General features: G+C 39.4%; 2 protein-coding genes and 1 non-coding gene across 3 annotated transcripts in view; 2 read left to right on the plus strand and 1 right to left on the minus strand.

Annotated features, from left to right (window-relative positions):
• Nucleotides 1-560, plus strand: part of LOC110778681 (uncharacterized) — an 821-nt gene extending 261 nt beyond the window's left edge. The window contains exon 1 of the mRNA XM_021983242.2: nt 1-560. This exon is cut by the window's left edge and continues 261 nt beyond it. Within this exon, the coding sequence (XP_021838934.1) occupies nt 1-346 (346 nt within the window). The 3' untranslated portion in view covers nt 347-560.
• A 22354-nt stretch (nt 561-22914) lies between these two features.
• On the plus strand, nt 22915-23021 carry LOC130462362 (small nucleolar RNA R71). Its single transcript, XR_008922456.1, has one exon. It is a non-coding gene; the product is annotated as a small nucleolar RNA R71 (small nucleolar RNA).
• Nucleotides 23022-32473: 9452 nt separating this feature from the next.
• Nucleotides 32474-53144, minus strand: LOC110778113 (nuclear intron maturase 1, mitochondrial). The gene is made up of 2 exons (XM_021982670.2): nt 50471-53144; nt 32474-33387 (listed from the first exon to the last, which is right to left on the minus strand). The coding sequence occupies exon 1, from the start codon at nt 53127-53129 to the stop codon at nt 51000-51002; it is 2130 nt and encodes a 709-aa protein (XP_021838362.2). The 5' UTR covers nt 53130-53144; the 3' UTR covers nt 32474-33387; nt 50471-50999.
• Between the last annotated feature and the right edge of the window lie 18945 nt (nt 53145-72089).

The raw sequence follows: 72089 nt of genomic DNA on the forward strand, positions 1-72089 counted from the left end.
GTTGGTAGAGCTGAACATGCCAAACGGTCTTCTTCCAATGGACGATATTGAGGAGGTTGGGTATAACCGTTCGACCGGGTTCGTGTGGTTGACCCAAAAAAAGGCGATCCAACACCGATTCACCAAGATTGGTAAACAAGTATCCTACGATACTCATGTGACTGCTTTTGTTGAGAACCGTAAGATGAAAAAGCTTCATGGAGTCAAAGCTAAGGAACTCTTGATCTGGATTACTCTTAATGAGATCTCAATCGATGATCCTAGTTCTGGTAAAATTGTCTTTGGTACCCCTACTGGTATTTCCCGTTCTTACCCAATTTCTGCGTTTGAGGTGGAGAACAAATGATCCATCAAAATGCTAGATCATTTAGTGGCAAAGTGAGATATAAGGGGTACTTACAAGTTCATTATCGCGTTAAGATTTAGTGAATTTTGGGTAATCGTTTGTTAACCCACTTTCTTATCTTATTTGATTATACCACGGAAATATAGTTGTAATATGTATGCTTCCATGTTTATGGAATACTTTAAGTTAATGAAATAATTTAAGTTTGAGTTTACTTTATTACGGCGATAACTTTTGTGTAAGATCGCTTTGCTGGAAAGATCACTTTGATCGGTTTATAATTGGTTTTATTGCTTAACTAATTTGTTCCATTGCTTAACTAACTATCTCTAGTGCTTTACTAATTTAGTTCTATTACTTAACTAATTAGTTTCAGTGATTAACTAATTAGTTCCAGTGATTAACTTATATGACACTAATGTGGTCCTTTGTGTAAGACCGCCTTATAAAAAAGTTTGTATTATTACGGAGTACGGAATATCTTCTAAGAAGCATATCTTATTATCTTTTGTTATCTTAATTTACAAGTCAGTCCCACTTGTATGGATCGGGTGTATATTATAATTAGCGATCAGGGTATTTAGGTATTTTACAGCATTTAAAGACGCACGGCCTAAAGTGTAACTATATTTACCAAAAGAGTAATTATATCACTATATGTCATTATTCTTGTTTTTCAGGTTTTTCACAAAAAAATTAAGGAATTTATACTCATAACGTTTATTAAGAATAGAAACCATGAGTTGTTTAAAGTAACTATATCTTTGAAATAGTAACCATTAACATAAACATTAATATCTTCAATAGGATAAGAGTAACTATATTATTTAGAAGAGTAATTACAACTGTAAAAGAGTAACTGCATATTCATTCTTGTTTTTCATGTTTGTCCTTCTACACGACACAGGTTATGCTTGTGGCACTTGAGTAAAAATGCAAACAGTTGATTTAGTTTATTGAATTCCGATAAAAACTTCAAAAATGCATTTTGCAAGTGTTTAAGTTGGTGTATAATACCAAATGACTTCGAGCAGACTTGAAACTCTATTATAACTACTTTTAAGCTGGAAAATGATGACTAGTTCAAGAGATTATATACTCTTAAAGACAAATGGTGTACAATGCTAGAACTATGGATTTTTTTTTGCCTGAACATTGTGTACCAAACCACCAGAACATTTTTGTATCAAAAGCATACCTGAAAATAATAAATAATGTTAATAATTTAAATATAAAAAAAAAACATAGTAACTATTTAGAACATATAGTAACTATATATATATATATATATATATAGTAACTCTTACTATTAACGATGGTTATACACTTACAAATAGTTGTAGACATAGTTATCCTTATACTCATATAGTTACTATCATCATAATATAGTAACTCTTATTACTAATATCATATAATTACTATCATCATAATATATTAACTCTTATTACTAATAATATATAGTAGAAAAAATAACACATGAAGAACTTTATAATACACATAGTAACTATTTCAAATTCAAATAAAAATAAACCTAATACTTTAAAAAAAATGATCAAAATTTTTATAAATATTACTTACTGACACAAGCCAAAGTCGTATCACCTAATCAAAAATAACCTAAGGTCCACTAGCTAGGTAGCAAGAGAAGTCAGGATCGAATCCACAGGGAAACAGGCGTTCTTTCTACTATCAATTAATTAGTCTAGACTATTGTGAACAAGAGTTGGTTGGTGGTTTGTATACTAAGACTACGAACGATAATTAAACACGAATGAATCAATATATTAAGGAATCTAGGGTATAGGTTTGCCAACAAATAATAATCCAGGACATTGAACAATCACGATAATCAACAAAGTAATTAATTAGACTAGCATGCTCTCTCAAGTCGATACTAATCATAGACTTAGAATTAACGGGCTCTCGCTACGTATTAACTCTAATTCTACCTATTGACACAAGCCTAAACATCAAATTGCATCTCTCGAATCTTAATTTGATATTGCATAACTACCACAATTAAACCTGCGCAAATCTAATTGTATAGTGAAATAAACCAATCAATAGGAATCAATTACAATACCAACAATCATAGTCATTCAATCATCCCTTCATATTATTCATGGATCCCCAACCCTAGAAATTAAACTACTCAAGCATGTTGACAATAAACAAAGCAATAATCATAATTGAAAGCATTAATAAAGCAAGACAATGAATTGAAATAAGAAATAATACCTATTTGAAGAACAAAGGAAAGTGAAAGCTTGAATTTTTATTGAGAAGTAAACTAAGTGTTTTTGCATAAACTAGAGAGAAAACTAGGCTAAGGGAGATAATACTAAGGTTCAATACTAGAAAATAAAGTGTCCTCTAAAAATAATTAAAGCTTGTTTATATAGTTTACCAAAATAAAGCCTAAAAACCGGAAAGTAAATGCGCGAAAAACTGCTGGAGGTTGGCGTCGCCCGATCGGGCGTCGCTTCGCCCGATCGGGCGATCCACTCGATAGTCGGCCCGATCGGGCCAAAATCCGCCCGATCGGGCGGTTTGTGAACTCTCCACATAGGCTCCAGGATGACCGCCCGATCCGGATCGGGCGAGCTGCGTCCGATCGGGCGCGCGTTGATGAATCCAAATTGCCTAAATTCCGCCCGATGGTTGCATTTCGCCCTCAGCTTCCAGGGCGATTTGCAATCTTCAATGTAGCTCGCCCATATCACTGAGTCTAACTCTCGGGGCTCAACCATAAGCATCCAAGGCTCCCGAAAGTCGACGATGAAGGTCCCGAACTTCCTCGGGCTCATATAGTGGCCTAGATCAACATGAAACGGGTATAAAAAGACCAATTTCTCATAATCAAACCTGAAACTCAAGGCACACTCAATAACACACATTAGTACTAGAAACGGCTCCTAAGAGCACGTTTGACACATAAAAGTACTAAGGGACGGGGGTAAAAATACTATATAAAACATGCATATCAAACCTCCCCAAGCTAGATCCTTGCTTGTCCCTAAGCAAGGAAATCATTGATGAACACAAAACCAACTTCACCCCCAACATAATTCAAAATGAAAGACATAATTCGAGGCAAACTCCAACAAGCATGCATCAATGTCAACCAATCAAATCCATTCAATCGCCAATCCACCTTAACAATCGTCACGCAAAGGGAACCACAAGTGTACAATGGAATTCAAGACTAGTTCTCACACACTCGTCACTCATTTATGTGGCGGATAAAAAATGTACCCGTTCGCTCCCCTCCCAACATATATGTGTACAATGCCCTCCCAAACTCACAACACTCGTGTGTCTAGAAAAACATGCACTCAACCTAGTAGTCGACTCGGAATGTGTCATGTCATAACTTGCATTGATAAACAACTACTTTCACACTAATACAACTCTATGCACAAAGGTCGGAAGGTATTTCAAGCTTGTAATGATAGGCTTAGGTAAGGGTGTGGTAAATTTGGGTAAAATGTGAGCTTAAAGCCTTGGCTTTGGGGAGCATAAGTCCTAAAAACAACCGTGATCAATCAACATAATGACCATAATCTCCCACTCAACACATGAATAAAAACAACAAACAACCACACTATACTTTCTTGCCTTGATTTCACAATTATAACCAATCACTCATGAAGATAAGAAGTTGTAATACCAGAGTGACAAAAGCTTGAATTATCTTGAGAATATCGATTTTTTTCTTCCTTTTTTTTTCTTGCTCAATCTCATTTTTTTTTCTTTTGGAACCTTCACATTTTTTTTTTATTCTCCTCATCTCATTCATTTTTCAGCTCATTTTTCAACAACAATCATGATAAGAAGAACTTCCCTTTTCAATACTCAATATGCTCAAAATGTACCACACTACAACTCCCTCACCTCACTACTATTAGCTCCCCCAAGCTAGGCTTGGGACTAGTAACCAATGGGGAATTTACGGGCTTGTAATGTGGTTAGTCACCGAATAAAGGGCACAAGCACAACATGGGTAGAAAAAGAAGGAACAAATGTACCTAATTTCATCTGAAGGCTACCTAAATAGAAAAATGCTTTCGTCCTCCACAATGTGCATGTATATGAGTCATAAAACATTACTAATAGTTGCAAACTAATACTCAAAATCAATGACACACCAGGAAGCTATCACACATCCTAACCAAGTCAACTAGTCAAGCACCAAGTCCACAAGTAGTTAGTCGGAGTTGACTCATGTTTAGGCATCAAAGCAATCGAATATCAAATCATGGCTAACACATCTACATTGCCCATCATCAAATACCAAGAATCAAAACAATTTCCGCTCAAGGGGCACAGGGAAGCATGATATTGTATTCATCGGAACGTATTTTTGTATTATTTTTTATTTTTTTCAAAGCAATAAACTAATCTAGAAAGCATTAAACACACCAAAGAAACACACCAAAATAAAGAAATGTGAAAAGAAAAGAAAAACATACCTACAATGTACAAGTAATGTGAAACCCTCCCCAAACCAAATCAGACAATGTCCTCATTGGCTCAAGGGTATCGAACCAACTCGATCTCATCTCCATCATTGACGGCCATGGCCGCCATCATCATCATCATCACCATCATCTCTGCCACCATGCCCGCTAGGACCCGCTCCCCACCCTCCGTACTGGGTAGGTGTGAAGGTGCCCATAGAACCCGGAGCTCCATATCCCTCCGCGGGATAGGTATACCAGGTAGGGTGCTCATAATCTGGGGCAATGTAGCCCTACCTGGCATACTGATCATAGAATGGGAACATGGTCCTCTGGTGATCAGCCGCGAACTCCTGGAAACCGAGCTCAAGTCTGCTCAACCGCTCATGAATGGACCCCTGCTCCTCATCTACTACCGGGCCACCCTGGGGCCTCCCCGCGTCTCGACGCCCCCTCCTAAAGTAGGTGCGAGGCTCTGGCTGGTACTGATGGGGCTCTGGCTGTGGGTCAGGCTGAGGCTCTTGCCCAAATCCAACAAATAACTAATGAGCCTGACCGGGTCTGAAACTAGTGCGGCCCTGAGGGTCAGGCAAGGTGAAAAGCCTGTTTCCCTCGAACATCCAGTACATGGCTCCCGGCCTAAACAACCCATGCTCCCCCTGTAGCCGACGGAGTCTAGCAAAGTAAGCCAAATCAAGCAAGTTGCTACCCAGAACTGGAGTCTGGTTAGTCTCAGTAAAGTTGGCCGTGGCCATGGCTATGTGGGTGATCAACCCACCAATGGTTATTTTGGTAGTATGTGTGGAAGTGGCTATGGAATAGAATTGAGAGGCCATATGATGTGCAAGGTTCATTTTGTAGCCATCCTCCCCTTCTGAAACGTAGCCACCTAGAATCTCTAGCTCCGTACTCCTAATATTTTGGTTCTCATCCCTACCAAAGATCGTAAATCCTAGAAACCTGTAAAAGACAATGGGTACCAGGTGTTGTATCTTAGAAGCATGCAAATGTTGCATACTCCCGGGATTAGCATTACCCGTAAGCTTTCCCCACATGGTGCAGTTATTATGGGTTTCCTTAGGGTTCCTACTATAGGTGGTAGACAATCCAAAAATCCTACCAAAATCAGCTAAACTCATGGTGTAAGTTCGGTTCATCACACGAAATTGAACCAACGACACGGTTCGATAACCATCCCTACGCACATTGAAACTACTCAAAAATTCTAGAGTCAACCGTCTAAATGTGAGAAGGAGCATACTATACATGTTACTCATACCAACACCAACAAAACGCTTGACATCACGCTCAATACCCATTTCATGTAAAGATTTTTGGCATATAAAGCGAGTAGGGATTACCTCCCTCAATTTGAGGTGGATGAATCGTGCTCGTTGCTCCTCCGTAACAAAGATGACATCCGGAAAATCCGTGTCGGTCTCGAATTGCAGCGGCGGAGGTGGTGGTGTCGGTTCCCGAGCTCGGCTCGTGGAAGCTTCATGTTGATTTCTTGGTACCCTTGTGCATTTCCTTTGTGGTCGGTTTGCCATTGATGAAAATCTGATTTTTTGAGTTTTTGAGCTTTTTGGGTGAATTTGGGGATTTTGTGGGGATGGGAGAAAACTGAAATTGGTTTGGTATAGGTTGTAGAGGATGATGAGAGGATGATTTTGATGAAAAAATTGTTGAATTTGGTGGAGATTTGAGGGAGATATGGTGGTTGGAAGTTTTTGGAGGTTGGGGTTTAATGGAGGAAGTGAGAGAAAGTTAGGTTGAAGATGAAGAGGAAGTGAAGAAAGAAAAGAGAATCCGTGTATTTGTCGCTGAAATCGCGTCTCGCCCGATCGGGCGGTTTGCGATCCTTTTCTTCTCATACGTGCGCGCCCGATCGGGCGCACCTCGCCCGATCCGGATCGGGCGATTTGCAAATGTTATTTTTCTTGACTTTTCCTGCTCAGAATTCCTCCTTGACTTTTCCACGAAATTTTCCTCAACCGCCCGATCGGGCAAAATAATTTCGCCCGATCGGGCATACCACTCGCTTTCTGCGCTCGATCGGGCAGACAATCGCCCGACTCGGGCATTCCACTCGCCAGACCGCCCGATCGGGCATGCTGCGCCCGATCGGGCAAAAATAAGCTGCATTAAACTCATCCATGCGCGCCCGATCGGGCACACCTCGCCCGATTCGGATCGGGCGGTTTGCAGCGTGCTTGGCCTTGTGCGTAATTTCACTTTCTTGAACTTGGAGCTTTAGGCCTGCACATTATTAAACACCCAAACAGCGTAATGCCCTCTTCTCGCCTCACTAACACCAAAAACAATACTTAAACACACTTAGGTATGAGAAATACTAACTAAACACACAAAAAAAAAAAAATTAGAATCAAAAATCAAACTTATACTACTAAAGCGATAAAATACGGGTTGCCTCCCGCAAAGCACTGGTTTATTTATAGGTCCCGCTCGACCTTGTTACCTTGAATATGCAGTCTATGAGGCGGAGGGATTGAGGTGATGGACCTCAACCACTCCTACAGTAGCCCCATCATGGTACAACTTCAGACGTTGCCCGTTGACCTTGAATCGTTCACCATTATCATTCTCTACTTCAACAGACCCAAACTTGCTTACCATAGTCACGGTGAATGGCCCAGACCACCTAGACTTAAGTTTTCCAGGGAATAACTTAAGCCTAGAGTTAAAAAGTAGAACCTTGTCGCCCACCGCGAACTCTCTATGCAAAATGTGATTGTCGTGCCACTTCTTGGTCTTTTCCTTGTAAATCCGGGCACTATCATAGGCTTGTAGTCGAAATTCATCGAGCTCACCCAATTGAAGTAACCGCTTCTCACCGGCTAGCTTTGCATCCATGTTGAGCTGTTTGATTGCCCAATAAGCCTTGTACTCCATTTCTACTGGTAAGTGACATGCCTTGCCATACACCAACCGATACGGGGAGGTACCAATAGGTGTCTTAAAGGCGGTTCTGTATGCCCATAGAGTATCATCTAGCTTATCGCTCCAATCCTTCCTAGACTTCGCCACCACTTTCTCAAGGATAGATTTGATCTCTCGGTTGGAGACCTCAACTTGACCACTCGTCTGAGGATGATATGGTAGGCTAGCCCAGTGCGGTGATAAACCCCATACTTGCGCAGGAGCGCATCCAGATGCTTCTCATGGAAGTGTGACCCTCCATCACTGATCAAAGCGCGCGGAACCCCAAATCTAGGAAAAATGATCTTCTTGAACAGGGAGATGACTGTCTTGGCATCGTTAGTAGGTGAGGCAACGACTTCCACCCACTTTGACATATAATCTACAGCAATAAGGATATACAAGTTACCCTTGGACAATGGGAATGGTCCCATGTAATCAATTCCCCACACATCGAAAATCTCAACCTCAAGGATCCCGTTCTGTGGCATCTCATACCTCCTCGAAATAGTGCCGGCCTTCTGGCACGCATCACAAGCCATAATAAAAGCCTGTGCATCCTTGAACATAATAGGCCAGTAAAAACCACATTGTGACAACTTAGCGTTTGTTTTAGACGGTCCATGGTGACCACCATAGGGTGAAGAATGACACCTACTGATAACACCTTGAACTTCCCATTCTGGAATACAACGCTTGTACAACCCTTCAGCAGTCTCACGAAACAAATAAGGGTCGTCCCAAAAGTAAAACCGGACATCATGTAGGAATTTCTTCTTCTGTTGATATGTAAGATCGGCCGGAAGAATTCTCCCCACAATGTAGTTAGCAAAATCTGCGAACTATGGTGACTGGCTGGCAAGTGCAAGTAAATGATCATCCGAAAATGAATCATCAATCGGTGTAGATCCCTTACCATCGTCATACCTCAATCTAGACAAGTGATCTGCAACTACATTCTCAGCCCCTTTCTTGTCGCGGATCTCTAGATCAAACTCTTGTAGCAGTAGTATCCATCGAATAAGCCTAGGCTTGGCTTCCTTCTTAGAGAGCAGATACTTAAGGGCCGCATGGTCAGTATAGACTATCACCTTGGATCCAATCAGATAGGTGCGGAATTTATCCAAGGCATAGACTATAGCTAGAAGCTCCTTCTCAGTAGTAGCATAATTAACTTGAGCTTCATCTAAGGTCTTACTTGCATAATAGATGGCATGCAAAACCTTCTCCTTTCTCTGACCCAGAACTGCCCCAACTGCATAATCACTTGCATCACACATTATCTCAAACGGAAGATCCCACTCGGGAGAACGAATGATGGGAGCCGAAATCAGTGCCTGCTTAATCCTGTCAAAGGCCTCAAGACAAGCATCAGTAAACACAAGTGGGGCATCCTTGAGGAGGAGCTGGGTAAGTGGTTTAACAATTTTAGAAAAATCCTTGATAAAGCGGCGATAAAACCCCGCATGACCAAGAAAACTTCTAACACCTTTCACATTAACTGGAGGGGGTAATTGTTCAATCACTTGGACCTTAGCTCGATCCACCTGAATGCCCTTATCAGATATCAAATGTCCCAAAACCACCCCTTCAGTAACCATGAAATGACACTTTTCCCAGTTCAAGACTAAATTACATTCTTCACATCTTTTCAAGACTTTAGTCAGATTTAGCAAGCAAGAATCAAAAGAAGTACCATAGACGCTAAAATCATCCATAAACACTTCCATGATAGACTCAATAAAATCAGAAAAGATACTCATCATGCAACGTTGGAAAGTAGCAGGTGCATTACACAGACCAAAAGGCATCCTACGATATACAAAGGTACCATAGGTGTAGACACCTACTTTTGTCCCCGTTCCCGCAAGGGAAAGGTTCGATGATGAAAGCATAAAAACTCCACTTGATAACGCATCTCCTATAAAATAAATGAATCTCGATTCCCCATTTCATTTCACCCGAAACCAGCTATTTATGGAAACCTGCTAAAAATAGTAACTGCCGTAAAAAGTAGCTTCTAAGAGTGGCAAATCATAAAAGATAGAAACCTGTCGGAATTAGGTGTTGCATTCCAACATAAATCCTAAATGAGATAGAAAACTGCGAGAATCCTATTCCTAATATGATTCAGAAATAAGAGTTACGTATTAATCGAAATCCTAACGAGCCTAGAGTTCGTAACGGGCCCAGACGCATTCCGTCACAAAATTGATACGCGCTAAGAGACTCGAATTAATCTCAACTCTACGGATTTCAGGAATCCGAATCTGACAAAGAATTCGGCCCAGACATCACTTTCAACGCCCAGAGCTGGGCGCCGAAATCTTTGACGCCCAGCCCTGGGCGCTGAAATTACATGGATCTCTATTTTCAACGCCCAGCCCTTGGCGCCGAAATCTTTGACGCCCAGAGCTGGGCGCCGAAATTACCTGGGACGTGTTTTTTCCTAATTCTTTATGGATTAAAACTCTGCAATTCTATCTTTCCACGAACTCTTCCCTATAAATAGGCCCCTAGTTTCGACGTGAAACAACACACAACAACACATAATATATTTTGAGTATTGAATCTAAACCCCTTAGCCTAAGCCTCTCGCTGCGAAACTGTTCACGCGTTCTGTCGCAATCGATCCATAAATCGAACAGAACGTATCCTGTCCCATAATTGAGATTCGTTAAATAAAAAGGAGAAATAGCAAAGTCAAAGTGGTTAGTTTTCTGAGAACCGTGACGCACCTCTCAAGGGTGCGTCGTAATGTGTCCCTTTCCGATGATTTAACTGCTTTCCTCGCCCTTTTTATGAACTATTAAACTAACTAAAATCTTATTGTTCGATCACGCTTAATAAGTATGATATTTTTGGGAAATTGGATTATCATGCTAGGTCCCTTAAAACAATCTAAATCAGATAATCGCGTTCGATCTAGTACTATATGTTGCATATTGATAAAATCAACTCAGATTAGTTTGATAGTTAACGCATGTCCCTTCAATTATTTATGTTGAGCTAGTAAGGATATCCTGCCTCTGGAGTTATCGAAGAGCGAGTACTCCTCTCGGTAGTTACAGTCCCCCGAACCCTCAATCTCTACCCTGCGGGTGTACGTTGAGCGATCCCCACCACCAGGGATCACAAGGGAACCTACGGCCGTCGTGGTCAAACATAATTGCACTCCCTTTATGTCACGATAATCGGGTTTTGTCAGTTTTTCTCATTGTCGTTAAAAACTGAATGTCGACTCCTATATTACTAGTCAATTGGGTGTAAACTCACAGGAAATCCAATTACACTTGATTGAATAAAAAGAATCGTCACACCCACGAGGGGCAAGGTCACGCATTAGCCTCGCGCTTTTTCGACCCCCTCACAGTGGCGACTCCACTGGGGATAGTGAAGGAAATACTCGTGCTTGTAGGTAATCAAAATAGCCGAAGGGTGAAACGATCCTACCCCGCGTTTATTTCCCCATCAAGTTGGGACGACCTGAAAATCAGCATATTAACGTGAACGGGCAGAACATCATAACGAATCTCGGCTCCCTCGGGAGTTGGGACTAAGGATACCTTTTTTCGCCAATAGGGGGGTGCATACGCCGCGCATGTTTCCCACTCGGTACTTGTGCAGGTAGTACACCTATCCCGAACCCAATCGCTCGCTCATTAGGTCCCTCTCGCCTGCATGCCCCCTTGGCTTGCACTTGCGGGTTGGCCTCTTGAGCGAAATTCGTCTGTTGAAGACACTACCTCGACCGGGGCATGTGTTGGATCTACGATAGAAGCGGTACCAAGCCAGGCGCAAATAAACTACCCATAGAAGCCTATCATAAACTACGTGGCATATTTAATTTTCAAATCCATGTTTGTAATGTAGTTATGTGTAGCGAAATATGTGATTGTGTGTGACAAACTATCCTAGAAAACCAACGACCTTAAAAATTGCCCAAATATTCATGAACCAATTGGCCAAAGAGTTATACCAAAATACTTGTTCCGCAAGCCCGAATGATCGCCACAAAAATAAGCGACGCTCGGGATGGCCTGTAACGAATCCCACAAACGCTGCACAACGCGTAAAGGACGTTATAAGGCAAACACGCAAAATTAAAGTCGCGAAAACAAAAGTATACGCAAACAGAAATTTCTGCCTTTGGCTGGGCGCGGAAATTTCTCACGCCCACTGCTGGGCGCTGAAGTTGCTGCCTGGCCTTTTGGTCAGGCACAGCAGCCTCGGTGCCAGCGCAAAAAAAAAACACGTAGCAAAAAAAAACTTTTCGTAAAAATTGCTGCAAGGGCGTATGAAAAGGCACTCGATTCTAAAAGCGACAAAAAAAATAAATAAATAAATAACTCTTTGTGTCGTTGTTAGGCCTCCTACGACGACAATGCTCGGCACCAAAACCGAGCATGCTAATTAAACGACCTTGAATGTCACATGGGCAAAGTATTCAAAAAATAATGTTCGAATGAAGTCTTCAAGAAAAATAAATGTTCAAGTAAAAAATAAATAAATCCGAGTCTAGACTAGGCTATGCCGAAGTACAATCTAAATCCTAAGTCTTAGTTGTCTTATCCATAGAATCGGTCCTAATGCTTGGTGTCGTTCTGCAAGTTAAAAGGTTAAACCATATTGAGTCTCCCTTCCTAACATTTAAATCAATAAGCACCCATATGTAATTGTCATCCCTTGCTAGGAATCCACGGCCTCAATACTCTCTCTCACCAATAAAAAGAATATATTATAGTATTTGCAAAATGGAAACGGTCACATTCTGAAAATCATCCCCCATAGTCGCACAACCCCCAAAGTGAACCTAAGGTATCAATACCATTGGCACAAAATTAATAGCCTCAAGGCTTATAATCACATTGGGTCACGACTATCATAGTCCTCTCGAGTCACTCACTCCTTGAAGTATTCTTAAGTACGGACTAAAAGATTTTCCATGAATGCAACCTGACAAACCATGAAAATACCCAAATCGGCATACCATAAGGCTACCATTGGGGTAAAGCAATACACATCAAGAGAGAAGCTGCACTAATGATTCTAGTCTTGCAAAAATAAAAATTCGATCTCCCCAACTAACTACCTTGCCAACATTAAGCAAAATGGCGCATAACAAATGAACACCCAAGGGTTAAAATCTAAAGTGTCAACCAACGAAAGTTATGGTCCAATTAGCCTAAGTCTGAGAGTTGCTTGGTCAAGTATTATAGGCTTACGCCACGTCATTATTTTGAGTCTAGGCCACCTCCTTGTATTCATACACGGGTTATAATCAGAAAGATTAATGAAAGTTTGAGTCTAAATCACAACTTCCAATTAAATCCCAGACACTGGAATCTGAAAAGAAGCAAAAAATTATTTTCGATGTAATTCTTTCGTTAAATTTCAATAAGGTAAAAACAGCATTTTGAATCAACGCTATTTGCACATTTTAAGAAAACGACTAAATACGCTTGCAAAGTAAGATAATTTAAAGGTCCACCCTAGGCCTACTAAAATTAAAGGTCCACTATAGGCCTACCAAACGAGGCTCACTCAGTCTCGCCTCGTGACTCAAAGACCAAAACCATCTACCTTTTTAGCCCAAATTAAAAATTGAAGAATTTATGTTGGGGAGGAATCCCAAGAAAAAAAGAAAGAAAAAATAGGAAGAGAAAAGGGAGAGCGAAAAGAGCAAGCCAGGGAATACTTATCCCGTAGTGCAACATTTACCTAAGTAAACGAAGGAAAAGAATTGAGTTAACCAATCCAAATCATAAAATTCCACGATGTCTACCCTTTCCAATCCTTATGCTCTTAGACGCCTTCGCTTCGGGGTCCCTGTTCAGCTCATTTTAACCTATCCATGTTCTCATTGCCATGACCCAAGAAACCATTACCACAACTCTTGTTTTTGAAACTTGTTATCAACCGCAAACCACGCACGTCCATTGACACGTGCGTCATACCCCTTATTTCCAAAACCTGCTCTCACACCACCGTTGGCATAATGACCATATAACTCGTTTAGATACATCCCGTTGATATACCCTTGAGCCGTCCCCATGCTATTCATTAGCCTTGGTTGATGTAATCCTCATGCTCGATTAATACCTATACAACTTATCCTATCTCATCCAACCCGTCTTTCAAGCCGTCTTGAGTCACGAATATAAAAAAAAAAAAAAAAACAAATGAAAAGTACAAAAAATGTAAATAATACAAAAGCAAACTTTGCAAAAGCGCCTCTAAAGTTGGTCTAAAAGAAAATGAAGCACTTAGCGCACCAAAAAAGATCCTCCCATAAGTCATTTTCAGCACCCATAGCTGGGCGCCGAAATCTTTAGCGCCCCAGCCTCGGCGCTGAGTCTCTCTGCTTGCTAAAATTTATCCAGAAGTGCTCGTCATTTTATCCGCACATACACAGAAAAATAACGAACACTAGGGGGGTACAACACGTATTCAGGTATACGTACCAAAAAACACATGAAAAGAAAATACATGTACTTAAAAAAATATAAAACAAATTTTTGTCTTACGGCAAAGCAACAGATTAAAATAATAATAAACTTCACTTATTCTACCGTTTCAAATAATATGTTTCCACCTCAGAACGTACTTGTTTAAAATCGGCATTCTAAGAAACCATTTTCTAGGCTAAGAACTACGCAACACCTGATTCCAAATTAAATCTATTTAAGGCGGATACGTAGGCAATCCGTGATTCGGTCCAACCAATTCGCAAAATATTAAAGCCTATAGAAAAACAAGAATAAAAAATAGAAGTCCCTTATTGAAATTTAATTACTTGCAATCCAAGTCGAAAGAAAAATTTAAGTCAAAGGAAGAATCCAAGTCATCAAGATGCCAAAATTAATGAGCACACGTCGAAAAATAATAAGGGCACATACCCTTGCCAGAAGGAGCACTCACACTCCTAGGCACTTAGCCAAGACTCAAAAGATCGCTTTGCCTCAATTAAATGGGGGCTAGCGCAAACGTCCATGACCTCTAAAGTACTCGACTTGACCCTCCCTAAAGAGAACTAACTCACTTAAAAAACTTTCTTTCACCACTAGACACAGTCATGATCGTCAACAAGTAGTAAGGGCAGTACGCTTGCAATAAAGAGGATTGTTCTACGGCATCGCCCCATCGTTCCTTCGAACTCAGGGCACCCGTTCATGGTAATTCAAATGCTTGCGAATCCCCTTTTGAAAAAAAAATCAGACATTGTCAATAGGACTTGGCACTTAACCAAGGCTCACCCTACTCAGACATATGACACGGGCATCGAAAATCGAAATCTAAAAGCATCATTAATGGGAAGACATAATAGCAACTGGGGGCTAAAAATTGAAATGAAAGAGATAGGGAAGGAACTAAGTACGCCTCGACCTTTTATACATACATACACCAAGTAAATCTAAGTCAATTTGAAAACGGTTTATATTCCCGCAATTTTGGAAAAGATGGCCCTAAAAGCCTAAAGTACATGCCAAACGGGCACAAGTATATCTTGACGCCTGCACCCTGGCTTCCAGCAAATCCTTAGACAGCATTCCAAAAATCGTAACAATATTTTGATTCACTCATGTAATCCTGTACGAACCCTTCTATAAGTCAACCTACTTAGGACACCTCGGATTGTACACAGTAGGACTCGGATTTTAAATAATTTTCAAATGATTTTAAAAAAAGACTTCTTCGAACATAATAAAGTGTCGTTGGTTTAAGCTTAGTATGCGTCTATCTCAACATTGCAAGTGAGTCAAAAGATTTCTAAACATGATTATGGGTAAAAGAAAGGCACCTAACTTTTGGTCAAGGCACACTTCGACATGTGACTACCTTGACCATGGCAATGTCGCACAATACGACATTTACAAGAGAAGTAGCAAAATCACTACTCGGACGTACCTCGCACTGAACGAGTCTGGTTCAAACTATTCATGATTCGTGTCACCATGAATGCATAAAAACGTATGCAAAGCATTATAGCACCAAGCCAATCCCGTAGCTACAATTGGGGGCTTGAGAAAAACACTCTAAAAATGCTCGAAATGACGATTTTATCGAAAATTCTCGACGCTAATGCTATACATACATCATAGGGGCACAATCCTAAGCTTTAAATTGTGAAAAACAAACCTTAGAATGGCTACAACCCCTCCCAAATTCTAAGCACTACTTAGAATATATAAAGTCACCCCACTAACAAGGGTAACTGAAAATCGCGAGTCACCAAAACTCCGATCAAACTACTGCACATAACGCTCGCCCTATAAAGCGCCCGTTACACAGTCTACATCGTTCCAAAGCAAAAGCGAAAGAAAAACATCAAGGATAAGAACTGTCAAAATATACCCAGAAATCGGTTTCAACGCCCAGAGCTGGGCGCCGATATCTTTAACGCCCCAGCCTGGGCGCTGAATCTTTCTGCTAGCCAAGTTTTGCCCAGATACAAAAATAAGAAAGAAACACCTGTGAATTATCGCATCGAACGAAGTAATAAGCCGTGCAAACCCACGCAGAAGGTGCTACACTTGTTCGAGCACCTGAACAATTCAGCACGATGAAGTACTCCAAATAATGATATCTCAACACTTGGAGGAATGTTCTAAGACACGCCGTTAGGCCACACAAGCCTGCGTTGCACCATAATCCCACAGTACAAGTCTAAAAAAGGGTAAGGCACATTGCACTAATGCAAGCACGACCAAGAGTAAGAGGCAAAGACTACTTATTGCCCAAATGCAAGCCACACGACTTCTACATTAAGGATTAAAGGTAGCAAAACATTACCTACCACGGAAGGGATAGCTCGTACCTACACGAGCGAAACCCCAAGGCATCTTTCTCGAAAGAACCTACAAAATCGTAGGCCAAAAGGAAGCATCCCAACATGCATACTTGGGGGCTCCAAGCTACGAAACAACCATGGCAAAATAAAAAATCTCGAAGAAAATGTTTGAACAATCAAAAGGGCACGATGTTTGAGACCACTTCATGAATGGACCTGACCCCTATCAAGCTTCTAAGCAAACTATTCAAAATCAGTCATTGCTCAAAAAAAAATGATTCAAGCAAACTGATTAATGGACCGCACACAGCGGCCATTCTATGAACGCTCGTTCGCACATACATATCATCATTCACGAACACGTTCAAAAAATATAAGAGCGATCAAATTCTTACACCTCAAGGTATGTTCCTCGGGCCATATAGACTCGCCCGACTATTGCAATAACTGTACACCTTAAGAGCAATAAATCCTTAAAATAATCGCCCCAAAGCGACAAGCACCGTAGTCCACCAATCGGCTACGGCTTCTCAAGAAAATCATCACGTTCTAAAAACAAAGAAAAAAACAAAAGAAAAGAGAATACATAGAACTTCCAAGTGAAATAAACGAATGAACAAGAGGCCAACTGTGTCATCAAAAGACCAGCCCGAACAACACTTTCAACGCCCCACCTGGGCGTGAATTATTTCAACGCCCAGGCCTGGGCACCAAAAATGTACCAATGCTCAAAAAAGGCCCTAACTTCTAGTGGGCCCTGCCATACTCATTCGACTTGAAAGTTGCTGAAAGTCGCACCTCACGACTTTGTTAAGAGTACCACACCACTACAAAGGTCGCTCGCACATACGAGCATGACCCCAAACATGATTACAAGATGCGAAAAACAACCGACGAGCCCCAGTGCTTGGGGGCTCACGAAAAAAATAGACTCCAACGAGGAGCGCGCGAACAAAATCACATTCCCGGACTGCGCCATGCACCATGTCGTGTTTGGATATCTCAAAAAATATATTGTTAAACAAAAATATACACAGTGTGGACCCACTTATAGGACACATCTAAAAATATTACGACCCACCAACAGGTTGTAATCACAAAAGCCCTTCTACATAGACAAAATAAGAAATTCAAAATGGGCTCGCCCACCCTCAGCGGGCGGGGTCTGCGTCTCTAAGCCGCGCAGGTCCTCAGTTTTCGAAAAATAAAGTCTTCAAATTTAAAATAGGCTAGCCATCTTCAGCCGGCGGGGTCTACGGCGCAAACCACGTAGGTCCTTATTTTCAAAAAAAAAAACAAAATAAAATTTCAAAATAGATTCGTCCACTTCTATCAGACGGGGCGTCCACCCTCAGCGGACAGGTTCGCCATCTTCAGCCGGCGGGGTCTATGTCACAAACCGCGTAGGTCCTTATTTTCAAAAGCATCAAAACAGATTCGTCCACTTCTATCGGACGGGGGGTCCACCCTCAGCGGACAGGCTCGCCCACCTTCAGCGGGCGGGGTCTGCGTCACTAACAGCGCAGGTCCTTAGTCGTTGCAGCGATAACTTTATCGGTTTTCCCTTTTTCCGAAAATTAAAGGATCGGTTTTCCCTTTTTCCGAAAATTAAAGGATCGGTTTTCCCTTTTTCCGAAAATTAAAGGATCGGTTTTCCCTTTTTCCGAAAATTAAAGGATCGGTTTTCCCTTTTTCCGAAAGTTAAAGGATCGGTTTTCCCTTTTTCGAAAATTAAAGGATTGGTTTTCCCTTTTTCCAAAAATTAAAGGATTGGTTTTCCCTTTTTCCAAAAATTAAAGGATTGGTTTTCCGTTTTTCCAAAAAAAGAACGATGTGCTAGATTTTCCTTCGTTTTACGTCCTATAAAAAAAAGGGGGTTTTCTCGTTTAGCTAGCCCCGAAAATGAGAATCTTTAATAACGTTTTACCTCGTGATTGGGCTTGGCCAGGCCCAATTACACTTTATAGCTTTGATTTCGAAAAACTCTGTAGCTACTCCCAATGACAAAGTGAGGGAGTTTCTACGCGTCTTTAGATCCTTCCAATGACAAAGTGAGGAAGTTTCTATACTATCAGTTGACAAATCCCAATGACACGTGAGGGATATGTCGACACTTCAAGTGATGACCCTTAAGTCAAATGTTATCACTCGGGGGCTCGTGAGACCCTCGCAAAATAGGTCACATACACCATGGCTTGTGTGACGCACTCCGTCTAATACTTTGACCATCGTCTTACTCCAAGAATCAGTCAAAGTGGGGGCTAACTGTAGACACCTACTTTTGTCCCCGTTTCCGCAAGGGAAAGGTTCGATGATGAAAGCATAAAAACTCCACTTGACAACGCATCTCCTATAAAATACATGAATCTCGATTCCCCATTTTATTTCACCCGAAACCAGCTATTTATGGAAACCTGCTAAAAATAGTAACTGTCGTAAAAAGTAGCTTCTAAGAGTGGCAAATCATAAAAGATAGAAACCTGTCAGAATTAGGTGTTGCATTCCAACATAAATCCTAAATGAGATAGAAAACTGCGAGAATCCTATTCCTAATATGATTCGGAAATAAGAGTTACGTATTAATCGAAATTCTAACGAGCCTAGAGTTCGTAACGGGCCCAGACGCATTCCGTCACAAAATTGATACGCGCTAAGAGACTCGAATTAATCTCAAACTCTACCGATTTCAGGAATCCGAGTCTGACAAAGAATTCGGCCCAGACATCACTTTCAACGCCCAGAGCTGGGCGCCGAAATCTTTGACGCCCAGCCCTGGGCGCTGAAATTACATGGATCTCTATTTTCAACGCCCAGCCCTGGGCGCCGAAATCTTTGACGCCCAGAGCTGGGCGCCGAAATTACCTGGGACGTATTTTTTCCTAATTCTTTATGGATTAGAACTCTGCAATTCTATCTTTCCACGAACTCTTCCCTATAAATAGGCCCCTAGTTTCGACGTGAAACAACACACAACAACACATAATATATTTTGAGTATTGACTCTAAACCCCTTAGCCTAAGCCTCTCGCTGCGAAACTGTTCACGCGTTCTGTCGCAATCGATCCATAAATCGAACAGAACGTATCCTGTCCCATAATTGAGATTCGTTAAATAAAAAGGAGAAATAGCAAAGTCAAAGTGGTTAGTTTTCTGAGAACCGTGACGCACCTCTCAAGGGTGCGTCGTAATGTGTCCCTTTCCGATGATTTAACTGCTTTCCTCGCCCTTTTTATGAACTGTTAAACTAACTAAAATCTGATTGTTCGATCACGCTTAATAAGTATGATATTTTTGGGAAATTGGATTATCATGCTAGGTCCCTTAAAACAATCTAAATCAGATAATCGCGTTCGATCTAGTACTATATGTTGCATATTGATAAAATCAACTCATATTAGTTTAATAGTTAACGCATGTCCCTTCAATTATTTATGCTGAGCTAGTAAGGATATCCTGCCTCTGGAGTTATCGAAGAGCGAGTACTCCTCTCGGTAGTTACAGTCCCCCGAACCCTCAATCTCTACCCTACGGGTGTACGTTGAGCGATCCCCACCACCAGGGATCACAAGGGAACCTACGGCCGTCGTGGTCAAACATAATTGCACTCCCTTTATGTCACGATAACCGGGTTTTGTCAGTTTTTCTCATTGTCGTTAAAAACTGAATGGCGACTCCTATATTACTAGTCAATTGGGTGTAAACTCACAGGAAATCTAATTACACTTGATTGAATAAAAAGAATCGTCACACCCACGAGGGGCAAGGTCACGCATTAGCCTCGCGCTTTTTCGACCCCCTCACAATAGGGACAGGTGAAGGTGGTCTTTTCCTGGTCGTCTGGATGTATGGGAATTTGAAAGAAACCAGAATAACCATCCAGATAACAGAAAAACTTGTGACAGGCTAGCCTTTCTAACATTTGATCAATGAAGGGAAGGGGAAAATGGTCCTTTTTAGTAGCAACATTAAGACGCCTATAATCGATGCACATGCGCCAACCTATGACTACCCTAGTCGGTATCAACTCATTTTTTTCATTTCTCACCACAGTTGTCCCCCCTTTCTTAGGCACTACCTGAACAGGACTCACCCACTTAGAATCAGACACAGCATACACAATACCCGCATCAAGCAATTTCATAACTTCAGCTTTTACAACATCTTGCATGACAGGGTTCAAACGACGCTGGGGTTGGATGCATGGTTTATGATTTTCATCTAGATGTATCCTATGCATACAAAAGTCAGGGCTAATACCCTTTAAATCATCAATACTGTACCCAATGGCCTTTTTGTGCCTTTTCAACACAATAAGAAGTTGGGATAACTGGTCTGCATCAAGTGCAGTACTGACGGTCACAGGGCAAAGTTGTTCATCATCTAAAAACGCATATTTAAGGTTAGCAGGAAGAGGCTTAAGTTCGGGTTTCTTTACCTCTTTAACAGAACAAACCGGCCGAACTAACCTCTTCAATTTGGTGCTCACCGGCTCAGATTCTCCACCATTTAGAGCCAACTCCAGAGCATCCACTTCAGCACTCCAAGAACTGCTATCACCTGCAGAAGACTCACAACAAAGCACTGCCTCCAAAGGGTCTCTTTCGAGAACTTGGGAGACGTTATCACGAGTAATAAAATCAACCACATCTATGCGATAGCATTGTTCCTCCTCTAGCATGGGACTTTTTAAGGCACTATTCAGATTAAAAGTCACCTTATCATCCCCAACAGACAATGTCAATTTCCCACTTTTAACATCAATTACCGCCCCCGCCGTGTGAAGGAAGGGTCTACCTAAGATTATGGGAATTTGAGAATCCTCCTGCATGTCTAAAACTACAAAGTCTACAGGTATATAGAATTTACCTACTCTAACAGGGACGTCCTCTAAAACACCTAAGGGGTATTTGACAGAACGGTTGGCCATTTGTAGAGTGATATTGGTAACCTTAAGCTCACCCATATTCAGTTTAGTACAGACAGACAAAGGCATGACAGACACACTAGCACCTAGATCACATAAAGATTTATCAATAAATACGGTGCCAATGTTATATGGGATGGAAAAACTCCCGGGGTCTTTAAGTTTAGGTGGAGACTTGTTTTGCAAATAAGCACTACATTCCTCAGTGAAAGCTACAGTCTCTACCTCACAAAAAGCACGTTTCCTGGTCAAAATATCTTTCATGAATTTAGCATAGGCAGGAACCTGTAAAATTAATTCAGTAAAAGGAACCGTTACCTGCAAATTTTTTACCACTTCCAAGAATCTGCCAAACTGCTTGTCTAGCTTATTCTTGAGTTGTCGGTTTGGGAAGGGGCGTGCAATAGGTGGTACTTGAATATCCGCCCCCTTCTTAACCTCAGTTGTAGCCTCATTCTCATTGACTACCTTTTCAGCTTCCTTTTCATCCATAACTATCTTCGGGATTTCCTCACTGACCAGATCTCTAGCAGACACCCCGGAATCAACCTCAACCGGCATAGAAGGACCATCATAACCTCTACCACTCCTCAATGTAATTGCATTAGCAGTCTCCCTATTTTCGGGTTGTGAAGGAAATTGGCCTGGTGGCCTCCCTGCAATAGTAGTAGCCATCTGTGCCAACTGTGTATCAATGATCTTGTTGTGAGCAGTAAGAGCATCGATTTTTGCATCCTTTTCACTTAGAGATTTTTGCATTTGTAGCATCATGTTTCTCATCTCTACTAGCATAGGGTCAGGCTGTGTGGTTTGAGGTGGTGGTGGTGGAGGTGATGTGTGTTGTCTAGGGAACCCAGGTGGTCCACTAGACTGTTGGTTGTAGTTGTTCCGTGGTTGGTAGGGTTGTTGATGTGGGGGTTGGTATGGTTGTTGTGGTGGATGTTGGACTTGGTGAGGGTTTTGGATATTGTTGCTCCTGTAGGATAGTAGAGGGTTGTTTTTGTAGCCCTCATTGTAAGAGTTGGAGAATGGGTTATTTTGTTTGTAGGATTGAAATGCGTGACATTGTTCAACAGAGCTCCTACATTCCGGTGCATAATGACCAGACATTCCACAACTTTCACAAACAGTAGCAGGTTGGGCACTCATAGCAGCTACACTAGCAGGTTGGGCGGATTGAGTATTGGCTGCTTGCATATTATCAAACTTATAGTGTAAAGCAGTCAATTGGGCAGTTAATTGTTCAATAGAATTTAAATCATGCTTACCACCCCTATTAGATAGACCTCTAGGATTCCCATACTGAGCATTGTGAATGGCTATCTCCTCAATCACCTCCATAGCTCTAGGCACCTCGAGTTGCATAAACCTTCCACTGGCAGCTGAATCCAACAAACATCTAGACTCATTGCCCAGACCATTATAAAACTGCTGAATCAAGAACCAATCTTCCAAACCATGGTGCGGGCACTCTCTTTGCAAATCCTTGAATCTCTCCCAGACCTCGAACAAACTCTCATCTGCTTGTTGTGAGATACCTAATATCTGACCCCTCAGACGAGCCGTTTTCTCAGGTGGAAAATATTTAACATAAAAAGCAAGAGCCAAGGATTCCCAATTAGTGATTTTCAAAGCCGCCCGATTCAACCCATTAATCCACAGTTTAGCTTTCCCACTCAAAGAGAACGGGAAAAGTATCTCCATAGTCTGCTCCGGAGTCAATCCCTTTTGCTTGATGGTGGAACAATATTGGATAAAGGACTGAATGTGAAGATTCGGATCTTCACCTGGTTCCCCACCGTACTGGCGTCTCTCGATCATGTTAATCAATGCAGGCTCAATCTTGAAGGTCTCGGCTGCAATAGAAGGCATGATCGCCTTTGGTAGCACGAACAGACTTGGCTTAGAATAGTCTGTGAGCCGTGGGGTAGGTGGCGGTATCAGATTTTCTTCACCCATCTCTATCTCTGAAACTGAATCTGTATCTGAAGGAAAAAGATCGCCAATATTATGATCAGAATCAGAGTAATTCCCACACTGTGCAATGAAAGTTCTTCGTCTACGAAAGGTTCTTTCGGGCTCAGGATCGAATGGAGTAAGATTACTAGTACCTACGGTCCTGGGCATAGACAAAGACTACAAAACAATGTGAGATCCGGTCTCAAGGAACTCAAATTCCTTGAGTAGTAACAAACAATAATCTAGGATAAGCAATCAACAACAGAAAATAAAACCGTTTCCCCGGCAACGACGCCAAATTTTGACACAAGCCAAAGTCGTATCACCTAATCAAAAATAACGTAAGGTCCACTAGCTAGGTAGCAAGGGAAGTCAGGATCGAATCCACAGGGAAACAGGCGTTCTTTCTACTATCAATTAATTAGTCTAGACTATTGTGAACAAGAGTTGGTTGGTGGTTTGTATACTAAGACTACGAACGATAATTAAACACGAATGAATCAATATATTAAGGAATCTAGGGTATAGGTTTGCCAATAAATAATAATCCAGGACATTGAACAATCACGATAATCAACAAAGTAATTAATTAGACTAGCATGCTCTCTCAAGTCGATACTAATCATAGACTTAGAATTAACGGGCTCTCGCTACGTATTAACTCTAATTCTACCTATTGACACAAGCCTAAACATCAAATTGCATCTCTCGGATCTTAATTTGATATTGCATAACTACCACAATTAAACCTGCGCAAATCTAATTGTATAGTGAAATAAACCAATCAATAGGAATCAATTACAATACCAACAATCATAGTCATTCAATCATCCCTTCATATTATTCATGGATCCCCAACCCTAGAAATTAAACTACTCAAGCATGTTGACAATAAACAAAGCAATTATAATAATTGAAAGCATTATTAAAGCAAGACAATGAATTGAAATAAGAAATAATACCTATTTGAAGAACAAAGGGAAGTGAAAGCTTGAATTTTTATTGAGAATTAAACTAAGTGTTTTTGCATAAACTAGAGAGAAAACTAGGCTAAGGAAAATAATACTAAGGTTCAATACTAGAAAATAAAGTGTCCTCTAAAAATAATTAAAGCTTGTTTATATAGTTTACCAAAATAAAGCCTAAAAAACGGAAAGTAAATGCGCGAAAAACTGCTGGAGGTTGGCGTCGCCCGATCGGGCGAAGATAGTCGGCCCGATCGGGCCAAAATCCGCCCGATCGGGCGGTTTGTGAACTCTCCACATAGGCTCCAGGATGACCGCTCGATCCGGATCGGGCGAGCTGCGCCCGATCGGGCGCGCGTTGATGAATCCAAATTGCCTAAATTCCGCCCGATGGTTGCATTTCGCCCTCAGCTTCCAGGGCGATTTGCAATCTTCAATGTAGCTCGCCCATATCACTGAGTCTAACTCTCGGGGCTCAACCATAAGCATCCAAGGCTCCCGAAAGTCGACGATGAAGGTCCCGAACTTCCTCGGGCTCATATAGTGGCCTAGATCAACATGAAACGGGTCTAAAAAGACCAATTTCTCATAATCAAACCTGAAACTCAAGGCACACTCAATAACACACATTAGTACTAGAAACGGCTCCTAAGAGCACGTTTGACACATAAAAGTACTAAGGGACGGGGGTAAAAATACTATATAAAACATGCATATCACTTACTCCTTTCCTGAAAGTTCGTCATGTTTTCCGAATTGGCATTCCTTTATGTTCTTCCCATTGTGATTTTTTTTCCTTTTATGGCATTTTTTCTAAAACACCTTCATTCTACAATTTAGTTCCCTACCATATCCCATCTTTATTCCATTTACCAACCCAATTATTCTCATTGATTTCTCCACCCACCTTATTTAATTCATTCACACTTCCCAATTCATTCACCCACCTTATTTTATGATTTTTTAATTCAAATATCTCCACTTACTTTCTCTCTTTCCTTTACTAATAAAGTAGAATTTAATTATTTAATTATTTCTCTTACACCCAATCATTAAAAGATTTCAATTTTCTTATTCCCCTTCACGATTTCAAACGGGAAGAACAAAAAGGAAACCATGGAGTAATTATTGAATTTATTTAATTTCTTAAGATCGACCGAAACCAATCACTCCGTCGAAAATAGCTCCAGTCACCAACCCAATAGTTCAACAAACAAGCTTGACAATCCGACCAAACACGAAGAAGATCCGAACTGGAGAAAGGGGCGGAACAAATTATGCAGAAAAGCTGAAGAATAATTCCTAAATATTCTTGAATCGAGTGAGCAAAAAAACGAGCCAAAGGCGCTAGAATCGTTTAAATATAGATCCAACTGGAGAAGTTCAAAGATCAAAGCAATCAATTCGATTTTAGGAGCGTGAAGTCTAAGGAGCAAGAACTTTCGAATTTCGAATTTTTCAAAACTTTCAAATATTTAAATTGAACCGCCCGAATTCAACCACAACAAATCAACCCGCTCCATTTTTACAAAACCACATCGGTCTGGGGGTAAGTTGTTGGGACCCAAAATGGATTCCCCGCTTTGGGCTTATTTGCTCCATGGGCTTGACTCCACCAAAAGCCCATCCCCAAATAAGGAATTCGGATTGTTGATCTCCGCAAATTTTTGGCTATACCCGGGTACAGCCAAAGCTGGCTGTACCCCCATCCAAAACGACGTCGTTTTGTGTTGTTCAAAATGAACATTAATATACTGGTACAAAAATGAACATTTACTATTTCGGAAATGAACATTTATTTATTTATTTGGAATGAACATTTACTATTTTGGAAATGAACATTTATTGATTTATTTGGAAATAAACTACAAAAATGAACATTTACTATTTCGGAAATGAACATTTATTTTTTTATTTGGAATGAACATTTATTTATTTATTTGGAAATAAACAATGTAGGCGCTTGTAAAAACATAAAAGACCAATGAAGTGAACAATTTCATTATGAACATTAACCATATATTTATTGTGAACAAACAAATAAACAAAAAAGAACATAAAATTCAACAAAAAAGAACATAAAATTCCAGAAAAAAGAACAACCAATACAACAATTATGAACAATTTTATGATGAATTTTAAAGCCAACATGAAAGAACAAACAATACAACAAGAAATAACAAATTAATACTGGTACAAAAATGAACATTTACTATTTCGGAAATGAACATTTATTTATTTATTTGGAATGAACATTTACTATTTTGGAAATGAACATTTATTTATTTATTTGGAAATAAACTACAAAAATGAACATTTACTACTTCGGAAATGAACATTTACTATTTCGAAAACGAACATTTATTTATTTGGAATGAACATTTACTATTTTGGAAATGAACATTTATTTATTTGGAAATAAACAATATAGGCGCTTGTAAAAACATAAAAGACAAATGTAGTGAACAATTTCATTATGAACATTAACCATATATTTATTGTGAACAAACAAATAAACAAGAAAAAAGAACAAACAATATAAAAAAGAACATAAAATTCCAGAAAAAGAACAAACAATACAACAATTATGAACAATTTTATGATGAATTTTAAAGCCAACATGAAAGAACAAACAATACAACAAGAAAGAAGAAACAATAAAGCAGATAATTATTATGAACAAACAAATAAACAAGAAAGAACAAATAATTCAACAAAAAATAACAAACAATATAAAAAAGAACATAAAATTCCAGAAAAAAGAACAAACAATACAACCATTATGAACAATTTTATGATGAATTTTAAAGCCAATGAAAGAACAAACAATACAACAATAAGTTTGATGAATGAATTTAAAAAACAACAAGAAATAACAAACGGTACAACAAGAAAGAACAAACAATACAAAAAGAAAGAATAAAAGATTAATGACGAGTTTAATTATGAACATTAACCATATGATTATTATAAACAAACAAATAAACAAGAAAGAACAAACAATATAAAAAAGAACAAAAAATTCCAGAAGAAAGAACAAAAAAATACAACAATTATGAAAATTTGATGATGAATTTAAGAAACAACATGAAAGAACAAACAGCACAACAAGAATGAACAAACAGCACAATAAGAATGAACAAACAGTACAATAAGAATGAACAAACAATACAATAAAAAAGAACAAACAGTCGACAAGAATGGACAAATAATATGAGCGTGTCGTTTTTGAGTACAGCGAGAGCTGGCTGTACCCGGGTACCGCAAATTTTTGGCTATACCCGGGTACAGCCAAAGCTGGCTGTACCCCCATCCAAAACGATGTCGTTTTGTGTTGTTTAAAATGAACATTAATATACTGGTACAAAAATGAACATTTACTATTTCGGAAATGAACATTTATTTATTTATTTGGAATGAACATTGACTATTTTGGAAATGAACATTTATTTATTTATTTGGAAATAAACTACAAAAATGAACATTTACTATTTCGAAAAAGAACATTTGTTTAGTTATTTGGAATGAACATTTACTATTTTGGAAATGAACATTTATTTATTTATTTGAAAATAAACAATATAGGCGCTTGTAAAAACATAAAAGACCAATGAAGTGAACAATTTCATTATGAACATTAACCATATATTTATTGTGAACAAACAAATAAACAAGAAAGAACAAATAATTCAACAAAAAAGAACAAACAATATAAAAAAGAACATAAAATTCCAGAAAAAAGAACAACCAATACAACAATTATGAACAATTTTATGATGAATTTTAAAGCCAACATGAAAAAACAAACAATACAACAAGAAAGAACAAATACTGGTACAAAAATGAACATTTACTATTTCGGAAATGAACATTTATTTATTTATTTGGAATGAACATTTACTATTTTGGAAATGAACATTTATTTATTTATTTGGAAATAAACTACAAAAATGAACATTTACTATTTCGGAAATGAACATTTATTTATTTATTTGGAATGAACATTTACTATTTTGGAAATGAACATTTATTTATTTATTGGGAAATAAACAATATAGGCGCTTGTAAAAACATAAAAGACCAATGAAGTGAACAATTTCATTATGAATTTTAAAGCCAACATGAAAGAACAAACAATACAACAAGAAAGAACAAACAATAAAGCAGATAATTATTATGAACAAAAAAATAAACAAAAAATAACAAAAAATTCAACAAAAAATAACAAACAATATAAAAAAGAACATAAAATTCCAGAAAAAAAACAAACAATACAACAATTATGAACAATTTTATGATGAATTTTAAAGCCAACATGAAAGAACAAACAATACAACAATAAGTTTGATGAATGAATTTAAAAAACAACAAGAAAGAACAAACAGTACAACAAGAAAGAACAAACAATACAAAAAGAAATAATAAAATATTAATGAAGAGTTTAATTATGGTCATTAACCATATGATTATTATAAACAAACAAATAGACAAGAAAGAACAAACAATATTAAAAAAACATAAAGTTCTAGAAGAAAGAACAAAAAATACAACAATTATGAAAATTTGATGATGAATTTAAAAAACAACATGAAAGAACAAACAGTACAACAAAAATGAACAAACAGTACAACAAGAAAGAACAAACAGTACAATAAGAATGAACAAACAGTACAATAAAAAAGAACAAACAGTCGACAAGAATGAACAAACAATATGAGCGCGTCATTTTTGGGGGGTACAGCCAGAGTTGGCTGTACCCGGGTACAGCAGTTAGCAATTGGTTGATCTCCGCCTATGGGAAGCTTGTGGTTGGGCCTAAGTCAACAACCCAATTGCCTATCGCCACATTTAGGAGCAATTAATGCTATTATAAATACCAAATACTCTATGATAGGGTACATGCAATTAACTACACTGACCTATTAAATTGAGAATTGATTATCGACTCCGTATATGAACTGACTTGAATCGAATTGGGTTTTCTTAGAAAACCCCCGGGCAAGTTCATCTCTTTTGATTGCAGGCCTTCATCCATCATTGAAGCATATGAACCGACTTAGGCATCGGATTAGGTTTTCTTAGAAAACCCCCGGGGCAAGTTCATCTCTTTTGATTACAGGCCTTCATCCATCATTGAAGCTAAAGCTCGTGGACTTCCTCAACTCAGACATCAAAAACCTACTCAGGGATTGCTTACACCCAAAACAATTTTCATTTTGGGATATGAATATTTACTTTCACACTACGAATACTCAATATATCCTTACATGTCAACTCTTGTTTCTTACTACTATTTAACATTTTAATCACATGGCAAGTCTATATTGTTGTCTTTCACTTTCTTACCTTTTCCCACTACAAAATATCTTGTTTCAAATAGTATTGAATTAATTTCAATAAAAAAAAGTTACAATCAACATACATAAGGGGAAAAAATAAAACACTACACCATCATTATCTTCATTATCATTACCCCATTGTCTCAAAGAGGCTCCCGCAAGAAGCGGGATAAGGGGGGAGGGGGGTCGGGTGTACGCAACCTTACCCCTGCAGTTGCAGAGAGGTTGTTTCCAATTGATCCAAAAGAGATAACGGGACAACATGACGACCATCTTCTTCTCCATGGAAAGGAAGCAAAAAGGTTTTAAGAGTCATTTTGATTTAGTCCATTACATCCCACAACCAAAAGAATAAGTGAATCTTTGGCTCTATCAAAAAACACTACACCAAAAAAAAAAAAAAAAAAAAAAAAAAAGTAAACTTTATACTAAATCAAGTTCAATTTATAACAAGCTAGTAACCCTTTCCTACAAGACTCTGCTCAACAATTATAGTGAAAACATCTTTCCGAAAAGAATAAACGGTCTTAGGAAAAAGATAAGGAATTATGTTAATTCATATTAAAAACTCAAGGAATCGCCGGACTACATAGTACGGAATAGCTATCAAAAACTGACCCGATTTGAAAATCTAATCTGAACCGACCGTATCTAATCGACCGAAATTGTAAATGTTGTTAAAATTGGAAACTCGTAACCTTATCTATACCCGACCCGATAAAATCGATAACCGTTTTTTACCTGGTACTGTATGACACGACACCCAACAAGAAGATGACCGATAACCGAATAAACGGTCTTAAGAAAAAGATAAGGAATTATGTTAATTCATATTAAAAACTCAAGGAATCGCCGGACTACATAGTACGGAATAGAGCTGTCAAAAACTGACCCGATTTGAAAATCCAACCTGAACCGACCTTATCTGTATCCGTAATCGACAGATATTCTAAATGTTGTTAAAATTGGAAACTCGTAACTCTACCTGTACCCGACCCGATAAAACCGATAACCGGTTTTTACCTGGTACTGTATGACCCAACACCCAACAAGAAGATGACCAATAACTGAATTAACCCGACCCGACAGTGATCCGAACTCGATTCAACACTCGCCCGATGCCAACCCAAAACCGATTGTAACTCGATGAAACCTGTTATTGACCCGATTTGTGACAAGCCGATACACAACTTTACCCGATGTGTTGACAACCCGACCTACCTGGCATTGACCTAACCAAATAGTACAATAAGTCTATACTGTTAATTTTTATTACTTGATCCGGAAAAATGAAAACGTGTTGAACAATTTAACGTTATTATTTATATAAACAAAAGCTAAAATGTAACTTATTTTGTTTCTATAATACTAGTTATTGTGGCAACTTATTGTAACATTTTAAAACCTTTAATTTTAGATAAGCGTAAATATACGAATCGGAGGGAGTAATGTATCGTGATTGCTCCGGGTTCCATAATAATTTATATACCCAACGTAAATCATGGCTAAAAACTTGACTATACCTGATAGTTATTGGACTCGATCTTAACCTGTATCCGAGAGTGAACCCGTTATGTATTTTAACCGACCCAAAACTTATCTGATCAGAACTTGGCCTAAACCCGAGATTAACTGCTACAAACCCGATTAAAACTTGACTATATAAGACCCGACCCAAAATTGAACCCGACCGGAACATGGCTCGACCCGAACCCGACTTGTACACGAGATGGGAAAAAAGCCGACATGACCCGACCATAAACCAACCTGACCGAACCCAACCAAACCCGAACTGAATCCGACCTGAACTCTAGTGACAAAGTGACCTGACACGACCCGACCTGATCATGATCTGAGACCCAGGATGACCCGACCCGAACTCGACCCGATGACCTGTTTTGACAGCTCTAGTATGGAGTAGTCATCATTGTACTCACTCTGTTACTAAATACGTACAACCGTTTAACTTTTGCACTATTCATACATTAACTTTAACCAAATGTTTTACAAAAGGTTTTGCATGCACAAGGTGTACAATAAATTTATTGTACACTGGGCTAACTTTTACCTAGTTTTTTTTGTAAGTTTTAATATATTTTGATTAAATTTTATATTATGAAAAAAAAATGTTGATGGATAAACATTTTAAAACATTTTAAAGGGTTAAATAATTAATTTTATACATTATTAGTGATTTTGTAGAAATATTTTTATTAAAATAAAAGATTTTATCACTAAAAAGTAGATAACTTTTACATAAATCAGGAAAACTTTTAAGCATTTTGAATTAACTTTTAATCCGATGTACGATATTTATTATACACCACTTTAAATAAGAATTTGTGTTTTTTTTTTTTTATACATAAAAATCAAATGTTATGGGTTTTTGTTTTCCGTCGTTGGATTTGTAATGTACAACTTTCATATATAAATTCTTTGAACTTTTTACTAATTAATTCCATATAATTATTGTGAAACTAGTGTCTTGACAAATATATCGATCAAATTATTACAATTATTCAGGAACAGATGGAGTATCAAATTCAATGCACAAACACTACAAACAAACCAGTCACAAAAACCAGGTGAAAACCAATTGCATTAGATCCTCCACGCTTGGCCTTTCTAGGAAAATAACACCATGATATCCATGGTAATGAAATTTTTGTCTTAATTTTGGTGTTTTCCTTCATAAATTTGCATTCCCACCTAATACCACTCCCCAAATGACAATGGACGGTAATGGAAATTATAAAGAAAAAGAGATAATTTTGAGTGAACTTGCATTACCATGGGAATGAATATTGATTTTCTTTACCAATTTACATACAAATTCATTCCCATTGACACCATTTATGGCCGGCTACTAAACGGGCCGTAGAGGAACATGATGTGCAGTTAATGAGCAACTATTTCCCTCAATAATTACAATTACATGACTCAATATACATTGGCTTAGAATACTTGCAGATTTAGCTGTTTGTGCTATCTTAAGCACTGTCAGACTCAGTGTAAACAGTTTTCACAGCTACAGAGCTTGACCAGCCCAATCAGCAGCAACATGAATAAATCCCAATTTTACTAGCACCCGCTGCCATATTGCACCACGGTACCTACATCTGAACAATAGGTTATCCGAAAGATTCATCATATCTCATAGCACACACAACAGGCATCCACAGTTTCAAAATCTTAGGCATTCTGTCGGTCTTCAGTGTTCAACCTCAGCTAGCAATCAGCAGTTTTTCCGAGGAACATTACAGACATATGCGTGCACCGATCAAATCCATTACAAGTCTCTCTAACATAAGCTCCTCAAAGACTTGACCACATACAGTAGCATCCCTGTTTGTTGTCTAGCTTGGTGAGAAAACATTTGCATGATGCTGAGCTTGTTTTGTGCTTGAGTATTCTGAATAGAAGTTCTTCCTTCACTCAGTTTCTCAGAGTCAAATTTCTGTTAACAAATGGGACCACACTCATGTACGGAAGACCTCAATCAATTTAGATGAGTATCTGGTCACAACATCAGAGGTAGAGCAATGGTCGCATATCTCCTGACATAACCAGGAAGTTGACATGTTGAATGTCTTGACAATATGAAGCAAATCTCTGTCTTGATTTTTGAACGCTAGTAATTGTTGTTTGCAAAGCCTCCCAATCCTATGTATGAAGAATAAGAAACATCTTAAAGGACTACACTCAATCTGAGATTTCAACAATCAAACGATGCTCAAGCACTACTGAAAATATATGCCATATGTTCGAGACAAAGAGACACCCATCTTAAGGCATGATTAGTAATTTTAACAAAATTTGCCACGAGATTTCTAGAACTCCTACTCAGCGAGCTTAAGTTGTAGGAAACTGTCTTGAGAAGAATATTCTAATCATCGTTGCATCCTAAAAAAGGCTCTTCGAAGGTAAACTAAACGAACAAGTCTATAGTTTTACATGCACTAAACATGGTTGACTGGATCTCAATCCTGTGACTTAACTGAAGTTAATGGAGCTGAAAGGATGATAGTAACCATAAAGGACAGCATACAAAGCTACAGACACTGTTTAATTCCCCGTCAGCAACAGATACACCCCAGGATAAACCTTAGTGAGTCTTGAAGCAAAAGCAGTACAAAATAGGCTTCAAGGCATGACTACTTCATTGATAGAAATATGTACATCAAAAACAAAATTTTGCCAGAGTTCCAACTTATTAATTTTGTTTCTTCAATTATGTCACCATTCTTTATCAGGCAAATGTCTTGTTTCTCAATATGTTGATTATGTGAGGAGTACCTCCAGCAACACTTTTACACTTGGTTCTGAATATTTTCTTGGATCTCTAATTAACAAGAAAGTTGGTGTTTAATCAAATAAAAACCAGCCTACATTGAACAATAGCAGCATGTATGAAGTTGACCAAGCTATATGACTAAGAGAAATACTGGCTTTCTGGCTTATATGGGGTATAAACAATCAGAATCCCCACATTTTAACTTGGGAAGAAATGCATCTATGTACTTCTTGACATTGGACGGGAGATAACAAAGATTAAACTAAACCTAGATCATAGCAAACTTGGGGCAAATCTAATACAATATTATGAAAGTACAGCAATAGAGCAGGAGAAATCCACTAGTAATCAGCATTGGAAGAAGATAGCATGATAATCATGCTTTACATCATCAAAAGATGGCCCAAGTAACACCCCATAGGATAACACGGAAGGAGGTAACAAATCTGACTACTCCATCCCAAAAACCTCAGACAAGAACTCCTACACTAAGATAGCACGTGGAGATTTTGTAAATAACCATAGAAAGTATTACAAATGAAAATGTAAGAACATAGCAAGAGCTCATCTTCATACATTTTAACCATAAAAACCTAGAAGATAACTTGAGAACACCGACCTTCAAAAAGTCTTCTCTTGCCTCTCTTCAAACCTAACATAATTGGCTTATAAATGCAATAGAATAGCTGGAAATGTCCAGTTACTTTATGGCAAACAACCTTGTGATGGATAAAGAGGGGATTCCATGTAAAGACCTTGACATTCGTTGTGACCTTTGACTTCCTAATACAGGCGAGGCAAAGGAAAGAGATAACATGTGGAGATATTGTAGATAATAATAGAAAGTATTACACGTGAAAATGTCGGAAGAATCCCCCGTTCAAAATCTCCCATCCAGACAACTATGACAACACATGCTACCAACATCCCAGTACATATGTTAGCTCATCTAACTCCTACTCCAATGGTTTTCTGCTAAAGGACTCTAAGCCCAATTGGCTGCATGAAGAGGGGGGTGAATCCACATAATTTTAAAAATAAAACGGTTCTCATGAAGTGCCCTCGAGATTTCACGGAATGCACCAAAAACACCTTATGTTTTCAAAAAACATAACATACCCCTATTTTTGCAAAAATGCACCAATGGCCTTAGATTTAACGGAAGTCTAACGCCGTTAGTGCTTAGTCGCTAATTAGCCATAATCAACCTTATTAACTCTAATTAACCATAAATTAACTCTAGTTGAACCTATTGAATCTTTTTTTTATTTATATTTTTCTCTCTCCCTTTTCCGTCTCTCTTTCTCCTGGAGCAGTATCAATGTCAACCACCTTTTTTTTTTCTCATCTCCTCCTATCTTGATCCTCTCCCCTCAACCATCATCCCCTTGCCAACCACCACCTCATTCCCGCATCGCCTCGTTTTTCTTTCCCTCATTACGGGGGTAAGGTTGCCTACACCTTACCATGAAGTAGAAGATGGTCGTCCCGTTGTCGTCTCGTTATCTCTTTTGGGTCAATTGGAAACAACCTCTCTGCAATTGCAGGGATAAGGTTGCGTACACCCGACCCCCCCTTACCTCGCTTTTTGCGGGAGCTTCTTTGAGGCAACGGGGTAATGATAATGATAATGATGATACAACCATTGCATCGCCCTGGACTTACTACCAACATCCAACCCCGACACCCCTTTAAATCAAAGCAGCTTCAATGGCATTCAAGCCTACAATTCAAATGCTCCTTTTGTTAATTACTTATTAATTTAAGCAACCAGATCTTTCAATTGAGTATTTCTATGGAACAATCTTAGTTTAAAAAGGCGCAAGGCGCACAAGGGTCATGGAGCCTAGGCGCAAGACGCAAGGCTCAGACGCGCGCCTTTTGGATACGAGGCGCACATAACTTTCTAGTAAACCTTAAAATTCTATATAGAACAAAATTAACACAATTTTAACTCAAAACAACATAATACTATGGGAGTGTCATATTTTCTTGCCGGTTCATAAGCATTGTGTGATCCTGTCGATGGAGTGCCTGAATTAGAACCTTCCATGGTAAATACAAGCTGGAAAGATGAAAATTAACTCATATTATGTTACTACCACTACCCAAAAAGCTTAGGTTGTAGAGATATGGCTTTTGATAGGTCACATGAGGTGTGTTTATATCATTAAAAAAGAAAAAAAGAAACAAATAAAGTACCATGTCAGCGTGCTGCGCCCGAAGACTGAAGGCGCACAAGGCGTTGCGCCTTGCGCCTTACCTAAGGCGCACGAAGGCGCGCGCCTGGTTGACATCAGTGAGCCTGAAAAGCTGAAGGCGCCGAAGGCTGAGCCTGGGTGAGCCTTGAGCCTAGGCGCGCCTTGGGCGTGCTTTTTAAAACTAAGGGAACAATTTGTTTATATGGTATAGAGCATTACAACAATCCAATTTTTCATTTCAATTTTTTGGGGGGAATTGTTATTTCTTACGGATGGAAGGTACATGAGTCCAGCCAGAATAAGAACATCAAAATTGAGGTTGTCCGATCTCCGCCATTATCACCATCTTCATCACCTTCAACCCCATGTTCACCAGAATCTCTTTCTTCAACGTTTGGTTTTTTTTTCCTTGAACTTAAACAAATTTGGATATTACTTTTCTTTTCATATGGATTAATGGGTCAACTTGAGGAAAAATGGATTTTTGGTGAGAATAATGTTTTTGAGTTATGAGGTTTAGAATAATAAAGAAGAGGGCCAAAACGTAAGAAATTGCAGGAGATGAGGTTTGGATTTGCTATAATTTTTGCTGCATTTGGCTTGATTTCTCCCACCAAATCCTAAGCCTAATCATTTCAGTCAAACTCTCTGCTATGCATTTCGTATTAAGGGAAATTTGCAACATGGGTTTCTTGGATTATTTTATTGCTTGTTGTTTTGATGCTCTACCGCGGCTTAAGCCACCAAACCTGATGCTTTTCCTTTCGAACTTAGTCCTACTCCTCTTCTTCATTTTTTGCGATTGTTTACTTAGATTAAGAATCGTAATTAACATTTTTTCGTGCTTTGGTATTCAAATTTTGGAGTTCTTGGCTTTGGCGTTCTTAATTTCTGGGCTTATGGTGGTGGTTGGGCGTCGGGTGTTCGGGCGTCTGAGTGAGAAATTAAGCACAACAATGGGCTCAGGCGAGGTGGGTGAGTTGGGAATTGGGGCGGCAACGAGTCAAGTAAGGTCGGTGAGGAGGGATTGGTGCAGCGGAGGGAGGGCGAGGTAGGTGAGAAGGGGTCGGGGGTGGTGTCGGGCTCAAGGGTAGTTAGGTGGGTGGTTGTGGTGGTTATACGAGGTTTAGATTTAATTAGGATTAGTTTAGGGTTAATTAGGATTAATTAGGTTTAATTAGGTTTAATTAGGTCAACTAGGGGGTAAATTACGGCTAATTAACAACTAACCACTAACGGCAGCTAAATCCAAGGGTATTTTAGTGCATTTTTGGACAAATAGGGGTATATTATTTTTTATGAAAACATGAGGGTTATTTAGTGCATTCCGTGAAACATCGAGGACATTTCATGAAAAAACCGAAAACAAAAACATCCATTCTTAAAAAGAAAAAAGAAAGAGGCATAATAATACGTTGGCATTTTAGGCATACCAATTGTAAGGTGATTTCGGGTGAGAGTACATCAACCCAACATAAACTTGTGGTACTTGATTTTCGAGGAAGAAGTTATATAAGGAGGAGAAGACCACTAGTAGAGCTTAGGATCAAGTGGTGGAAACTTCAAGGGGAGCAGCAACTAAAATTCGTGGAAAAGTTGGCGAGTGAAGGTATTTGGGCCGGTGATATGGATTTGGATATAGACAATTATGGATAAGAATGAAGCACACCATAAAGGGAGTGGCGAAAGAGGTCATAGGGCAATCTAAAGGAATCATGCCACCAAATAAGGACACATCTTGGTGGAACGAATTTGTGCAACAGCTATAAAGAGCAAACGAGAATGCTATAAAGTGTTGGGAAAATGTACAAGTGATGAGAACTACGAGAAGTACAAGGAGGCTAAAAGGGAAGCAAAGAAGGCCGAAAGAGAGGCTAGAGCAAAGTGAATCAGGATCTTTACGCAAGATTGAATACAAAAGAAGTGGAAAATGACTTCTATAGACTTGCTCGAATGAGAGATAGAAAGACGCGAGATATCGGGAAGATTAAATGTGTGAAAGATGTTGATCAAAAAGTTTTGGTGGGAGATAAGGAAATAAAGGATAGATGGAGGTTCTACTTTGATAACTTGTTGAACGGGGATCAAGGGCACGATATTGGGGATACAAATATACCTCGGGATATGGTTAACCTAGACTTTATGCGAAGAATTCAAAAGAGAGGATTCGAAATGACATTGGAAAAGATGGGACGCAAGAGGGCAGTGGGGCCCGATGACACACCTATTGAAGTTTGGAGATGCTAGAGAGAGGGGTTGTATGGTTAACAACTATTTTCAACAAGATTCGGGGAAGTAATAGGATGTCATTAGAGTGGAGGAAAAGTACTATAATCCCCTTGCACAAGAATAAGGGTGATGTCCAGGATTGTGCCAACTATCGAGGAATCAAACTACGAGTCATACTATGAAACTTTGGGAGCGGCTTATTTAGCAAAGATTAAGGAGAACTGTGAAGATTTCGGAGAACCCAACTATGGAGGCCATTCATCTTATAAGACAACTAATGGAGAATTATCGGGATAAGAAAAATGATTTACATATGGTTTTCATTGATCTGGAGAAGGCGTATGATAAGGTACCGAGGAAATTCTTTGGTAGGCATTAAGTAGGAAAGGAATTTCGAGGAAGTATATTGATATCATTAAGGACGTGTATGAGGGAGTTAGCACGAGTGTGCAAACTAATGTTGGTAAGACCGAAGAATTCTCCATTACGATTGGAGTGCATCAAGGTTCCGCACTTAGCCCGTTTCTTTTTGCTATAGTCATGGACGAATTGACGAGGTCAATTCAAGATGGTATACCCTGGTGCATGATATTTGCAGATGATATTGTGTTGATTGATGAAACAAAAGGAGTGGAAAATAAATTGGAGTTATGGAGATAAACATTGAAATCTCGGGGTTTTAGGTTGAGTAGAAACAAGACGAAATATATGGAATGTAAGTTTAGTGGAGTCCAAGGCAGAAAGATAGGGGCGATTACCTTAAATGGGAAAATTGTCCAAGGCTCTGAAATTTTCCATTATTTATGATCTATTATCCAAAAGGATGAGGAATTGGATGGCGATGTGGCTCATAGAATCAAAGCAGGTTGGTTGAAGTGGAAAAGTACCACGGGGTTCCTATGTGATCCAGGCATACCCCAAAGATTGAAGGGAAAATTCTACAGCGCGGCAATTCAATTGGCGTTGTTATACGGCACGGAATGTTGGACAATGAAACATTGTCACGTTCATAAGATGAATATGGCGGAGATGCGCATGTTACGTTGGATGTGTGGGCATACAAGAAATGATCATTTGAGGAATGAGATTATTAGGAAGAAAGTAGGGGTTGCACCGATTGAGTTTAAGATGATGAAAAATCGTTTTAAGATAGTTTAGGCATGTAAGCAGAAGATCAAATGATGCCCGGTTAGGAGGCTAGAAGGGTGGCAAAGTGATAGAATTGCAAGGGGTAGGGGAAGACCTAAGAAAACTTGTAGGAAGGTGATTGAGCATCATATGAGTCTTCTTGGGGTTGAGGAAAATATGACGTTGGATAGGACAGAGTGGAGGGAGAGAATATACATTAGGGTACTGTACTAACGTGCGCCCCCTAGACCCATGGCACGGAAGAAGAAGATTCAGAAGATTGACGTCGGCGAAACAGTTGTGCAAGCTTCTTCTCCCACCTTGGTAAAGCCTGTGAGGTCAATGAATCAGTATCAAGCGCGAGCATCGAAACCCAGTTTCCAACTCGATGAAGCAGTAGATCCCATAATTCCGTTGCTTGTGCCTCCTCATCCGAGCAATGGTCTGCCGTCGCAAAGTGTACATAAGGTATTGGGTCTAAACTCCATTGGTGGTTTGGATGCTTCTAAATGCTGCTAGTAATGGCTTGCGAAGAGCAAAGCAAAAACAAAGTGGGGGTGATGTGGTGATTAAGGCCACTGCTGAACCAGTAAGGGTGCCTCGACCCTCATGGGCTAGCCTGTTTCAGGGTAAGCAACTTACTGCGAAAGGTACCTCTCTAACCTTCATTGCGCCCACATTGTCAGATGGTAAACCTGGTGCTATGTTGCTATATTAGATCTTGCTGAACTAAATAGAATGACTGACTGATGTGTGGAATTGCTCCATTGTGTTGTATGTTGTTGGTGATATGACTTTTATTGGTGTTGTCTATAGATATATTGCTAAGGAATGGCCAAAAGTTGGCAAACCTAGTGTTTTTCTCCGTGATGAGGGATAATTTGTGGTAAGGCTTGCTTCTGTGAAAGAGAGGGAATCAGTATTGATGGCAGGTCCCTTTTCCTTTTCCTTTTCTGGAAGGCCTATGATTGTAAAACCATAGGGAGCTAATTTTGATTTTCAAGCTGAAATTCTTAGGGTCATTCCCATATGGATCAAATTCCCTAACATGCCTTTGACCGGTTGGGGTGCCGACTCTTTAAGTAGGATAGGAAACCTGGTAGGAGATCCTCTATTTGCTGATGAGTGCACAACAAATCAGCTTAGAGTATCTTTTGCTAGGATATTGGTTGAGGTGGATGGGACTAGGGAAATGCATAAGACTGTGTTAAAATTCAGGACCCTTCAGGAGTTAATTTCACTCAAAAGGTGGTGTATGAATGGCTTTCCCCCTACTACAAAGCTTGTAAAGTGGTGGGGCATGTGTATGGAGGAGGTAAAGAGAACACTACTAGGTGAGAAAAAAAATTCAGCATAAGAAGGTAGTTCCACCCCCAAGTAGCACTGCAGAAAAAGCCACTGAAGATTCTATCACTGTGCCTCAACAACAACATGTGGGAACACTTGTGGCTCACACCGTTAGGCCTGGTGATGGGGGGAGAGTGGTAACCAAAAGGACTAGGGATCATAAAACACCAAATCCAAACATGGGGTTGGCTCATGTTCACAATGATATACTGGGGGATACAGATGATGGTGGTGGGGGTGAAGGGGATCCTCCTTTATTACACGATGAATATCTGCTCTTGGAATGTGAGGGGTATGAATGACCCCACCAAGATAGTAGAAATTAAAAAGTTCATTAGTATTAGTATCATGGTGCTAGTTGAAACCAGGGTTAAGCAGCATAATAGTAAAAAGATTTAACTCAAGTTGGGTGCAAACTGGAAATGGGAAGACAATTATGTTTACTCTCCTAGAGGTAGGTTGTGGCTTGGGTGGAAGCATAGTGCGATGACTTGTCAAATTATTGTGAAAATTGAACAGCTGATTCATGGTATCATTACTGTAAAAAATGGGGGCTTTGCTACTGATTTTACAGCAATGTATGGGTTGCACACAGTTGAGACTAGACCATTGTGGCTAGATTTGCTGCGAATTCATGCTAATACTACTGGTCCTTAGTAATGGGTGACTTCAACTGTGTGTTGTACTATGGTGACAAGATAAATGGTAACCCTCTCACTCATGTGGAAACTAGGGATTTTGAGCATTGTCTGGCTAATTCTATTCTGATTTGGGTGAGATCAAGAGTTGTGGACATCTGTTTTCTTGGAGCAAAAAGGGACAGGGAGATCATAGAGTGTGTTCCAGGATTGATAGGGCTGCTTTTGGTAACACTGACCGGCACACAATGTTTACAGATGCAGTGGTGGATGTTATGAACCCTGGGATTTCTGATCATTCTCCTCTCTTGTTGAAGTATAATCTCAATATGCAGAGGGGAGGTAGACCCTTTAAGTTCTTTAACTATGTGCCTGAGCATCAGGATTTCATGAAAATTGTTAAGGAAGGATGGTCTTAGGTTGTTATGTTCCAAGTCTGGCAAAAGCTGAAATGTGTGAAAGCTAGGCTGAAGACTCTTCACTCCAGGGATTTTGCAAAATTAGATGAGAGGATTGATGAAGTTAGAGGTGAGTTGGATGTGATTCAAGGCCACCTTTCAACTTTACCTTCTGATGTGGAGCTTCACAGCAAGGAATCAGAGATACATGGCAAGCTTAAAAAGTTTCTGAAAATTCAAGAAAGTGCTTACAAGCAAAAGTCTAGGATCCAATGGCTCCAACTAGGAGATTCTAACTCTAAGTTCTTTTTTGGTGTAAAGAAGGAGAGATATGCTAAGAATAGTATTGATACTTTGTATGATAGTGGTGGGAAGAAACTAGTCACTACAGATGAAATTAAAGAAGTCGGGGTTTCTACTCAGGGTTAATTGTTACTTGGTACTGCTGCTCCTTGCCTCGTTGGAATTGATATTGACATGGTTAGACGAGGGAAACAACTTAGGCTCTGTTCGACTTATTTTGACTTGTTTCAGACAAAATAAGATAAGTTCAGTTAAGTTAAGTTCAGATAATAAAAGTTCAGCAAAAATAAGTTTTTTTCAGACATTTTCCCACACAAATAAGTTTATTTCAGACAAAATAAGTTTATTTCAGATAAAATAAGTTCAGATAAGTTCAGTTAAGTTCAGATAAGTTCAGTTAAGTTTAGATAAGTTCGGATAATATAAGTTCAGTCAAAATAAGTCCAATAGAACGGAGTCTTACTCACAGTGCTGCTGAATCACTTGTTCTTCCCATCTCAAACAAAGAGATAGATGTTGCATTTAAGGGCATTGATGTTAGTAAGGCCCCAAGCTTGGATGGCTTTAATAGCCTTTTCTTTCTCAAAGCTTGGGATGTTGTTAGAGATGACATTTATGCTGCTGTCAAGACTTTTTTTGAGACACGGCACTTACTGAAGCAGATGAACAATACAGTGGTCACCTTAATCCCTAAGGTACCTAATGCTTCTAATATTAAGGATTACAGACCTATTGCTATTGCTTGTTGTACAGTGGTGTATAAGCTCATGTCCAAGATTCTTATTTCTAGAATGCAAGTGGTGATTGGTGATGTGGTTAGTCAGGCTCAAGCTGGTTTATTCGTGGTAGAGCCATTGTTGATAATATTCTTCTTGCCTCTTAATTGATTAAATGCTACTCTAGGAAGTATATCTCTCTTAGGTGTATGATTAAGGTGGATTTGAAGAAAGCCTATGATTCACTTGAGTGGCCTTAAAGTTTGTAACTTGGGTTATGCAATGCTTAACTACTGTGTCTTATTCTACCTTAGTGAATGGTTATCCTACCACTCCAATTCCAACTAAGAAGGGTTTAAGGCAGGGGGGTCCATGTCCCCATTCCTCTTTGCTCTTGGAATGGAGTACCTCTCAAGATGTCTTAATGATGCAACCTCCTCTTCTGGTTTTAAATTTCATCCTAGATGCAAGAAATTGCTTCTTACACACATGATGTTTGTTGATGACTTGTTGATGTTTGTCAAGGTTGAAAGGGCTTCTAAGAAGATAATTTTTGATGCCTTCACTAAATTCTCAAATGCTTCTGGTCTAGTTGCCATCTTGCATAAAAGTGAGGTTTGCATTGTTGGTATTCCTGATGCTCTTGCTGATACTATTGTTGCTAATTTAGGTATTTCTAGGGGTTCTTTTCCCTTTAAATACCTGGGAGTGCCTCTCACTACTAGAAAGCTCAACTTTACTGACTGCAAGCCTCTTATTGAGAAGACTGTAGCCAGGATAAGAAGTAAAATGCTTTCATATGCTGGCAGAATTCAGCTATTATGTTTGGTATCCAATTATAGTGGTGCCAGAATTTTGTAATGCCCAAAAAGGTTACGAAAGAGATCCACGTGATTTGTAGAGTTTTCTTGTGGACTGGAACCGATGCAAACTCCAGGAAAGCTCTCTATATATCTTGGGAGCACATGTGTCTTCCCAAAATCTGTGGAGGGTGAAATCTGAAGGATTTGATAATTTGGAATAAAGCTGCTGTCTTGAAGCACTGTTGAGCATTATCACAGAAGCAAGACACGCCCTGGGTCAAATGAATCCACACCTACTATATCAAAGCTAGAGATTTTTGGACCATGGATATCCCTAATGGTTTAACCTGGTCAATGAGGAATATTTGGTCATCTAGGAATGTACTGTTGGATGCAGGTAACCCTCCTCAGTTCACTCATGAAGGCAAGTTCAGAATACAGAGGATTTACAAACATATGAGGCAAGAAGGCAGTCAGGTGACTTGGAAGAGGCTCATCTGCAATAGCAAAGCCAGTCCTTAACGTACTTTTGTCAGTTGGTTAGCTGTACAGAGAATAGGCTGGCTACCAAGCTGGCTACCAGAGATAGATTACTGAGTTGGAATCTCAATGTTGATAGCCATTGTGGGTTGTGTCAGGCTCATAGTGAGAGTATTACTCATCTATTCTTTGAGTGTGGGTTTTCAAATGCGCAGCAGGTTCTTCACATATATGGGTTTGCAAGGCCTACTCAGCAGTGGCAGGAGGAGATTGAATGGGCAAACAAGCTTAGTAGAAGTACCAAGAAGAGGAATAAAATTAGGGCTATTGCCTTTATTGAGACTGTGTATGCTCATGTGGCTGCAAAGAAATGCTAATGTGTTCAGCTCTAAACTTAAACTTGACAGTTGTAATGCAGTGGTTAATAGAGTCATGTTTAATATAGCTTGTAGATGTAGTGATGAGATGAAGGACTATCTTTTGTAGGTTGTTTTGGGTGATGCCTCCTGTTTAGGGTCACCTTGTTTGGTTTTGTTGCTTTTGGTGTTTTGGTGTCTACTTGTAACCTGATTCTTGGTAAGTAATAAAATCCTTATTTGCCAAAAAAATATAAAAAGGGATGTCATAATTGTGGGAACAAAAAGTGGGTAACTAAGCTCGTAGACTTACTTACGAGTTGTGGGTATGTTTTCATGATATTAGTTTACATTAGTATTTGATTGCATATGGCGCAAAGTTCAAATGGAATAAGAAATATTTTTACAAAGTATATCACTAATAGTGTAAAAAAGTTGTACAAAAATAAAAATGACTCTTATTATGATATAAAGAACAATTAATGGAATAAAAATGACTATTATGATGATACATATAGAGAGCAGTAATTGATGCAAACTATTTTGTTTTAGCCTATGAGTTTCTTTTTTTTACATAGTATATATTAAATATTAAGTTGAACAAAATACTTTTATTTATGTAGAAAAAAAAAAGAGTTGAAGAGGCAAATAAATAAATAATACTTCCTTCGTATTTTAAAAAGAGATACACTTTCCTTAAACGGCCGTATTTTAAAAAGAGATACACTTTCCTTTTTTGACATATTTTGGTCCCCACTTCCAATTATATTAATATTCCTCTCTTTCTTGTGGTCCCCACACTTACTCACATCATCTTTTTACTATAATAAATAATTCACTCATTACCCCACTTTCATCTTATTTTAATAAATTCAACTCACTCTCCTAAAACTATATGCCGGTCAAAGTGTATCTCTTTTTAAAATACGGAGGGAGTATATTTTTTTGAAAATAAAGGAGACGAAGATGATGAAAATAAAATGTAATCCAATTAAATATGAAGATGGAAAAGGCAGAAAAGTGAAAAAATGGTAAAAGTGGGAATCGAACCTCTAACTTTCTTGCTCCACCAACCACTGCAACAAGTGCTAAGTTTTCCTAAATTTTAGATAAACATTTATTCTAAATTTAGTGATTATTGTAACATATATATTTGGTTGAGCAATTAATGAGAAGGCAAGCCGTATCAATGCAATTTTCTACATGGTATCAGGCCTAAATTAATTTATTTTATTTTTTTCGCAAATAGCAAACCACCATGGCTGGTGCTGATACTCCACCACCGCCACCACCCAAAATAGAGCCGAATTCTCCCTTTTTTCTTGGTCCTCAAGACCGACCCGGGGATTTTATTACACCGACTAGGCTTAAGGGCGATAATTATGATGATTGGGCGGCCGATATTCAAACAGCCTTGGATGCCCGCCGCAAATTTGAGTTCCTTGATGGCAGTATTACCGAACCAATTCCTCCATGTACTAAGTCGGATTGGACTGCTATCAATGCTATGTTGATTTCGTGGATAGAAAATACAATTGATCTTGAGGTTAGGTCCTCTTTATCGAAATTTCGGGAAGCTAAACCGTTTTGGGATCATCTTAAGAAACGATTTGCACAAACTAATGGCCCTCGCATTCAACAATTGAAGTCTGATATTGCTAAATGCGAACAGACTAAAACAATGCTTGTTTCGGTGTACTATGGCAAATTACATTCCTTGTGGCAAGACCTTGATCATCAAGAACCATTAATTTCTTGTTCGTGTTGCGAAAATTGCACAGCCGGTCAGCTTCATGAGGCACGACGTGAGCAATCGAGACTTCATGATTTTCTGAAGGGTTTGTATTCCGGTTATTATGCCTCCTTGCGTACCAATATCTTATCTCAAGATCCGTTACCTACTCTTGATCGAGCTTATCAATTGGTTACGCAAGAGGAGCGGGTTCGTTTGGCCAAGCATGAGTCCGAAACTAAACCCACGGAGAGGTGCAGGGTTTTGCCGTCCGTACAGGTGCCTGATCGACCTAGTGGGAATGATCGTCTGGTAAAGGTTTGTTCCCACTGCAAGAGGTCGAGTCATGATGTTTCGAGTTGTTGGTATCTTCAAGTGTGCACTCATTGCAAAAAGAAAGGGCACAATGTTGATAGTTGCTATGAAACTAATGGCTTTCCCCCCGGTTGGAAATCCGCGGATGGTCGAGGGAGGGGCACGGTGCGTGCAAATGCTAGGATCACTGATTCCTCTTTGGCCATAGAAAATTCATCAAGTGGTCAAGTCTTCACTAGTGAGCAATAGAAGGCTATAACTGGATTTTTTGGTAACACTAAAATTACAAAAAATCGCTTAAAAGGTAAGTTCGATGTCAATTCTTGGATTATTGACACCGGTGCTACTCATCATGTCACGGGTGAGAAATCATGGCTTTTTGACACACATGAATTTAATTGTCCCGTTAGGTTGCCTAATGGAGACACGGTGCTAGCTTCTTTAGAGGGCTCGTCCCGGTTGTCTGACACGATTACTCTTCATCATGTCCTTTATATGCCTAGTTTGAGTTGCAATTTTCTTTCCGTTTCTCAACTCAATGATAATTTGCTTTCCAATTTAACTCATATACGTGTGCTATACAGGACCATATGAAGGAGCTGATTGGAACGGGAGTTAGGCGAGATGGACTATACTATTTTAGCAAACCAGAAGTTGAACAACATGTGTCGGCAATTGCGGCTACTTCGAGCTTGGAGTTACGGCATAGGCGTATGGGTCATCCTTCCGAGAAAGTGGTTAAGTTGCTTCCTCATGTTCGTAGCAATAATAGTAGCTTGAATAAAGGCTGTGAAGTAAGTTTTCGTGCTAAGCACCCTAGAGACAAGTTTCCTTTGAGTGATAATAAAAGTAGTAGAATTTTTGAGAAAATACATTGTGATTTGTGGGGTCCTTATCGACATGTCTCGTCGTGTGGGGCTCGTTAATTTTTAACTATTGTTGATGACTATTCCCGGGCAATTTGGATTTATTTGCTTATTGATAAAACAGAGGTGTTTCAAATGTTTATGGCATTCATTGCTATGGTTGATCACCAATTCTCTCAAGCTGTTAAAATAGTTCAAAGTGATAATGGAACTTAATTTAATTGTTTGTTTGACTATTTTTTGGATACTAGTATTGTGTTTCAAACTTCTTATGTTGGAACACCACAACAAAATGGGAGGGTTGAGCGAAAACACAAACACATTCTAAATGTTGGGAGAGCATTACGATTCCAAGCTAAATTACCGATTTATTTTTGGGGAGAGTGTGTTCTTGCTGCAGCTCATTTGATTAATCGTACCCCGACTCTTATCTTGCAAAATAAAACCCCTTTTGAAATTCTCTTCAATAAATCCCCATCTTTTGATGCAATTCGTACTTTTGGTTGTCTTTGCTTTGCTCACAATCAAAAGTCCAAAGGGGATAAATTTGCTAGTAGAAGTCGAAAATGTGTATTTATGGGATACCCATTTGGACAAAAAGGGTGGAGGTTGTATGATCTTGATAAAAAGGAATTTTTTGTCTCTCGGGATGTCAAGTTTGTCGAAGATGTGTTTCCGTTTGCTTGCCCGGAAGATGTGAATATTGATTCAAATAGTTATGATGTGAGTGCTGATATTCATGTTGATTCTGCGGACTATGGTTTAGGTGATAATAATGTGGATCATGTTGGTATTGTTGGTAATAATTCTTTGGAAAACAGTCAACACAACAACATAGCTCCGAGTTGGGTCGTGGTTTGAGGGAAAAATATCCTTCAGTTTTGCTTCGAGATTTTGTTACTCATACGGTTTTTGCTAATAGTCCAGCTAACTCCGTCTCAACTTCCAATCACTCCTCAGGTACTGCGTATCCTTTAGCACATTATATAAATTGTAACAGTTTTTCTTTGCAATATCGAACGTTTCTTGCAGCTGTCGTTAAAAGCAAGGATCCGAAAATTTTTAAGGAGGCAATGAAATCGGAGGGTTGGCTTAAATCCATGAAAGAAGAAATACAGGCTTTGGAGGATAATGGTACTTGGACTTTGGAGCGTCTTCCTCCGGGAAAACGCGCTCTTGGCAGTCAATGGATCTATAAGACCAAGTTTTTGTCTAATGGAGATGTTGAGCGACTCAAATCTCGGTTAGTCATATTTGGCAATCATCAAAAAGAAGGCATTGATTATAATGAGACGTTTGCTCCGGTTGCAAAAATGACCATTGTTCGGGCTTTTCTTGCTATTGCGGCGTCCGAAATTTGGGAACTCCATCAAATGGATGTACACAATGCCTTTCTCCATGGTGACCTTGAAGAAGAAGTGTATAGGAAGCTGCCTCCCGGGTTTGAAAGTTCTGATCCATCTTTGTTTTGCAGATTGAGAAAGTCCTTGTACGGTTTGAAACAAGCTCCGCGATGTTGGTTTGCAAAACTAGTCACTGCTTTGAAAAATTATGGTTTTCTTCAATCTTATTCAGATTATTCATTGTTCACATTCACTAAAGCACAAGTTCAAATTAATGTTTTAGTTTATGTTGATGATTTGGTTGTTTCTGGGAATGATTCCGCTGCAATTGCTACTTTCAAGGCTTATCTTAATGATTGTTTCAAGATGAAGGACCTCGGTCCCTTGAAATATTTTTTGGGCATAGAGGTTGCCCGGAGTTCAGCAGGTTTGTTCTTAGGTTTGTTCTTATGTCAGAGAAAATACACATTGGACATCATTTCGGAAGCTGGTTTATTAGGTGCTAAGCCGAGTGGGTTTCCCATTGAACAAAACCATAAGCTCGGCCTAGCTAATGGAGAGTTACTTGCAGACCCAGAAGCTTATCGGAGACTTGTGGGACGTTTGATCAATCTCGCGGTCACGCGTCCTGACTTGGCATGCTCAGTTCATATTTTGTCCCAGTTCGCAAGAGCCTCGGATTGATCATTGGGATGCCGCCTCGAGGGTAGTCCGTTATTTGAAAGGTACTCCAGGCAGGGTATTTTATTGCGAGCAGATTTTGATTTGACTCTGCAGGGTTGGTGTGATTCAGATTGGGCTGCTTGTCCAATCACTCGTCGATCACTCACAGGGTGGCTCGTGTTTTTAGGCAAATCTCCCATCTCGTGGAAGACAAAGAAGCAATACAGTGTCACGGTCGTCAGCAGAAGCTGAATATAGGTCTATGGCAGCTATTACTTGTGAGTTAAAGTGGCTTAAGGCTTTATTGCTAAGTTTGGGGGTGCAGCACCCGAAAGCTATTAAGTTATTTTGTGACAGTGAGTCGGCATCGGCACTGCATATCGCAAAGAACCCAGTTTTTCATGAACGAACAAAGCATATCGAGGTTGATTGTCACTTTGTTCGGGATGCAATTAATGAAGGTGTGATTTCTCCGTCGCATGTTCCAACATCATCACAGTTGGCAGATATCTTTACGAAAGCACTTGGCAAGTCTCAGTTTGATAATCTTCTCTCCAAGTTGGGCATTCTTGAGCCTCATGCTCCAACTTGAGGGGGGTATTAAGGATATCTGATAATATTTTGTGATATAATTTCATAATATTTTGCGGCATGTTGCTAGGATATTTTTGTGGTAAATATATTGTAAATTAGTTAGTTTTTCTTAATTTTAGAATAGTTAGTTTTCCTAAATTTTAGATAAACATTTATTCTAAATTTAGTGATTATTGTAACATATATATTTGGTTGAGCAATTAATGAGAAGGCAAGCCGTATCAATGCAATTTTCTACAGAACAATAGAGTTATAGAACACTATAATGCCACTTGATACAAGAGAAACATGAAGAAATGACGGCTAAACTTAAAGTTAAAGAGGTAGTCAATACTTTTACCTCGAAATCCAGATAGGAGCTGCTGCTAAGAATCCGATAATAAAATCTACATAGAACCTGGGTCTTACTGTCTTAGTCCCAATGGTGGATCACATTTAAAGCACCCTTCAGCAGTTAATCCATTAATATCGCTATGATATCCACCAAGTCCTCATAGTTGTTTGATAGGTGAACGACTATGTTGAGAATAGTTACCATGTCATTCAGAAATATACATACTTCACAGCACCATCATCAGCAGAACTAGGTTGGGAATTGTTCTTTAAAGTTTCATAGTAACAAGGAACAGGTGAATAACCCATGAAGCAGAACTATAAAATCCTCAACGTAAGTAATGGAGAAGGATGAAATAAATCAAATCCTTTTGTCATCTCACCTCATTCCTGTGTTAGAAACTTATGCAATCTATGAATGTTCAGCTTCCCCTTCATTAAGTGTGCTGAGATGCACATGATTTAAGTCTACAGCTGTGATAGTATAGACCAAAAGAGAACTTAAAAATTGATCCCATAATGGCAATATACCATTTCTAACCTTGAGGATGCTTTTCCGATGTGATGTCAAACCTGGGTGCACCAAGAATCTTAAAGTCCCAAACAATTTCAGATATCTCATTTTGGGGTAGACTTAGACCTTGTGTCTTGATCGATTTACGTAGTTCAGAAAAGAATTTTGGATCTTGTAATTTGATGTATTCAAGCAAGATTTGTTCATGTTCGGGGATCCAAACACGAGGGAATGGGGTATAATCACAACTTGGGATCAAAGACATGTGGGAAAACTGCACACCTTCAATGGTATCAACAAGACCCAGCTTCAAGAGATCTGAGTACTCAGATGCCCCATTGTTTCCTTTGCCCCTTAAAGGATGACTGAGACTACGGGAAGCTATCTTGTATACCTTGGCACGCGATTTAAGCTTATACCTAGCAGCATATAGTTTGGCTAAAGAGCTACGGATAATATAAGCACAAAATCCAACAACTTTCTTACGGTTGTCAGCATATCTATACCAATCAGCCATAGTTTCAAGAAACTTATTCATCTGAGAGTTTGTATGAGCTTGGCTGGAATAAAGCATTGCAGTACAGGGCAATGGCTCTGGATCCTTATCACCCTTCAACAATTCAAGGCGCCTGAATCGGCGAATACATTGAGGTAAGCTAGCTGTAACAGAAAGCAATGTGCCTACACACTTTTTACTAACAGTTTTACCACCTGTACCTGTGTAACGCAATGTAGGGTATACTACACGATGACAAATGATATGGTCAAGAAATAGAATTCCCCTACTTACATGTTCAATCTCCACCTTCGAGTAGTCTAATTTTATTCTTAATTTGCTACTGCAAAAATCAATCAACTCCTCCCTAATCTTCACAGCATCCTCCCGGGATCCTCGAATGCCTATCAAGAAATGACCACCATATCGTATGTAATCCATTTTTCTTGTTTTTTCCTTCCCACCAGATGGGACAAACTCAGGCCAAGCAGGGTTATGACAACCATCAGAATTTGAATCTTTCCATATCGAGTCAAGAATGGACGGCCTAAAAAACTCAACCATATTCTCTTCCATCATATGATCTAATTCATTTAAACAAACATTAGCAAGCAAAGGACTAAGAATTCCACAATGCCCATAATTCGGCACCTTTGCTGCCTCATCTGGTGCAAAATCGTAGAAGGTTCTCAGCCAATAAGGATCCGGTTTCGGCTCATTCGGATTCAAAACCTTTCGCCGTCCGTCACCTCCCTTTTTCTTCTTCCTTTTCCCAATCACTTTCTTCAACTTCCTAGCATCATCAGACATTAAACCATGATTCGCAGTCTCTCCCAAAGCCGAATTAATCAAACCCAACACTCTTTTATCCTTCACAACACTCTCCAAACAACACATAACTAAACGCTTATCAACCTTCTCCAACACCTCACTCAAATCCCCCCTCAAATACCAAAGATACCCAGCAAAATTACTCCTAATAGTCCTAATTACAGTATGAGCATTTCTCCCTAGGCGAAAACCATGCGATCTCGACGAAAACCTAGGCTCGAATACCGGTTCAAGAATCAACAACAACACCTCCTGAACAACACGGTCCTGAAACGGCGGTTTACTAGAACCCAAAATCTTCTTCATTGTTGTTTTGGAGGTAAATTCAGTAATGGGTTTTTCAAGTGGGCTACGTATATACAACTCAGTCTTCATATTCCATTGAAACTGACCTTTAACAACAGCATTACGAAGAGAGAGAAGATGGTGCAGCGTCTGCGAATGAATGGCGCTTGGAGTAGGGAAAGAGCCAGTAAAATGAGCAACAGAGCGTTGGTATGCTAATACCCAGATATCGAATCTGGAAAGGAACCCTGAGAGATTGGAGAATGGCTTTGATTTTGGTGTTGAGAAGGATTTAACCCAGATTTCTGAGCATATTTGAATAGGGTCTTCACGCATTAGTGCATATGGGTCTTGGCCTTGCTCTTGAGATTTTGAAGGGTGATTTTGATGCTGTGGGTAGGCAGAGAGAGAGGAGAGGGAGTGAAGGGATGAGAAGCGTACTAAAAGAGAGTTGCTCGGAAGGTGTTTGATAAAAGTCCTCAGAGACATGATAATCGTAGAAGCCAAGGTTTTAATTTTTCCGGCTAGTTTCAGCGCCATTTGTAGCAACCTGTGAAAGCAAACAAACGTTAAAAGCCACGGACTTTTCGTGAAATACCTCTGAGTTTTGGCGTAATTCACCAAATGCTTCCCGACAGAAATTCACCAAATGCCCCTCATAAATCACATAATACCCAAAATACCATTATTATTGAAGCGTAGTTCGTCCTCCGTTAGCCTAATTTTCAAATTCACCAAATACCCCTTATTTTAATACTTATTTCACCAAATACCCCTATTCTGAAACTTAATTCACCAAATACCTATAACTTAAGGGCATGTTCGGTACCATTATTAGTTTTTAGTTTTTACAGTAGATTTTTAAAAACTCATAACCGATTTCATTTTTTAATTTCTAATTTTTTTAAAACTACAACAAAACTGTTTGCTTTTATTCTGTTTCAATTTAATTACGTAATTTTTTTATAACTAAATATTTTAAATATTTACTGTACTAATATCTCATATGAAGATAAATTATGATTTTATTCTTTCTAACCCACTCCGTATACATAGATCCCTCCCCCTCAAAGGAAAAAAATACGCCCATGACCATCTATTTGCAATCTTCATCTTCTTCATCGGATCTCCATTGTTGGAGTATCTTCAAATCCTCAGAATTTTGATCGATCTTCCGGAACCTTTTCCATCTTCTAGATCAGGTCTCCATTGTTAAAGCTATAACACCTTAATTTTCTTATTGTCCGAATGGTGATGAGACTAAGAAATCAAGTTCAATTACGCATACATTTTTATCACAACCTCGATTTCAAACTTGAATTCATGATGTGAAAATCTTGAGTTTGGAGGCAAATTTTTGTCCCAAGATTCAAGTTTTTTTCACTAGTACATGAGTTTTGGAGCATACCTTAGTTTCATTTCTTTCTCTTGTTCCCACAAACACAAAAATAGACATTTGTCCATAAAATCTATATCGCCATGTCAATAGAACCTAGCTCAAAAGAAAAGTGGGAGAGCCTTTCTGCCTCGACTGTAAGGTTGAGAGAAAGATAGGAGATGGAAGAAAGGTGTTTGGAGGCAGTAGAAACAGGAGACAAAAGGGAGTTAACGTTAAATAGGTGGCATGTAAGCGATAAGAGTTGAGGTAGCCGAAATATATGCGTTAGAATAAAATTAATAAGAACTTTGTTTTTAATCTGTTTGCACATTTTAAAGATATTGCCCATATTGGCAAAGGATTGCATGGGAAATATTACTTGGTAACATTAAGAATAGGGTGCAAAAGCATAGCTATTTTCTTGAAGAGGTGCGGCGTTTTGAGGTGTTTTTAGGAGTATTTTTTGTTTTAGTGTTGTATCGGAGCTTCAGATTGAGTGTTATATCGGAGCTTCGGATGGTAAATTTCTTCGCACAATAACAAAATTTGTTTGGGACTCTTACATATGTGAAAATCATTGGATGTGGATGATGATTTTGAAAGAAAACTCATGACAAAAATGATATGAAATTAACAAAACAATAGGAAAACTACAATAAATAGTCAGAAAATAGGCATTTATAAGCAAGCAATAAGCAACGACTAATTTTCAAACACAAAACTAGCCGTTGAGCATCAAAATGGGTAATTCTAATTTATAGATATTTGGTCAATTAAGTTTCGGAATAGGGGTATTTGGTGAAATAAGTATTAAAATAGGGGTATTTGGTGAATTTGAAAATTAGGCTAACGGGGGACTAACGGCGCGTCATTAGTAAGGGTATTTTGGGTATTAAATCATTCGTGAGGGGCATTTGGTGAATTTCTGAAAGTCTATGGGTATTTGGTGAATTACCCCAAAAGTCAGGGGTATTTCATTAAAAATCCGTAAAAGTTATGCTCAAAATTAGGAGTGATTTCCTTCAATATTGCTTAAAGAACGTTAAATTTCCAAAATACGCCACTTTATAACTTACTACCTCCGTTTCGCAATAGATGCATCATTTCTTTTTTCACGTATCCCAACATGCTTCTTTGAACATTAATATCTCTAATTGTGTGTAAGTAAAAATTATAAAAAAAATGATATTTGGAATCCTCACATTAACACGAATTTAACAAGATCTCACTTGACTATGTTTGTTTTTACATAATTTGAAAAAATAATTGTCTAAGTTAATTAATGAATAGTGTCCAAAATAGAAACGATGCATCTATTGCGGAACGGGGGAAGTATTTCTCACCATATCATCTACGTCAGCTAGGTAAATAGAAAACTAATTTTTTTTTCTCCTGTTCAACTTTGAAAATTGGCGGTTTGGTTTAAGGAGAAACCGCCAACTGAATTGGCGGTTTAAGTAGGCAAACCGCCAACTCAAATAGCGGTCTTCACATCAACCAAACCGTCAGTTGAGTTGGCGGTTTAGTATACATACCCTTCCACAGCCTGCTGTTTCCAGTTTGTAGCCAAAAAATAGGCTAAAATATTCCTGCCAAACAATAAACCTACAAACAACTCCAAGACCTCCAACAACCTCTACAAATCAACTCCAACAACCTCCACAAATCATACCAACCAACCACACCTAACACTTAGGCAACAAAATAGAAACTTGCAAACAAAAAATTGACAAAAAAAACTTTCATCTTGAACTTTCTTGCTAAAAAAGTATCGCGAAACAAAATGACTTCAAAATAAAAGTTCCAATAGTTACATTACATTTCACATGAGTTTCTAAAAGTTCCAAAAGTTCCACTACAAGCAAAACAAACAAAAGACTACACATACGTTTCTAATGTAGCTAAAATCTAAGTTCTACGTTGTTTCTTTCCATGCTCGAGCGATGTTATTGAGGACTCATCCTCCTCGACGATTGGCACGGGACGATGACTATGAGAGCTATCTTTTTGTCACCGGTAAGTGAGAAGCTGCAAAGGAGGAGATGAAATTACTTGTCATGCAAGAGGAGATGCAATACGGCCAGGAGGAGGAGTAAGTACTGGAGGGCGTGAGGAGGAGTAAGTGGTGGAGGGCGTATGGTAGAGGGCGTGGAGGAGGAGGTGGTGGAGGACGTAGAGGAAGAGTAAGTGGTGGAGGATGTGGATAAGGTAGGGTAGGGCGTGCATGTGGTGGTCGAAAACCACCCCCTCGAGAAACATATGAGGTGGAGGAGGTGTCGGGTGTAGACTGAGACGAGGCTTAATCATATTGTTGAAGGATATGGTCTTGCCCCACTCTTGATAAGGTGTCAATGCAAGATGAACCCAAGTTGCGTAACGTATCAAGAGCGAAAGAAAGGGCTAAATTGGGCGGTAGCTCTCGCGCAGAATCCACAGCTCGAGTGTATCTTGAGGCAAGATCAGCCAATGCATTTGACTACAAAAAAGAATGCGAAACAATAATAAGTATTCAACATTAGTTATATAAACATTATACATGAAAATAAATTAGGGATTAATTTACCAAAATAATATTAGAGGAAGACGGTTGATAATGAGTGGTGGGGGTTTGTTTTGGGCAAATTCGACTTAGAGACGAACTTGCCTTGATGAAGGTGCTAACAATCGATCGAGCTAGATAATTAAGAATGGTGAGAGCAAGTTGTAATAGCATAAGATAATCGTAGGTTTATTTCTTGGAAATCATGTATGTAAAATAGACAAGACTAAGCCATTTTATAGGCATTTACAACAAGAGTGTAACGTTTATGCTTAATTGCTCATAATTAGATAATAAATGCGTAATGAAGGTCGGCTTCATCAAGGGTTTGTAACGTTCGTTTTGAGCCCAGCAGTTGGGAATACCGTTCGAATAATGCCACCTTGCGTCTTGTTGGCAGCCACGTATGCAATGCTTGCCACGTATGCCCATATCACCAAGAGGGTATTTTCCCCCCTAACAATTGTCCCCAAACCCATTTTGAATTTATTCCGAGAAGTTCAAAAAGGAAAAATGGGTTTCACGGAAGAAAAATGGAAACCGCCTCTTAACCTCCCCAACACTGACGACGTTAGAATCATGATGACTTTTGCCTTGGAGAAGCCAACCGTCCATCTGCGCCAATAAATAGGACTGCGCTTCCAACCATCCACAATCACTTCTGCAATCTCTCTCTTATCTTTCCCAGAAAAACGATCGGCGCTCTTTCTCTCTCCTTTTTTCAGGTAACTGCTAGGCTTCCATCTTCTTCTTTCCTTCTTTCTTTCTTCGATTTTCTCTATGTCGCAACGAATGGGAACGAAATCCACCCGCGCGAAGAACAAGAGAGTGGTGGTGGAGTGCGATCTGGTTGAGGGGCCAATTTTCAGCCCTACCCACATTCTAGACAGAAAGAATGCTCGGCCGGCCACTTGGGGAAAGCAGGATGTGGAGGCGCTCAGGGAGGAGTGTGGTTTTCCTCCGTCGGCGGTAATTCGTTTGCCGCAGCCCGACGAACGGGCCGATTGGGTATCGGACGGCTGGGTGTGCTTCTACGAGTATCCCTTCAGAATTGGGTATACTTATCCCTTCTCGCCACTGGTGCGAGGAGTTCTAAGGGCACTGGTGGTGCCGCCGGCGCAACTGATGCCGCAGGTCTGGAGGGTGATGCACTTGGTCGACCATCTGGCCGGCAAACTGGACTTGGAGTTCCGGGTTGAGGACCTTGTGTACACCTACAAGGTCCAAAATTATGGGGCTGGTAGGTACTTGCTGCATGTCAAGGACGACAGGGAGGCTCTTCTTGGTGCGGACAAGTCGAACGACCGTGGGTGGATGGGTCGGTTCTTTTTTGTGGAGTTGGCTAGTTTAGGGCCCGACTCCGACTTCTTGACGGGGGAGTGGATGGCTAGAGGTATTTTGTTTGTTTTTTGGTGTTTTTTGGGCTTGTTGATTTGACTTTGTCTCACTTTTGTGTTTTTATAGGTGCATCTTTCGACACAGTTGGTGTCGGTGCCGAAGCCATAGAAAAGACTGTTGTGCTGTTGGGGGTCCCTTTAAAGGACAAAGCTTTCATCGGCCTCAAGTTCGAACGCGAAGAGCCTTCTCAAGAAGAAGAAGTTTCTGAACCTGCGAACATGTTGACATCAACAGGTAAACATGGATTAGGGTTAGCTTACATTTTTTCTGGGTTCGTCGCCCTTTTTAATACGAAATACAAATTACAACTGTTGTGACGAGACTGAGTCGTCAAATAAATGCTGCCAACAAGTACTGGCCCATCGACACGCTCTGGCAAGGCCCCATCTGCGGATGCATTACTGAGGAAGAGGCTGGAGTCACTGGGAAGTGTGTCTCGAGCCAAACCCATCACTGTGTTGTCACCACCGAAGCCGCCAAAGGCTTCAACTGACGCCACGGTGACGGGGGAGACCAACTCGCTTCTGCCTGCTGAGAAAAAGCTGCCGCCTTCATCTCGGAAGAGGAAGCTTGCAGTGGAGTTCCCTGACGACTATGGGTCGGCAGATGCGCCACGGGTTCAGCTTTGGCCTGAAGTCGACCGCCTCTGGATGCCGTCAAGCCGGGAGCGCCAGGAATCTTTGTCCCCAGTAGCTGCAGCTGTCGAGAGCGTCTCGGATGCATGGAGGGTATGTGTTTGCTCTTTCTTTTTATTTTCTTCGCCTCCTCCATCCTAATCTCGTCATTTTAGCGACTTTAAGTAATTTGCTTTCACATAGGCCCTGCAATCTGCTCTAGCCACACGTCATCATTTCATCATGTTAGAAGATCAAATAGTAAACTGAAAAATGACATGAAGAAGGCAAAGCAGGAAGCTGGTCGTCTTGGCGGTGTGGCCAAAGAGGCGACGGCAAGAGCTGAGGTGCTGCAGGTGAGTCAAGAGAAGGGGGCTACTGAGGTCGCACAATTGAACGCCGAGAAGGAGACGCTGGTTGCTGAGGTCGACGAGCTGAAGACGTCTCTCTCCAAAGTCAAGGCGAGGATTTACGAGTGTGCTGGTTACTACACTTGGAAAATGAAGGCTGAGATAATGGAGGAGTTCAAGGCGGGAAAACATGTGAACTAGACTCCTGACGAAGACATTGCTCAGTTCAACACTGCATTCCCCGAGGACTATATCCCCCCTGGTGCTGTTAGCGATGAAGAAGACGTTGAGGAGGGTGCAACTGCAACCAGCCCAATATCGAGACGATGGCGGCACCAGGCGATGGCGAACAAGGGGAGAATGCAGGCCCAGCAGACCATCAGGAGTAGTTCTGTCCCCCCCTCCCCCCTCAAAAAATTTAAAATTTTAATGTTGTGTTTGTGAAACAATGGCTTGTTTTAAACAATATTTTGTGTGTTCGGCCTTTGGGAAGGTCAAAAAGATATTTGTGGCTGTGTTTCGCCTTGAAGGCGGCAGTCCTTTGTGTGTGTTTTTGGCTTGTCCAAGGGGGCAAGTCATATAAATATTTGTGGTTTGCGAAATCTGTGTTGCTTGCTTTGTGTTTGGGAAAATGTGTTTGGTTTTGGTGTTTTGTTTTGCAGGTTGGGCACATACCTCGAGTTCGACTTTGGTGACGCCTCCAGCCTGTCAAAGGGGAACCTGCAAGAAATGTATGCTGTAGAAAATGTAGATCTGTATTTCATTATGTATGTAGTGTACATTGTAGTGTACCAGGCGTTTTTGTAATGGCCTAAATTGTGTTTTGTATTTTGCAAGACTTGTAATATGTAATGTATACAATCATGTTTGAATAAAATTAACAATGTTTCCTGCTACTTTGTTTCTTTGATTATTTGCACTTAGTTTCGAATGTTGTTCTCCTGTATGTTGTGTTTTACACTTCGCATCATCTTTTCTCTTCTTGTCGAATCCATCATCACGTGGGCATCATACTGTCAACATAACATAGCATGAGGATTGGCCGTTGGTGGAGCCAACGGCCCTCCGATGCTTAAGTCAGTATAGAGCGACATGAAGATGAGAGGGAATTACGACAAGGAGAAAAAAGAAAAGAAAAGAAAGGTTAAAGAGAGGTACTGGACCAAGTCTTAGTCGAAATGCTTTATGTTTGTTATTCCTGCTAAGTGTACACTTTGTGTCGTTGTCACGTTTATTGTCTGCAAAACGGAACGATGGCGTCCACCAACGGCCCTCCGATGCCTAAGCTAGTAAGGATAATAATATGTGGAGAAAAAAAAAGAAGTAAAAAAAAGATAGAGGAAAGGGACTTAACTTTTGTTACTTGTGAGTGTATACTATCCGAGATGATCTCGATTTTGTGATACATTGTGCCCCCTCTACTTTGGAGCGTCGTCACAGTGACGGCGAATGCTAGTACGCCTGTGTGTTAGGAAGACTAAAAAGCAAGAAAAAGAGCTTGAGTGTTCAAAAATGATACAGTTTTAGGTGTGTTGCATTCCAACTTCTTGGAATGGATGTGCCGTCTCTATCAACCAACTCGTACGCACCATGACCTGTTCGTCTCACGATCTGGTAAGGACCTTCCCATGTTGGAGCTAGTTTGCCGTGTCGAGGATCCTTTTTGTTTGGGAAGACTTTGCGCAGAACCCAATCTCCCTGCTGAAATATCCGAACCCTCACATTCTTGTTGTAGCTGTTTGCGACAGCTTGTTGGTAGGAGGCCATCCTGACCAGTGCTGCTTCCCTGAGTTCGTCAACAGTATCGATGTCGTAAGCCAAGATTGAGTCGTTCATTCCTGGTGCCATGAAACTGCTTCTTGCCGTGGGGAGTTCGACTTCGGGAGGGATGACTGCCTCGCAACCAAAGACTAAGGAGAAAGGAGTGTGATTGGTCGCCGTCTTGGGCGTCGTCCTGTCGGCCCAAAGGATCATAGGTAACTCGTCTTCCCATCTTCCTTTGGCGTCGTCGAGGCACTTCTTGAGGTTGTTGATGATGATTTTGTTACTTGACTCGGCTTGGCCATTCGCTTGAGGATATCTTGGTGTTGAGGTGTGCAAGGTGATGTTATACCTACTGCAGAATTCTTTGGTTTTATTGCTGATGAACTGAGAACCATTGTCGCAGACGATCTCGGAAGGGATACCGAACCGACTAAGGATATTTCGTTTGATGAACGAGATGACTTCAGTATCTCTTTGGACTCTGGCTGATTGTGTGACCGATGTCGGCATAGAAATCACACCATTTAGAGGGATCCTTCTTCGACTCGGGTTTGCTGGACTTCGGCGGCCATTGCACTGCTTTCCCCATCTCCGAGAGGTGGTTCATCAGACCTAAAGTGTCAACACAGAAAGAGTATTCGTTAATTTTTGGAGGCAGATCCGGGCTGTTCTTCCAGTCGGAGTCGTCGTCTTCCTCCACCACTGCTACATGTTGAGGTCGGGAATAAGGTGCAGGGCGATCGTTGCTCCTCTTGGGATAGGGCAACCGTCTTTCCGTCTTTGAGTAGTCATTACCCCCTTTCCGAGAATGGAGAGTTTCTTCCAACCTAACTTGGGCCATTGCTTTGGCTTGAGCATCTTCGAACGTCTTGTAGGGGTATTTGATTAAATCCCTCCATAGGTCGGTTTCGCCATACAATCCCTGCCTGAACGCTTCGATAGCTGTCGGGACATCGCATTCAGGAACGGTCACCTTCTCCCTGATGAACCGGGCTATATAATCCTTTAGGGGTTCGTCAGGACGTTGGATTACTCGGTATAAGTCGCTTGTCTGCTTCTCTAAACACCTACTGCTAGCGAACTGTTGGTTGAACATGTTGTCGAGGTGAGCAAAAGAGGTAATGCACCCATTTGGCAGGCTGGTCAACCACTTCAAGGCGGGCCCAACCAATGTCGAACCGAACCCCTTGCAAAGGCTGGCTTCTCTCATGTGTTTGGGAACTAGAATGGTCATCATCCGTTGCTTGTAGGTCAAGATATGTTCTCTTGGGTCGGTCGTCCCGTCGTACATGGGCATGTTGGGTGGGCTGAACCATTTTGGGATGTCTATTGCATCAATGGGATCAGCATATGGGGAGTCGGCATAACTGTCCAGGCTAGCTTCTTTGATTGGTGTTGGTACACCAGGGATTTTGTTTATCATAGTCATGATTTGTTGGAGTTGGTGATTGGTGTTCTCACAGATGCTGTTGAGCACCGGGACGAGGGGGCTAAATGTTTCGGGAAGGCTGGCTTGGAGATGTTGATAATAGGTACTCTGCGGGTATACGCCATGAGGTTGGTGAGGAGTGAACTGCGGCACCACTTGTTGCATGTAAGGGGGCGTTCCTTGAGTAGCGTGGGTACCTGCTTTTAGGTTATGATACATATGACAATTCATAAATCATGCGGAAAAACCATTAAGCCAGGAAAGCATATTATTTACACATAATCATTTAGCATAGTTTAGATGCTTACACTTTGTTGCGTGCCTTCCCTAGCTGCGCCCGAACCGAACAAGAACAAGTCTTTAGGACTCCAAGTGTCGTCCCTCCGTAGATAGTCCACAGTACGTCCGGATCCGCCTTAAGCTTGACCAACTAGGACCGCCCTTAAGGTACTTAGAATTTTCGGCTAGTATAGGCAATTGTATGACTGAATTTTTGCTCTCAAAAATCACTTTGAATACTTGAATACTGTCTCAAAATAATGACCCTAGGCCTTTATTTATAGAGGTATGGAAAGGGAATCTTAATCCTATTAGGATACGAATTAATTAAACTAGAATCCTAATAGAATTCTTATTTAATTAATTCATCCTTTTAGGTTTAGGAATTTAATCATATGTCGAAACCTGATAGCTTTAGGATTCGTATAGCACACCAACACACACACGCACGCACAGCAGCCCACGAGGGGCGCCATGCGCGCGCGCGCGCAGCCCGCGAGCTCGCAGCCCATTGCCACGAGGCCCACACGCTGCCGCAGCGTTGGCGCGCGCTGGGCCTGCCTTGCGGTGGGCCTGGCGCAGCCTTGGCTGGTGCGTTGTGGCGCGCTGGCTTGCTGGGCGATGGCCCGGCTTCGTGCTGGGCCTTCGTCTGGCAGGCCTCGTCCGATGCTAATTCGTACGATACGCTTCCGATTAATTTCCCGATTCCGGAATTCATTTCCGATACGAACAATATTTAATATTTCCGATTCCGGAATTAATTTCCGTTTCGAACAAATATTTAATATTTCCGTTTCCGGAATTATTTTCCGATTCCGATAATATTTCCGATTCTGACAATATTTCCGTTTCCGGCAATATTTTCCGATACGTACCATGTTTCTGTTTCCGGCAACATCTACGACTTGGATAATATTTATATTTCCGATACGATCCATATTTCCGTTTCCGGCAATATCATCATTTCCGGAGCATTCATTTCTTGCCTGTGACGATCTCAGCTCCCACTGAAACCAAGATCCGTCGATTCCGAATATCCATAGATGGAGTATTTAATGCCATTAAATACTTGATCCGTTTACGTACTATTTGTGTGACCCTACGGGTTCAGTCAAGAGTAAGCTGTGGATTAATATCATTAATTCCACTTGAACTGAAGCGGCCTCTAGCTAGGCATTCAGCTCACTTGATCTCACTGAATTATTAACTTGTTAATTAATACTGAACCGCACTTATTAGACTTAACATAGAATGCATACTTGGACCAAGGGCATTATTTCCTTCAGTCTCCCACTTGTCCTTAGGGACAAGTGTGCATTTCCTAATTCCTTTGTCGCTCGATGCTTGCTCTTGAACATAAGGTAAGAGTTGTCATCCTTATTATGTCCAGAGGTGTTCCTCGGTTTCAGAGTTCAACTGATCAAATAAACAGATAATCATAGCCTATGATTCATCCGAGCACGGCCATGCATTTCACAGTTTCTAGCTCTCCGAGTGGCCTTGTACAACTTTTAAGCATCTCATCCCGATTTATGGGAGGAAAATCCCAATCTTGCGATCTTGAGATTAGACTTCGTTTGATAGGTGATTACCTGAGCGTTGCCTTTATAGCCTCCTTTTACGGTGCGACGGTTGGTCAACGTCGAAGCAACCAGTTCTCAAACAAGTAATCTCAAATCACTCAGGTATTGAGGATTTAGTGTCTAATAATTTTAATGAAATTTACTTATGACAGATTTTCATCTCTTACAGTAAAGTTTCTTAGGTCTTGTCCGATACTAGTCTTCCCAAAGTAAGTATCTATGCAAATGATTATGACATTGCCATGTCCACATAGTTCAAGAAACAGAACTACTAGTCATCTTGCATTCTAGTCGTCTAACGTTTTCTATGCGTCCAATTTTATAGAAAACTCCGACTAGGGACCATTTTCAACCTTTGACATTCAAGTTCACTTGATAGACATTTCTTAGTCACAGGACTGGTCCTGACAGTCTATCTTGAATATATCGTCAAATTGAAGGGACTCATCATTTAATACTAAACCAAGATTAAATGGAATATGAAAATACATTTCATATATGATAAATGTTCAACCCCTAATATTTTACAACCATGGGCCTCGAACCCATCTTTAAAACATTTCATAGAATTCAAAGCTATGCTTGATTTCCAGTGCTACAATGTGAGTGTTGCTTCTCACTTGTTGCATAGGTTTAGTTATCATGCTTTGCCAATCTTAATATCTTTTTCATCGAATGATATTCGAGATAGGATGATAAGATCTTTTGAGTTTGTTTATTATGTGATCTAGTCTTTCTTACTTCGATGGTGGTTCTACGTATTTTGCAATGAAGAGCTATCAAGTTGGCAGACATGTGATCCACCCAAGTTCAATGAAGAACTCATTAATATAAACAACTCTGTTTTATTGCTTCTTAGGCAATAAGTACTTTTACTTCAACTGTTTAGGTTGCTAGTGATGCTTTGTTTGGATTTACTTATCCAAGCAGTTCACAGACATGTGGAAGACTCAGCTGTATCTTAGAACATAGAAATTAATATTTTAATTTCCCACGCAACAACTCATGGTCTCCAACCCATGTTGCCATTTTCAAAACACGATGCTCTATAGCTCGTCCTTGCCAATGGTTAACTCCAAGGGAATCTTGCTTGATCCTTTGCCAGTGTTTTATGCGTGTAGCATCAATATTTAGCATATCTTTATTTCCATGAATCAAGAACTATTCCTATGTACCTTTTTAAGTACCATAAGTTTTTCTTGATCTCAATCTAGTTGATCTTTACTTAGATCAATAGAGACTGGTATATTTTCGTCATGCCTAAAGCCATACGATACGTTTTTGGCGATCCTCATATTATATCATACATGATAAATTCTTTTGCAGAATAATTCCCAATTGAATTCTATTCATGTGACTTTAGCTTATCTAGTTTCAGTAGATACTAAATCCAGCTAAATTCTTTGACATATAATATAGGTTAAGAATCTTATTTAGATCCTTTGATGTTTAACTTAGTAAATGCTTATACATAGTTCAAACATCCTTTACTTAGATTTATTCACATGGGTCGAATATCTCCAATGGAGTCTTTCGTGTTTGATTTAGTAAATGCCATTACTTAATCCAAAACATTAATATAAGATCTTTGTAAATAGATCTTAATACCCAGTATGTACTAAGTTTCGCCTTGGTCCATCATTGATGAGTAATTTCAAACCTAAGTCATTAGCATTTGAATGTTATTTCACAATAGAGAGATATGTGTGATACACATAGGACCAAATAAGTTTTACGTACTCCCACTAAACTTCTTATATATCTATAAGAATCATGTATATTTTATGAAACTAAAATGCTTATTAGCTTCACTAAAATACAGTTCCAATTCCCAATTGCTTGCTTAAGTCTGTACTTAGATTTCATAAGTTAGCATTCCTTTTCAAGCATTTATTTGGATCCACAAATCCTATGACATGCCATGTACACAGTTTTCTTCCAACATTTGATTGAGGAATACGTTTTGTCATCCAATTGTCATATGTACCAATATGCAATCATTGCTTGAATTATAGACTTGAGCATTACGATTATGCATGAGGTTTCAACACAATCCATGCCATGAATTTGCTTGTAACCTTTAGCAACTAATCTAGCTTTGTGTGTGAACACAATTCCATGTTTGATGGTTTTTATCCTTAAAACAAACTTGCAACCAATAGGTGTGAAACTATTCTTGCAAATCAACAAAATTTCAATTTTGTCATCAAAACATTGAGTATGTTTTATGGCCTCTAACCATTTAAAACATTTGAGTCTATATATGGCCTCCAACCATTTTAGGGAATCTGGGTTTCGTCATAGCTTTCTCACAGGTTATAAACTCATTAATCTATATGATAATAGTTTGACTACAAGTTGTAGGTTTCTTCACTATTAATAGAAGAATCTCATAGTTTCATTGACCTGAACTCTATGCCTACTTGGGTATCAAACAATAGAATATCAACAGGCACTTTGAGAGTCCTTTGAATATTCTGTTCTCCTTGAAGCACTTGTAAAGTCTTCTAAGAGATGTCTATTCTTTAAAGCCACTTCTAAAGTCCTTAAAGAATACGTGTTCGGATTTTCTAAAGAACTTCGAAAATCCTCCGGAATGTCCGTCTATGTTTGTTGTTCGCCTCGAAGACTTTCGAGGTCTATTTTCTCCCACTTGTCATTTTGGAAACGAATCTCCAAAAGGACATCATTTCGAGCAAACAAACATTATGTTCTCAAAATTCGTGGTAGAAACAATACCCTCGTGTCTCATCACAATGAAACATATATCTATACTTGGGCCTTAGTTTGTTGAATAACAAACACTAAGCTCCCACTGAGTTTAGCAACTCTCTAGATATATATTATCGAAAAGATATTCTGAAATTACTTTTCAATAGCTTTGACGAATTTGGTTTAGTTTGGTGGTAGTTGAGCATTTTGTTTTAGAAATTATAGGAAAAGTCTTTATGATTCATCATTAATCGAATCAAGTACTAATTGACTTCGATTATTCCAACTAAGATATGCCATATCTTATGGACCTAGATTGTGAAATTACAACACACAATCATTGATGATCATATTTGGTCTTAAGTAATCATCAACATGATCTAACCTAGATCTTTATGATTTCTTGCCAAGTGGATTTTATACTTCTGAATCTTTGAACTAGCCAAACAGATTCAACTTATATCACATTTGAGTAAATAAACCTATATTCACTCAAATCCATGTGAAATAATAAAGTCATAAAATCTTTCTTTAGCTTTGAACTCTATTGTCTAGGCGTTCTAACAATAGTTCATATCTTTTGTTACTTTCAACAAGTAAGACTAGTTGTTTTAAAATGATCTAGAAATCAATCAACTTTCAAAAGTCCATCAAAATAGAGCTTTTGAATGTTAACTTGTTGATATGGTCTAAGCAACAATGCCAAAGATTAGTGGAACTCAAATCAAGGGGTTGATTTGAACCTAGTAAAGTTTTTATTGTTAAAGAGTTGTTTGTTTTAATCAAGCATATTGACTCAACCCGTAATTGACCATTTCACTCAAATAAACAAACAAACATTGTTTTTGTTCTTCTGAATGTGAGTCTTTCTGTGTTTGAAACAGAAATTTAGGTATGCTGATTATGGAACAAAATAGCCATTAAGTTCCAGCCTTTGAAAGGACTTAAAACAAACTAGATGACCCTACAACTAATGTAGCATTGCTATGCTTCATTTCCCACTTGTAGGCCATTAGTGTATCCTAGCTTCCATTGTTTGAGTTATTACCGAAGTAAGAACCTCAAGCGGTATATGATACCAAGGAAGTTTGATTGCTAGGTCACTTCTCTTTAAACATAAACTTATAGGTAGAAACGGAATCGTAAATTCCTTTCATATGTTCCTCGTTTTCCTATTTCTTGTACCCTTTCTTATAGTCTTAAGAATTGAATTCTTTAGTGTTGACTTTTATACTTTGTTAGACATGTCCAATGTCACCCAACAAGGTTCTTAATTACCATTTTAATTTATGTTGAATATTTTGTTTCAACTAGATGATCTTACCAGAAGCTTCTAAAGTTCTCTAAGCATCGATCTATTCGAATGTCTAGTGTCTAGACTCATTCGAGAATTAAATGGAAAAAGATTTTAGGTTGTTAGCCATTGGTAAAGCTGAGCGTTTAAACTCAATGCTTTATGATCTCAAAACTACATTGTATTTTGAATTCACAAGCACCAATTGGTTTTCCATTCGATTTTGATATTCGAAAACAACCATAAAAGTCGCTAAAAGAAACGTACATTTTAAATTGCTCATTTTCTCTCATTTCCGTGAATCGTTCTTGGATTCACTACCAATCGAGGAAATTTACTGTTACCTTTCTAAAAGGATTTACTGCAGTGCAAGATATTTAATTATAAACAATAATTAAAACATACATTGAAGCATGCAAAGTCTAAACATTTATCATGAGTAATAACTTGAAAATTAAAGCAATCATGCAATTTCAACAAGTTATTAGCATTTTATTCGAATTTATTGTTCCGGCAGGTGTGAATATAATGATTCCAAGATCCTAAAATCATTGAAGAATTAAGCACAGTTTGTCGACTTAATCCTAAAACATCTTAGGTAAGCAAAAGCCTTTTGCTAATAGTCTAGAAACTATTCTTGGTTGATAGGTACGTCTAAGAACTTATTAGGTAAACCTATCGATTTTGCCACGACATAAAAGGACTCCTTACTTATATCGTTGAGTTTCACCAAAACTAACATGTACTCACAATTATTTGTGTACCTTGCCCCTTTAGGACCAATAAGTAACACCTCGCTGAGCGAAAACTATTACTAGATTGATGTAAAGGATATCCAAGCAAGTGTATATTTTGGCATGGCACCTTTTAACTCAATTTTTAAGTTTGGAACTTAAGGCTCTTACTATGTTGGTTAGATTTTAAGTGAACTAAAATCCTTAATCATGCAACATAATCAAGCCGCGATCTCATGCATTTTAAGACATATTTAAAAGCAATAAATAACTTAAAACATGCATAAGATAAATGTGATCTAGTATGGCCCGACTTCATCTTGAAGCTTTAACTTCAAAGTCCGTCTTGAAAATCTCCGTGGGAGGCACCATTTTCTTCAAATAGGATAAGCTATAATTAAAACTAATTACAACTATTTGATGGTACGCAGACCATATTTGAATTGAAAAACAACTTTGGTACTTTAGACCAATTACATTCAAATTAATGGTACGCAGACCATATTTTCTATCCTATTTGGGCCATACTAGTCACTTCATAACCTGCAAAACAGTACATATACAATATATACCATTCACCCATTCATTATCATGAATGGCCCACATAGCTGGTTAGTAAAACACATTATGCATCACATAAACATTTGCAGCAATTAATCAAGGGCACCAATAATCTACAAATTATTCAGTCCTTATTAATTCTAATCAAGTTGTTTTAACCTTAAGGATTTGTAGACCTAATCAAGAGTTTATGACTAAAAAGGGCTCCCACTTAAACCAATAAATTCATATGCTTTACTAATTTTAAACATAAAAATGTATTTCTAGTCTAACCGGAAACATACAAATTTAATTAAAATTTAAAGCTCATATAAATTTATAATTGAATCCAAAAAGTTTAATTTAATTTCAGTCGTAATTAAATTAATTCATGATTTTAATTTTAGTAAAATAATTAGAATAAATAAAATTTATTATAATTACAATATTCAAAATTAAAATCCAAGAAAATAATTTAAATTATTAATTTTAAAATTAATTAAAATTACGTAAACTGAAAATTTCAAATTAAAATTTCAAAATGATCTAATCGCTACGCAACAATCCCACGCAACGCACGCCCATGGGCCACACGCACACAGCCATAGCTGGCCATGTGCGCGCAGCCCATGCGCTGCGTCGCATCGCTGCTGCTCACCATCGCAAGGCATCACGCGAGCTGGTGCTCGCTGGACGCGCCAGCGCTCGACGCAACAAGCATGCTGCCGCAGCCCATCGCTGGGCGCGGCGCTCGTCGCACGTTGCAACAAGCAAGCTGCTCGCCATCGCTGGGCGCAGCGCTCGTCGCACGTCGCAACAAGCACGCTGCACGCCATCGCTGGGCGCAGCGCTCGTCGCACGTCGCATCAAGCACGCTGCACGCCATCGCTGGGCGCAGCGCTCGTCGCACGTACACTAGCGCTCGCTGCGCGCGAGGCTCCGCATGCTTGCGCGAGGCAGTGCGCGCTGTGGCGCAGCTCGCTTGCTGCCCACACGCGACTGCTCGTACCTTGCTCTCGCCCTCGCCCATTCGCCCATCGCACACAGCCCACGACACAAGGCAGGGCTGCTGCCTTGTGCTCGTGCACCATGGCCTTGCTCATTGCATTCGTACCGCATGGGCGACGAGCTCCCTTGCTCGTCGTCACATGCCCGCACTATACAACACCCCTTAAGGGTAACACGTAGCGTCCATTGCTTTCTGCGTGCAAGTTATATGAGCGAATCGCATAAAAATTTAAAATTTATATTCAAAATTAATGACAAATTAATAAATAATATTAATTTCATAATTTTTGGGCGAAAAATCGAAAATTTATTATTTAATTGATTTCCGATTAACATGGATTCAAGTCTAGGTCATAAAAATTTAAAATTTAACATAAATTTACAATTTTTTATGGTGGTTTTTAATCATAGGTGTCTAATTAAATTATAACTAATTATGAAAATCAAATTAATTCTAAATTATTCCAATTTTCAACAAATTAATCATAATTACAAATTAGATTGCATAATTAACAAGGCTAGGCATTCAAACTTGTTAAACATATACAGTAGGTCAATCAAAAATTCAAGATTTATCAACAAGAATCGCAAATATTTAATTTAACATCTTCAATTTACGAAATTTTGCATTCGAAAAACTAAAACCTCCGAAGAATCATAGTTAGGCTTCGAATTTGAGAATTCTGGGTTCGGCCGAAAAATACTTTTTTGTCAAAATTTTAGAATGCCTTTTACATGCGGAATTGACAAAAAAATCACTCGATTTGGATGAGTAACGAAGAAACTGCCGAAAAACTGCGTACGTATAATTAAATAAACGCAATTTGCAATTAATTAACAATTACGAAAATTAATCACCCCTTTTAATTCTTGCAAATTTGTAATATTTAACCATGTTCATGCAATTTAGATTATGAAAATAATAAGAGGCTCGTGATACCACTTTTATGTTAGGTTATGATTCATATGACAGTTCATAAATCATGCGGAAAAACCATAAAGCCAGGAAACATATTATTTACACATAATCATTTAGCATAGTTTAGATGCATACTCTTTGTTGCGTGCCTTCCCTAGCTGCGCCCGAACCGAACAAGAACAAGTCTTTAGGACTCCAAGTGTCGTCCCTCCGTAGATAGTCCACAGCACGTCCGGATCCGCCTTAAGATTGACCAACTAGAATCGCCCTTAAGGTTCTAATATTTTCGGTTAGGTAGGCAAGAATATTGGCTGATTTTTCTGCTTAAAAATCTTAGTTTTGAATACTTAAAACTTGTGTATAAATAATGACCCCTAGGCCTTTATTTATAGAGTTATGGAAAAGGAATCGTAATCCTAGTAGGATACGAATTAATTGAAATTAGAATCCTACATGAATTCTATTTAATTAATTTATCCAATTAGGAATAGGAATTTAATCATACACTAACTCTTGTAGATTTAGGAATCACGCATGAGCACAAACTCACACACACACGGCAGCCACAAGGGCTGCCCATGCACGTGCGAGCAGCAGCCCACGCAGCGCGGCCCACGCATCCGTGGCCTTGGCGCGCGCTGGGCCTGCCTTGCGGTAGGCCTGGGCGCTGCCTTGGCTGGGCTTGTGGCGCGCGTGCTTGCTGGGCGATGGCCCGGCTTCGTGCTGGGCCTTCGTCCGGCAGGCCTCGTCCGATGCTAATTCGTACGATACGCTTCCGATTAAATTTCCAGTTCCGGAATTTATTTCCGATACGAACAATATTTAATATTTCCGATTCCGGAATTAATTTCCGTTTCGAACAAATATTTAATACTCCCGTTTCCGGAATTATTTTCCGATTCCGGTAATATTTCCGATTCTGACAATATTTCCGTTTCCGGCAATATTTCCGATTCTGG

The sequence above is a fragment of the Spinacia oleracea genome, chromosome 5, assembly GCF_020520425.1.
Source record: "Spinacia oleracea cultivar Varoflay chromosome 5, BTI_SOV_V1, whole genome shotgun sequence".
In the NCBI taxonomy this organism is placed as follows: Eukaryota; Viridiplantae; Streptophyta; class Magnoliopsida; order Caryophyllales; family Amaranthaceae; genus Spinacia; species Spinacia oleracea.

Coding starts and splice junctions, on each gene's coding strand:
- LOC110778113 (XM_021982670.2), bottom strand. CDS start 53,129: ATGGCGCTGAAACTAGCCGGAAAAATTAAAACCTTGGCTTCTACGATT.